Source organism: Pongo pygmaeus, chromosome 12 (genome assembly GCF_028885625.2).
Source record: "Pongo pygmaeus isolate AG05252 chromosome 12, NHGRI_mPonPyg2-v2.0_pri, whole genome shotgun sequence".
Taxonomy (NCBI): Eukaryota; Metazoa; Chordata; class Mammalia; order Primates; family Hominidae; genus Pongo; species Pongo pygmaeus.
Genome location: NC_072385.2, coordinates 33,411,560 through 33,472,864, shown reverse-complemented (window position 1 = coordinate 33,472,864; position 61,305 = coordinate 33,411,560). Strand labels below are relative to the sequence as shown.

General features: G+C 39.3%; 1 protein-coding gene and 1 pseudogene across 4 annotated transcripts; both read right to left on the bottom strand.

Moving 5' to 3' along the window:
• Positions 1 to 3,028: 3,028 nt before the first annotated feature.
• On the bottom strand, positions 3,029 to 3,931 carry LOC129030820 (short-chain dehydrogenase/reductase family 42E member 1-like; annotated as a pseudogene).
• Positions 3,932 to 16,847: 12,916 nt separating this feature from the next.
• Positions 16,848 to 60,366, bottom strand: IL18R1 (interleukin 18 receptor 1). 4 transcript variants are annotated; one of them, XM_054475740.2, is made up of 12 exons: positions 59,873 to 60,336; positions 59,595 to 59,714; positions 53,315 to 53,400; positions 47,982 to 48,225; positions 43,939 to 44,104; positions 40,001 to 40,157; positions 34,307 to 34,369; positions 30,766 to 30,886; positions 28,765 to 28,904; positions 25,548 to 25,709; positions 20,986 to 21,144; positions 16,848 to 19,086 (listed from the first exon to the last, which is right to left on the bottom strand). In XM_054475740.2, the coding sequence occupies exons 3-12, from the start codon at positions 53,370 to 53,372 to the stop codon at positions 18,731 to 18,733; spliced, it is 1,626 nt and encodes a 541-aa protein (XP_054331715.1). In that variant the 5' UTR covers positions 53,373 to 53,400; positions 59,595 to 59,714; positions 59,873 to 60,336; the 3' UTR covers positions 16,848 to 18,730. The 4 variants fall into 4 exon arrangements, with proteins under 4 accessions (XP_054331715.1, XP_054331716.1, XP_054331717.1 ...); XM_054475741.2 differs by having other exon boundaries at positions 59,595 to 60,366; XM_054475742.2 differs by having other exon boundaries at positions 25,548 to 25,706; positions 59,595 to 60,336.
• Between the last annotated feature and the right edge of the window lie 939 nt (positions 60,367 to 61,305).

Sequence of the window (61,305 nt, the reverse complement as noted above, 5' to 3'; positions counted from 1 at the left end):
CTCTTCTTGAGGTTCCAACATGTCTTGAGGACCCTAGAGCTGTCAGAAAATGGCATTCTTTACTTACTGCAAAATTAGAAACCTTAAAAAGGAACCATGTAGACAAGTTACTATGCCATCCTTTTCAAGAGGCTTTTGATTGGTTCTATAACGTCAATTTCAATTCTTCAAAGCAGTCTGGTTATATCTGAAAATATGCCATTCCAGTCAAAGCCTTGGTAAAATAACCAGTGTCTCCAATTGTGTCCTGTTACAGAAAACAGATTCTTATTAAACTTATGCAAATAACTACATTGCCAATAAAATAAAAATACTCACATATAGTTTCCAGATTTTGGAGAAATCAGGTGGAGAGAAAGGCAGATGCTTCAATTTTACTCACAAAGATCTATTTTACGCAATGGCTATAATCTACAAATAGCTGAAAAGAATTTTTTTCATGATTCTGGCAAACAAAATATAAAAAGAATCAGTAATGCTTCAAATAAAACACCCTAAAAATCATTTCAGTCCTCTATCACTTCAGTCCCATGTCATTAACTTTTCTTGTGCTTGAAGTTGGGCTAGCAATCTTCATGAATGCATCAGTTTATTAGAGTTCTGAGTGTTTTTACACAGTCCAATCATATAATATCTAAAGTAATCAGAAACCTGTATTCAAGAGTACTTGTCAAGGTACATTTTCAAGAATCTCCTTGGAAAAAAAGCAAATTTTGGACTATAGCTGATTATAAACCATTTTTTGAGAAGAATCAAAGTAAGAAAACAAATGTCTGTGGATGACAAAGGACTTAGTACTCTAAGTCTTTAGCCATGGCTAAAGATGCAAGTGACAAGGAAATTTGGTTATTTCTGTGGCAGACAACATTTTAACATAACAATCATTATTATGTCTGACAATGTATATAAAGACATATCAGAATTTTACAAATTTCACATGATTTTGGAGCACATATTAATAATATTTCCACACCAATGATGCAGGAGTTTTGCTCCTTAGCTCAGCTAGGTCTGGGTTTTTGTCTCATAACCAGGAAGAAATATGCACTCAGACATCAAAGAGTGAGTGGAGTAGAATTTATTAAGTGAAAGAAAGGCTCTCAGCAGACAGGGACCCTGAAAAGCAGGTTTCCAGCTGCCCCCTTCACAGTTGAATACCAGGGCATAAGATGTGAATTCCTGGCAGCTCCACCCCATCCTTCCAATGCACATGTGGGCACTTAGACTGACTTGCTCCATACTGATTTATTTTCCTTACTGCACATATGTTAAGGGATGGGATTTTCCACTGTAGGCATGTTTAGGCAAGCCTCCTGTACAAGTTCCCTTATCTGCACAAAACAACTGATGTAAGCCCTTGTGGGGTGGGTCGCCAGTTCTCTGGGGACCCTTCTCTTACTGTCTGCCCAAGGCAAGCTGGCTAACTCCTTTCATTACCCGCTCCAGGAGGGGAGACCCCAACTGCTATTGGAGAAAGTGGATAATGACTGTTCTTAACTGCTTCCTGCTGACAGGGTGTGCTGTTTTGGGAAAGCTGAATTAGGGCTCCTCCTGAGTATGGTTTAAGGGTCCCTGGAAGAATAGCACATCCATGCATGGATTCATTCGCATCATCATTTGAAGTTTAATGGCCCCTAAATGAGAATAAACAATTTGGGTTATTAGCAGACATATATAAAAATGAAACAAGGGAGGAAGGACAGCTCAAAAATCCCAAGGCTGCTGACATGCCCAGATAACTGATGGCTACAGCTATGCCTGCTAAGATTTGGGTGCATGGTGCTTTGCTTTGGTTAGCTCCCTTGGTCCTATTTTCCCAAAAAAAAAAAAAAGAACCCTCTGGGTTCACCTGGCAGGATTTGCAAGATAATTGCTCAGAATTAAAATATTGATCCAGATTTTTACATTACCCATCCCTTTTGTTTCTTCTGATCTGCAGCCAGAGATCACTGGTTGGTTCACAGGAATAAGCAAGGTTAGTCTAAAATGTAGGCAAAATCTTAAAAACAATTGATAAGATTAGAATTTAATGACAAGTATATATGTTTTGAAACATAATTTTTCTCTCTCCAGTCCTCATTTTTATCAAAAATAAATCACGATAGGACTGAGTTGTTTGCAAAATAGACTTTAGTCTTATACTTGGCCTGATTATTTGCATAAAGTGCAGCAGGAATAATTATTTTTCACATAGGCTTTTAAATTGGCTTTGAGGGAACTCTGTTCCACAAGAAATCTCAGATAAGACGTTTTAAAGCCCAGCCTAGCTGTGGGTTTGTACCCTCAAACACCTATGAGTTTTGTGAATTTCTCTCTTCTTTAAGTCCCAAAAACACAGGGCCTGTTATAAAATGACATTCTTTAGTCACCACAGGTTAGGAATCCTGTGCAGGGATGGTGTAGACAAGGAATGAGGCCAGTTTTCCTAGGGGGCTTTAATTGGCTCTTCAAGTCAAGCCAGATTCCTTAAGTAGAAGCATATCCTTCCAGTCAAAGCCTTGGTAAAACAACCAGTTTCTTCAATTGTGTCCTGTTGCAAAAGAAAATGGACTTTTATTACACTGATGCAAATAACTGTATTGCCATAAGCTAAGAATACTTACAAAGAGTTTCCAAATTCTGGAGAAGCCAGGCAGAGAGAGAAACAAATATGCTCCAAATTTTGTTCAGAGGAGTATAGCTTACTCAATTATTAAAGACTGTAGATAGCTCAAAATAAGTTTCCTTCCCTCTGAAAAACAAGGATCAGCAATGTTTTAAGCCAAAAGTTAAAAAGATTACTTCAGTTTTCTATTAGCTCAGTCTATTCCATTAACTCTTGTTCTGCTTGATATTCATGAACATTTCAGCTCTTCATGAATCCTGTACATTTCCCTCTATTCCAATATTATAATCTCTAAAGTTCTCAGAAACCTGCATTTTAGAGCACCTGTCAAAGTTCTATAGCTGATTACAAACCATCTTTTGAAAAGAATCAAAACAAGACAACAATTGTCTATGAATGACAAAATGTCCAGCGTAGTTACAGTCAAGAACATGATTGACAAATAAATTTGGTTATCTCTTTCTTGGCTTTCCCTAAGCTAAAATAATGGGTGACACCAGTTTTGTAACCTTCAGTGCAGGTGAGGAGGGGCTGGAAGTTGTAGAGTCAACCCAAAATGAAGCGAGCCATCTGTTTTAGGAAAGCAAAGCAGTAGACCACGGTCAACGGCTGGTGGGTGGATGGGAGCATGTAATCCAGACCCTCAACCAGAGGCCAGAAGAACTCAAAACTGTTCACTGGTCAGCCATCTGAGATGAAGTAGGGCTGTCCAGAGGCAATATGGCCCTTGTCAGCTCTGAGGGCCTCTGAGGCCAGAATGTGAGCCTGCACCAAGTTATCCACATGGACAGACTCAACCAGGCTTCTGGGATCTCCACAGACAAACTTGAACGTGTCTTTCTCAATATAGCTGACTATTCTGGGAAGGTGTCTTTGTTCTCCAGGCCCATAGATGCCAGCCGGCCTCAGAGCACAGGTTCTTAAGACACCATCACCTCTGTCCAGGGGTGTGCTCTCCGCCTCCAGCACCTTCTTCTCTGGCACCCCCCTCCTCTGGCAAACCTGGAGGATGTTGTCTGTACTCCCAATGCTGACTTCTTTGATCAGGTTTTGATTTAGTTGCTCCTTCCCTGACAAACCATAAGAGGCAACATGAAACACACATGTGACAGCTGTGTCCTGGAAGGCTTTCTCTATGTCAGAGAGGTGGCGGATGTCTCCATGTACAAACTTGATTCCTTCTGGAATGGTTTGAGCAGGACTGCTGATGTCAAATAGAATTACGTGGACTCCGTTTTGGTTCAGAGCATGGCCCAGGTGGAAACCAAAATAGCCACCTCCTCCTGTAACGAGGAAAGTTTCCTTTGGAGATCTTTGGGGGTCCATATGTGGCAGTCAAAAGACAACTGGACAGCAGCAGGAAGAAGGGCGTAGCCTGCAGACTGAAGGAGGCGGGCTGGCCCAGGCCTTGGGAGCCACCTGCTGCCTCTACTCGGGCACTGGAGCCCTCAGACTGGCCTCTGGTAAGTTATTTTAATTATGTTCTAGTCACAGATAAGGTCTTATTCTTTCCGGCATAGTTAAAGGGGTGGGTAATTCCATATGTCCACAGGCCTTACCAAATTGTAAAGTATACAAATCAAATGGTTCTCAAAAGCTAAAAAAGTAGTTTATAACCTTAAAACATTTAGCAAACCTAGTATCTGACCCACATAATTTAGACCATATATTTACATTTGAAGACATTTGCACTTTACCAATTATCTTTAAAACTGTTTTTATGTTTCAAAGATTAAAGTCACGTGAACTAAAAGGCATTACAGCTTTTATTTCTCCTTGAAAAATATTTGATCTAAGTGCTTATTTTTCTTTAGGTCAATGAATTAGAGCTCTGTTTTATATAACCACCACACACATAACACATATGATTACACAGACAGACAGAAGAAGATCCAGTAGTTGTAAGATTTTTCATTTGGAGCTGAGCGCAGTGGCTCATGCCCGTAATCCCAGCACTTTGGGAGGCCAAGGCGGGCAGATCACTTGATGTCAGGAGTTCGAGACCAGCCTAGCCAACATGGTGAAACCCCATCTCTGCTAAAAATACAAAAATTAGCTGGGTGTTTTGGTGTGCACCTGTAATCCCAGCTGCTCGGGAGGCTGAGACAGGAGAATTGCTTGAACCCGGGAGGCAGAGGTTGCAGTGAGCAGAGATTGCAGCATTGCACTCTAGCCTGAGTGACAGAGCAAGACTCTGTTTCAAAAATAAAAAAAGATTTTTTCATTTGCCTATCTCCTAATTGGGTCATTGGCCTCAGGGTGGAGTCCTTCAAGAAGCAGGGCTAGGAAAGCATGCAGTTTTCAGGGCCCAAGAAACAGGCATAGCTGGAAAACAAAAACAGATTTTGGGAGAGACCTATCTGTTTTTAATTCCTGGGTTCTATAAGGAAAACAGAGCTTTCTTCCCAAAATGGGGTCTGTGGCACCTTCTCTATTTTTCCCAAGGAGTCCCATGCTCTCACAAGTTATCTTAGGGCCTCTCATGCGTGCCCCAAGAGTGGCAAGACAAAATGGAGAAAAATAATTCAGTTGACTGAGAAAAAGCCTTTTTCCAGAAAAACAAGATCCAAGGGAAAAAAAAGCCCTTTTAAATATACCAATACTTTGGATATCCACTTTTAATTAAGCTGAGCACTCTTTAAGAAAGTCTTTTTAAGTCCCTTGTTACCTGACTTTAGCCAGGCCACGCGGCCAATATTTCTGGCTTTTGAACTTTATGGAAAGTAACCTCACAGATGAAACCAACAAGCCTCAACTAAGGTTATGACTTAACTGTGAGTGTATGAGGTATTTTCAAAGAAGTGGTAAGCAGTTTTTACAAAATCTAGAATCTTTAAAGGTGGCTCTCAGAAAGGAAGATTTAAGAAAGGAAGCTAGAAGTTGTTCACAGAGGGGAAGAAAATCAGCAAATGGTAAAAGTCACACGATATTAACCAGAAAGTACTCATTCCCTAAGCCAGAATTGAACCCAGGCTGCCATTATAAAATGGCAGAGACCAAAACAAAGTATTGCCACATGGTTACAATGTCAAACTCCCAAGAAATAAAACAAGATGGAGACCCGAAGTTTGTTGCTGACCATTTGCCAGGCTGGCTTGAACAGTAGGCTTATGGGGTCCTAGGCCCATATTCTATCCTAAGGTACTCCTCTTCATGACACAACCATATAGAAAGTCATGCAAAGCACACCAGATTGGCTACAGCTTAAGAGTAGCCTCATAAATTCTTTTTTCCATTAATCCAAACTTTACAGAGGATATAACCGTGATTTTATCATCCATTCAATCGTTTGCACAGGGAGAGGGAGGCCAGAAGTCCGACTGGTAAAAACTTTTATCCTTTTGCTGGCATGTCAGACTTCTGGGTTCCCTTCCCCTGAGCTCGGTTTTAAGCCAAGCAGCTTAAGGTTTGGGGTAATTAACTTTTCCCTGTTTGGGGGGTGCACCCAAGGGGAGTGTCCTGTGGTATGGGGACACAATTACCTATCTGTGAAGAGAGGACAGAGGAGGCAAAAGGGGAAAGAAGGCTTTTTTTTTTTTTTTTTCCTCAAAGGAATCCCAGTGATTCAGGGGGCATTTGAGAGAAACACATGCTGAAGATGATTGTTTACCCATCTAGAAAGAAGGGAAAAAGGCATCCCTAGTTTCTTTATCTTCCCAGCGAATACCTGGAGTATGTGAGGGAGAGAAAGAAGCATCCCCTTTTCTTTCTTCCATCCTTATATTCCCAAGGCCTAGTGACCTCAGCAGGGTGCAACCCGTGGGTGCCAATGCAGCTTTTCACCCATGTTAATAGGGGGCCTGGAAGTGGGAACTGTCCGCATTTACCTATGCGCTGCCTTTCCCGTGCTGTCGGTAACCTTTGAGTTCCCTAGATCTTGTCTATGCCATGGATGCGAGCCTGACCTCCATCCATAAAGCAGGAAGGCCTAATTGGCTTGAATTAGTCATGCTTGGGGGCAGGAAGATGCTACAAGGCATGGGTGGAGAGAGGGCATGACTTTAGTCCCATACTTATGTCTCTCTGGGCCTGATAAACTTTGCATACCTCACGTGGCTCATGCTGCTCTGAACTATTTTTCTTTTCTCACTGGGAACTGTCATTCTACAGATGAATATGAGATGATTCTTGTCCTTCAAGGGTTAACAGTTGAGTTGAGGGAGCAGAACCTCTAAAGGTCACTTCTTATATGGTAATGCTAGACAAAGATATGCACAGCAGACCACAGGAGAGGAGCTCTTAGCCAACCTGAGGACTGAAAGATGGCTTCTTGAGATAATTCACTGAATTTTCATTAATTTTTTTTAAATCTTAGGTGTAGATGGTGAAGGTTATGAGCTCTAATATTTTCACACTCTTCCCTAGACTTTCAATCCTCTGCTCCCCACCACCTGCTGCTTGACTCTCCCCTCAGGACTTAGTTTCTCTAACAGACCACTTACATGGTGGTTGTTTTCCCTCCCCAACTCCTGGTACCATTGGTTTCCAGCCATTGTACCTCCCTCCTCCCTAAGAACCCCCGGCTTCAAATATCATGTCCTTGGGCTATCCCACCCAGTATCTCTCCTTGTTGCAGTCATCCACAAATCCCTGGGTCACTCTGCTTTATTCCCTAAAGAGTTTAGTTCTGGGCTCACTCTTACTCTTGCCAGAACTCTTCCTGTTTTGATTCTTGGTATTAGCATTGATATATTAGCATTGATATTAGATGACCCATTTAATGTCCTTGTCTCTCAGTTCTTTGACTTCCTCTCCTCCAAGGCTCTTATACTGCATCCTTACTTCACTATTTATTCCTGTAATCATAACCTAGACTTGTCATTACTAATAATTGCTATACCTCCATATTCCCAATTGAAATCATCCCACTCCCTTGGCAATTAGCTCTTATCATCCAACTTACTTTCCAAAATACTCAAATTCCAATACTCATTTAGTCACAAAAGAACTTACATTGATCCTATCAAATTTTCAATGATCCCCTTCATGCTTGCATTTTCCAAATTAAATTCTATTATTATTCATTATCAGTCCTTGAATAGTACAAAAAACAATTATTTTATTCATTTAGTTAAATTTCTTTATATCTTTCATTAATATGTTTTTAAATTCTCCACTAGAAATGTACTTCTAGTGGACAATTAATGCATTCTCACGTTAATGCATTTTCAATGCATTCAACACATTAGGAAATCTCCTTCCTAAAGACCATCTCTACCTGGAAATTGCTCTTCTGCTTAAATATGGCAAATGCACAATTTCCAGCATTGGATTTCCATTTACCATCAGTCTGGAGATCTGGAGATGCCTTCCACCATTCTTCTTAGCTGGAGTCTGTTTCTCTGAAGCCCGAAGTACTATATATTCTCTTTATGGAGGACCACTTCTTCCAGGAGATCTCAGGCAAAGGGACATGGCAGGAAATATCCTGAGGCCTTACATGTCTGAAAATATCTATTTTATCCTCATATTTGAATAACTGTTTGACTCAGTAGAGAAATTTAGGAGATAGATCACATTTTCTCCCAAATGTTAAGGCATTACTGTCTCCATTTTGCTGAGTAATTAATTGGTGGGCCCTTTCAATCTGGAACTTCATATCATTCTATTTTGAGATACTTTCTTATTTCCAAAAATATTATTTTTTTATTCTTATTTTAAAGAGTGTCTGTTTATTGTCATTTTATAGATATTCTATTACTCTAGACTAATTTGCAACTTCTTCTATTTTTTTCTATTTTCATTTATTTACCTCCTTGTTTTACATTTTGGGTAACACTTCATCGTTCTCCAACCCTGATATTGTCTTTTCCACTTTAGTTAATTCATTTTTTAATTTCCAAGTTATTTTTATTATGCTCTGAAGTAATATATTTTCTTGTCTCTTTGAAAATATTAAAGTTTGTTCTTTAAATGTGTTTTCCTTTGGCTTATCTCCATTTCCTCCAAGTTCCATTTTGTTATTTGTTAATCTTGGCCTTTCATAGTAAAGAATTTTCTTAAATATGTAAGGATTTTTCACTGTCTACTAATATTTAATAATGGGATGCTATGACAAAGATTTTGCACACATACAACTACAGACCAATCTTATTTAGAAGTATATATACAAAGTCCTAAATAAAATATTAGCACATAAAATACATATTTTTAAAATTCATTAGTATGAAGTGGTGTCTATCCCAGAACTGCAAAGTTGGTTTGATATTATGAAAACATTAACATTCTCTATGGAGAAAAACTATATGATCACCTCCAAAGTTGCAGAAAAGGTTTTGAACAAAAATAAACATCATTTACGTTTAAAAAAAAAACATTAAACATGTTGCTTAGTTTCCCTGGGTTTGTAAAGTTTTTGAAAATTCTCTTGTATTGATTTCTAGTTTTATACCATTGTACTCAGAAAAGATATTTGAAATGATTTTAATCTTCTTAAATTTTTTAAGACTTGTTTTGTGGCCTACTGTATGATCTATCCTAGAGAATGTCCCATGTGCAGTTGAGAAGAATCTATATTCTGCAGCTGTTGAGTGGAATGTTCTGGAAATGTCTGTTACACCTATTTAGTCAGACTAAGAAAAAAAGTAGGGAAAACTAGAATAAATAAAATCAGAGACAAAAAAGGAAATGCTTCAACCGATACCACAGAAATACAAAGGATCCTAAGAGGCTATTGTGAACAATTATATGCCAACAAATTGGATAAACTATAAAAAATGGATACATTTCTGGACACATATAACCTACCATGAAGAAACAGAAAACCTGAAGAGATCAATAACAAATAATATTATTAAGTCAGTAAAAAGTCTTCCATCAAAGAAAAGCCCAGGAGCTGATAGCTTCATTACTGAATTCTATGAAACATTTCAAGAATAACTAATACCAATTCTACTGAAACTATTATTTAAAAATTGAAGAGAAGGGAATACATTCAAATGCATTCTACAAGGCAAGCATTATGATGATACCAAAATCAGACAAGGACACAATAAAAAAAATAAAACTACAGGCCAGTGTTCCTGATATATATAAATGCAAAATCCCTCAACAAAATACTAGCAATCTGAGTTCAACAGCACATTAAAAAGATTTTTCACCATTATCAAGTGGGATTTCATCTAGGAATGTGAGGATGTTTCAACATATGCAAATCAATAAACATGATGTATCACATTAACAGAATGAAGGACAAAAACCGTATGATCATTCCAATAGATGCCAAAAAAGCATCTGACAAAATTTAACATTCCTTCATGGTAAAGCTCTCAACAAATTGGGAACAGAAGGTGTAGGTATGACAATGCAATAAAAGCCATATATAAAGCCCACATCAATGCAATAAAAGCCATATATAAAAACCCACAACTAACATCATACTGGATGGGAAAAAATTGAAAATTTTTTCTCTAAGATCTGGAATAAGATAAGGATGCCCACTTTCACCACTTCTATTCAATATAGTACTGTAAGTCCTAGCCGGTGTAAACGAGCAAGAGAAATAAGTAAAAGGCATCACAATTCAAAAGGAAGAAATGAAATTATCTCTGTTTATAGACAGCATGATAATATGTATAGAAAACCCCAAAGAATTCACTAAAAAATGGTGAGAACAAATTCAGCAGAGTTGCAGGATATGAAATCGACATACAAAAATCAATAACATTTTTATACCCAAATAGCAAACTGTCTGATAAAGGAATCAAGAAAACAATCCCATTTACAATAGCTACAAAAGAAATAAAATACTTAGTAATAATTTAGCCAAGGAGGTGAAAAATCTCCACACTTAAAACTATAAAACATTGATTTAAAAAATTAAAGATGACACAAAATATTGGAAAGGTATTCCATGTTCATGGATTAGAATTAATACTGTTAAAGTGGAGAAAATATCTGGATAGCTATGTCTCAAAAGATAACATAAAAGTGGTCAACAGGTATATGAAAAAATGTTCAATATCACTAATAATTAGGAAAATGCAGGTCAAAACTACAAAGAGATATCAACTCATCTCAATTAAAATGACAATTATCAAAAAGATAAAAAAATAACAAATGCTGGTACAAACATGGAGAAAGGGAAACTCTTATATACTGTTGGTAGGAATGTAAATTAATACAGCCATTATGGAAAACAGTATTAAGATTCCTCAAATAATTAAAAAATAGAACTACCATATAATTCAGCAATCCCACTGCTGAGTATATATCCCCCCAACAAAATGAAATCAGTATGTTAAAGAGATATCTGCACTCTCATGTTTATTGCAACACTATTTGCAATAGCCAAGATATGGAATCAACCTAAGTGTCTATCAGTGAATGAATGCATAAAGAAAATGGAGTATGTATACACAATAAAGTATTATTTATCCAATTAACAAAAAGAAATTCTGTCATTTGCCACATGTATAAACCTGGAGGACATTATGTAAGTGAAATAAGCCAGGCACAGAAAGATGAATACCGCATTATCTCACTCATACATGGAATCTAAAGAAGTTGAACACATAGAAGTAGAGAGTTAGGATAGTGGTTACCAGAGGCCAGGAAGCAGAAGGATAGGGAGAAATTGGCCAATAGGTACAAAAGTACAGTTAGGAGGGGTAAATTTTGGTGTTTCATTGGACATAGGATGGTATTATAGATTTAAAAACAACTAGAACAGAGGGTTTTAAATGTCCTGATCACAAAGACGACAAATGTATGAAGTGATTGATATGCTAAATACCCTGATTTCAGTTTTAATAATGTACACATGTATCAAAACATCACAGTGTACCCCATAAATATGTACAATCATTATGTGTCAATTTAAAACACATTTACCAATGGAACAGAATAGATGGTCTAGAACTAGGTCTAATAGCATATGGAAATTGAATAGACATTAAATGGGTGTCTCATGTTAGTGGGTAAAAAATGACCTTTTTAAGAAGTGGTGTTGTGATAAATACACAGACATATGAAAACAATGCAATGGATCCATTTCTCAGACTAAACACCATAATAAATTCTAAATGGATTGAAGATTTAAAGTGAAAAATGAGTCCATATCAGTATTGAAAGAATGGATTAATTCTTTTAAAATCTAAAAGCAAAGAAAAAAAAACTGGAAAACAATTGCAATTTACATCAAAAAGTCTTAATATGTCTACCACGTAAAAACCTTCCCACAACGGTAATGAAAGAGATCAAAATCTCTGTAGAGAAATGGGCCAAAGCTAAGGGACAAGCACTCCAAGACATTGATGATAAGAATACAAAATGTTACAACCCCTATGAAGATGAATTGGGCAATATGGAGCAAAATTACATATGTATTACCCTCTGACCCAGCAATCCTATGTCAAATATCCCAAAAATATTCTAAGGAAAAAGCATGAAATATGCATGCATAAGACTTCTTTGTAACATAAATTGTAAGAGAAGAAGAACTGGAAATATTTGGGACTGATTGAATAAACTATGGTACAGCCACACAATGGTATACCATGTATCTGTATAAAAAAAGTATTTATCAGAAATAGTTCCATGTACAGTTATGGAGTGATCTCTAGAATATATTATCAAGTGGTAAAATCAAGGGGAGAAATTGTATATAATATCTACTATTTATCTCTACTATTTATCTGTGAGAGGTGACAAGAAATAAATATGCATGAATATTTACTTATATAAAAATATAGAAGGATAAACCAACATCATTTTGAAAAATGTTTTGCCCTATTATAAAACAAAATAAATTTTAAAAATCAATTCCTAAAGTATAATAATAATAATAATAAATCAATTCCTAAAAATCAAAACAAAACAAATAAATATGTTTAACTGAAAAAAACACAATAAGAGGAATAATTTCAAATAACTTCAGAATACAATGATGATTCTATATTCTAGTGAAATATTCTCAAGGGATAAAACAGTACAAAAATGTTTTCAACTATTAGGAAACAAAATATTAAAGGATGTGTTGGTATTATAATTCTTCTGAAATATATGCATTTTGGATGTATGTACATTGTGGGATAAAGCAAATTAACAATTATGTTGATGCCATTGGGAACTGGAATTTTCTGCGTGGCAGTGATTCCAATGTAAAATTGATGAGGCTAAGTAAAACCTGCGGTCCTAAATTTAAATTGGATTTTCAGTATTAATTTATCATTCATTTTATGGATGTATATGTATTTCCTTGTTATATCTACTTAGAAAGCCTAGAAACATTGATGAACTCAGTTAAGAGTGTGCAACTGTTAGACCCAAATTGTGGTCTCTAAAAACAATTTCTCACTGAAAGGAACCATGGCTCCGTAGAGAAATGGCTTTGTCTGGGACTAAGAAAAGAACAAGTCTGGAACACCCTCCCATATCAGAAAATCCTAAGAAAAGAACAAGTCTGGAACACCTTCCCATATCAGAAAATCCTAAGAAAAGAACAAGTCTGGAACACCTTCCCATATTAGAAAATCACAACAACAAAATTAGGAAATGATCAAAAATACTACAGTGGAGTCAAAAGAACTTAGGAATCAACCTGAAGATGGCCAAAAATAGACAATTTTAGTGTTAGAAAATGATTGTTAATGTTGTTAAATGTTGGCAATTGTGATTTTGAAGATAAGCTTCTATTTACTGGAGATGCATGTGGAAGTATTCAAGAGTAATGTCATCATGATGCAAGAAACCTACAACAAAAACATCCAGTATGAAAAAAAGACAGGGATAAATTAAACATGGGAAAATTTTAGCAATCTTTGAGTCTGGATTGTAGATGTAGGAATATTTGTTGCATATTTCCTTCTACTTCTCTGTGTGTTTCAAATGTTTCATAACAAACATTTTAAAATGTAAAGTTAAAGCAGCCAAGTGCTCTCTTTTTTTCTCTTTGCTTAATATAAGCTTGAATTCCCTCTTGGCCATACTTTTTCTAAGTTTCACAATTTGAATGTAATAATATGATAACACTGAAAATCAAGAGAAACAACTTGAAAAGTCAGTAACTGGTTTGCAACTCACTGCAGAAAACAAATGTAACTTTAACATCACACCTTGCTTTTGATTTTTAAAAAAATCAACTTGGTTATCACCATTACTCATCAGGCTTAGCTCAAGTGACTTTGGTAATTTCAAAAATACATGACTAAAGAAAGAAAATGTAAGGATATTGGCTATTTTGTGCCTTGGTTTGTGAGTTTCTAAAGACGAATTTTAAAAGTGGTTTGATTCAAGAAAATCATTATAGAAAGTGTGTGATCTGCTTACATGCTTACTTCCAAGAGGACAGCTCTCATACAAATGCTTAATTTCGTGTGTATTTGTTAAAAAATGCAAGCCAGTTATGGATCATATCTTAGTAACATCTTCATTCATCTTTTAATTTCATTCTGTACACAGTGCACATGATCATTGAATAGAAATAAACAATGTAACAGAATCTTGAAAGTTTTGAAGCTAATTCTTTTGCTACAAATATTTCTAAAAAGCCATTTATTCATTCATTCATTTTCACAGGCCATTTGAGATAATTATTCTAAAGTCAATTTCGTTATAGAGGGCATTGTTTCTAAGGCATGTTTTGGAGTTTATATTTGTCCATATTAAGTCTGGTTGTAAGCGATATAAAACCCAATATAAGTGGCCTCAGTCTGTTTCTTTCCAAGGTCGCCCTATGACCAAGATGGTTTCTCGTCAGGCCCATGTGCAAGTAACCAGAGCCAAATGTTCTTCTAGAGAAAACTCTAGGCCTAAGGCATTGACTTACTGACCTCTGTGCTCTGCTATTGTCTTATCTCTCATCTTAATAGTGTTGTTTTTTTTTCCACTTACAGTAAAATTTTATTGTATTTTAAGAAAAACCACCATTTATAACACTTGGTTTCCTAAAAACCAAATTGTGTGTATATGTATGCATGTACATGTGTGTGTATATATGTGTATATGTATATGTGTGTATGTACATATAATGTTTACTTGGAGAACATCTAAAGCAAAAGGCTTCGATCAGAAGGTGGCCATTTCTGCAGTGCCATTTCTGCCGATGTTTTAACGGCAGTGCCCAGCCTCACCTCCTGTTAAGACTGCCACTCAAAGCTGCTGCTCCTGGCGGTCTCAGTTAGGTGCACAGAAGCAATTGGCCTTCTCAATCAACAATTTCATATTAGATGGCTCTCAGTCAACTTAGACTTCAGCCTGTCTGGTTCTGGAGCTGGCAGCTGCAGCAAGAGCTTCCTGGTTGCACAGATTTCTTTCTGGTTGTGGCAAGATCAACAGCTCTATTTGGCAGCCCAGGTTTTTCATATGACTTTGGAAGATATCCCTGGAAGAGGAGCCTAGAGTCCGTTTCTTCATCTTTCTAAATAATTCTGTAATGATTTCTGTTTAAACTGGCTAGAGAGAATTATATTTGTTGTATCTAAACCATGACCTCCTCAGAAGTATTCTGTTGTGTTAAATAAAATGTTATGTGAGTCCTCAACATACAACATGGATAAAAGCAGTGTGGTTCTAGTTGTGGTATATGGAGGGGGTGTGAGCAGTGAGGTGAAAGGGAAGATCCAGGAGCCCAGCTCCCACGTTCTCCAGTTTTCCATTCCACCATCCAGGATGGTCCCTGAGTCACCTCTGAAGAACCCCAAGACTCCCAAGCCACTATTTGAAAGTCAGTTAACATGTTCACTATTAATTATTAAACACAAGGGGGTTCTAACTCCCTGTATCTCAGGAGGGGCCACAGTCGGCGGATGTGCTCCATCAAGTGTGCTCTTTCACTCTGCACTGAACTTGAATGCCTATTTTTTTTAATGGCTTATAAGGAATCCTGAGCATCCCTCTCACTCTCTTTTCCTCCTCAGAGCCAGTCCTAGACAGCCCACTTCCCCTCCGCAGGCCCCTGCCCTAGGCCCTCTTAGAAAATTGTCGGCCCCAGAAAAGTGCCTGCAGCCTCCAAGATGCTCATCTCCAAGAGGAGGCCGTACGCTGTCCTGTGCCAACGTGGTCAGACTGCTCGTGCGCAACTGTGACCAAGTCCCTGGACTTACCGTGCCTCAAGTTCCTGGGTTTGGAATATGTGGGGCCTAAGGCTTCTCACTGCTTTGAGAGGATATAGCTCTAATGAGTAAATGCTTCTAGGACATGACAGACATGTAGGAGGGGTTTCTTCACGTGCCCTAGAAAAGTAGTTGTGCTGATTCTCTAAAATAGACTTCACAGTTTAAGGGCATCTGAACCATGGAAAAAAAAGCTGTTTTATACCTGAAAAGTTATTTGTTGGTCCTGGTTGGGGATGTTTAAACCAGAATTTTAAAATACGCCCATTAATTAACTGACATGTGAAGACTTACCATGTATAAGTCCCTGTGTTTAGTATTGAGTGGCTTGTGAGAAACAGAAGAGAATTATTTTGCTCCTGGATGGAAGGTGTGAAATAAGAAGGTATGTGCAAGGCAATTTGACATTTAAAAAACCAGCTCCTGGATTCATTAATTTTTTGAAGGGTTTTTTGTGTCTCTATTTCCTTCAGTTCTGCTCAGATCTTAGTTATTTCTTGCCTTCTGCTAGCTTTTGAATGTGTTTGCTCTTGCTTTTCTGGTTCTTTTAATTGTGATGTTAGGGTGTCAATTTTGGATCTTTCCTGCTTTCTCTTGTGGGCATTTAGTGCTATAAATTTCCCTCTACACACTGCTTTGAATGTGTCCCAGAGATTCTGGTATGTTGTGTCTTTGTTCTCGTTGGTTTCAAAGAACATCTTTATTTCTGCCTTCATTTCGTTATGTACCCAATAGTCATTCAGGAGCAGGTTGTTCAGTTTCCATGTAGTTGAGCGGTTTTGAGTGAGTTTCTTGATCCTGAGTTCTAGTTTGATTGCACTGTGGTCTGAGAGACAGTTTGTTATAATTTCTGTTCTTTTACATTTGCTGAGGAGAGCTTTACTTCCAACTATGTGGTCAATTTTGGAATAGGTGTGGTGTGGTGCTGAAAAGAATGTACATTCTGTTGATTTGGGGTGGAGAGTTCTGTAGATGTCTATTAGGTCCGCTTGGTGCAGAGCTGAGTTCAATTCCTGGGTATCCTTGTTAACTTTCTGTCTCGCTGAAAGAGAGAGGTGCATGAATTCATTTTGAATGGCCCATATTCTATTAAAACAGGTAGGAGTCTATGTTGAGAATGAGGAATTGGAATCTTAAAGTAAGTGAAAAAGATGTCATGACATTTCAAAAATAAAGGCATTAGACTAATGGTTCATTAATGTATTTCAATGTATTTTATGCATTTTAAAGCACACATCTAATGTATACATTTAAGACATTTAACTTGAAATGCATTTAATACAAAATATATTTCAAGTATTTTAAAGCAAGTATAATAAAAGAGAAAAGCAAAATCACTCTATGTATTAGAGACTATGCAATAGCAATGAAATCTATTTTGATTATATATGTTCACTAACATGTTTTCACACATAAAATATGAGCTATTAGTTAAATTATTTTATCCTTTTTAGCCATCCAGTTGGTACACAAAATTGTAAGCACTACAAACATTAAACCACATTCTTACACTGACAATCTCACTCTTTTTTGGTTTTCAGTAATATCTACTACATCTATTTGAAACAATCTCTGCTTTAAACTTTTGTAGAACATTCATGTTGCTCCCACGTGTTCTAACCAGCCTTCTAAACTGACGGTTTCACAGTCACTTGGTGATTTTCTGAATAGCTATTATTTTTGAGATCATCAAGAAGGCTCCCAGTGCTGGGCTCCCTTTAGGGAGTAAGACATGTGTCTTCCAACCTCAAAAGAGGCAGATGTTCAATGGAGAGATATCTCTTGCCCTCTGGATATGCTTCTCCAATATGCCTCTCTACATGTGCAAACTTCCTCAAATCAAAACTGACTTCCTCCCTAGATCTGCTTCCCTTCCCTGCTCTGTAGCTTCCATTAGTCCACTGCTAAATAATTGATCTAAGTAATCATTAATAATGATAATAAAAATAGACACGGCAACACTGACGGAGTGCTGAGTCTGTGTCAGGAACCACTGTAAGTACTTTATTATATTTATTCATTTAGTTACCCCTGGGAGGTAGGTACAATTATTATAAATTCTAATTTCACAGATGAGGGAACTGAAGCACCAAGAGGTTGGATAAGGTTCCAGAGGCCACAGAAGTAAGTAGCAAACTCAGGACTGGAGCTCAGGATGGGCTGCACAGCCCATCTCTTAACTGCCACACCATGCTGCCTTATGCCAAGGGCATTTTTAATATGTAATTTTTAAAAAACAAGCGAGTAACTATCAGTTTTTTGCTATTCAATGGCGAATACAACTTGGCAAACATTTTGATATAAACATTCACACAAAATCAACAAATATTTCACAGCATCAAAAGTGAAAGGCCCAGATAATTAACTAAATTAGAATTTGTGTCTCTTGTGAAAGATAAAGAGCTATTCTGGGGTCCTTTTAAGAAGTTCCCATAAATAGATCCACATAAGCAGGCTCTGCGTTGCAGGGCCCTACTGAGCTTTCAAGAACTGTTGGCTGCAACTGTGGCCGGGATACATTAAATGCATCCTGAGGCTGAGGCCCCGCAGGCTCTGAAGGCAGTCCTGCCAGCCCCTCCTCCCACATCCTATGCACACCAGATCCATGGTGTTAGGGAGTGAAAGCAGCATTTCAGTTACTCAGTCACTCACTGGTCCCTAGAAAATGCCTCTTCAGGCACTTAAAATCCCCTCATTCAAATTAAGCACTGGCATTAAAACTTTTAAAGATGCACCCTTTTTGTAGGGCATAGGTTACTTTGCATCATGACCGGCTTCAAACTTGCTGAATATGGGATTGAGTATGAGCAGCTGCATCCAGTTATGAAAGAGGGAGAAAAAGAAGAGCTCCATTTCTTTTGAATTCCAGGTCTTCTGAGAGCACGTGACCACAGCCCCCGGCGCAATCTTTAGTCTTATTCCTGCCAACCTAATGACAAGTTTCATCTTCAAACTGTGTGCAGGATTTTTACAGAGTTAAATATTTTGAGTCACAGCCTTTGTTATGAACTGGTTCATACACTCAGTCCCCAGAATATCTCGAGTTCTTTTTGGCATTCAGTGTTTCTGAAAATTAAGACTCTGAAAGAACAGGCAAGACTTCCGATTCCTCTCTACCTGGCTTGACTGTTTTTGCAGGCATTAAGTAAAGAAGATTCTTCCAGAACCTTGAGTTATAAGAAAGAGACTTATTGGCCTTCCATTTCAGAACTCTGTGAGATTTCAAAAGCTTTAGTGATTGGGGCAAGAATGTGAAGTCAGTAACAGGTGTAAATTCAATTAAGATTATTTTAATTTTTCTTTCCACCAATGCTTCATGAAGTCCACTTTCAAGTTCATACCTGACCTCATTAGACATATAACTTTTACTTAGGACGATGATTAGTCTTCGGCTTTTCTCTATCAGTGAGTGGATTTCATCAACAACAGCTGAAAATGCAAGATAACCCATATTAATTTAAGATAACTGAAAGGGGGAACATGAGATAAAAGTCATTTTGCACAGTCTTATTTTATATTAACTCCTAACCTCACTAATAAGTTTTTCTTTAAGACAAACCATTTGTTCTCAATTTTATATGCTTATTAAAAAATCGCTAGGTAACAATAATAATGAACACCTACTTAGCACTTATTCTGTACCATACCTTATTTTAAATGTTTTTTGTATATTAACTCATTTAATCATCACAATACCCTACAGAGAAGATACTGTTATCACCTCCATTTAACAGACAAGGAAGCCAGAGCACAGAGTGGTTAAGTAACCTGCCCAGAGTCACACAGCTAGTAAATGGCAGAATCAGAATCTAAACCCAAGTGGAATACATTTTTCTAACTAGTATACTATCCTGCTTCTCCTCAAGCAGAAAAGAGCATGCTAAAATCAGAATTTAAAAATTGAAAGACAAAAAGGCACAATAAAACAAAACCATCCATTATTTTAGACCAGGGGTTGGCAAACTTTTTCTGCAAAGGGCCAGATAGTAAACGTGTTAGGCTTTGCAGGTCACACTGTCTTTGTCACAACTACTCAATTCTGTTGTTGTAGCTCAGATGCAGACACAGGCGACAGGTAAACCAATGTGCGTGGCTGTGTTTCAATAAGGGTTGCAGGTGTGATGGAACCCGTGGCTGGTAAATTGCCAACCCCTGTTCTAGACCTCTCACTGTTCTCAAATAGATGTTTAACCAAACCTAATTACAACTGAATATTCGAACATTATTTTTATTTATGAATTAAGAATAAATCTGTTTTCAAGAAAGATCCCTAGAAAATAACGGAAATATAGTAAAATTGATGTATGGCCCAGAATAAATGCTTTCTAAGTAACAATATGCCTTCTTAGATGCAAAGAACTGCTATCCAAAAATACCACAATGTATGCATCTGATAATCTGGCATATTTTTTGACAAGTTGTTTATTACTAAACAGTAGTGTAAGTTAACAATATTTTCCCTTCTAATTTGTAATATGGGGGGGAATGTAACTATTTCTTTCTCACTGTTATATCTTTGATGCCTAGTTCACAACTTGGCACAGGAATAGTATCCAATAGATATTAGATTAATACATGAATGATGGTAATAATAAAACTTTTGTTTTGTTTTTTAAGCATCAGTATCCAGAATAATTTGACACCAGATTTTAAATGTTTGTTCTGAATACTTCAGAGAAAATCTAAAAAAGTTACTCATTTAAAAAAAAAATTGCGGTAATTTGCTTTAATATATGCACCGTGACCATTTGTATTCCTATATTAATAAAAAGAACATTGAATTTCATAGCTATGATCTGATGGGGATCACTGCTTTCCTGTTATTTTTTCCCTTTTCAATTTTCCTATTTTCTACTTAAATTTCATCACCAATATCAACACGATAAAAACCTGTGCATTTTCTAGTAATAATTAACCCGTGTTTATTTCTAGTAAGAGTTACTAGTGAGCATTAACTAGTCCACACATCACATGTTAAATTAGGAACTGCTGCTGAGGTACAGATATTCTCACCGTAGGTCATTTCTAAATAAATGCTTCATGATAACGCCAGCTCTGGATCCGGTTCTGAAAAGGAAACGCCCTCTCCCTTTCCCAAAGTTTCAGAGAACCATGAAGCACAAAGAACAGAGCCCAAGAGAAGAGACTATTGGAAGCTCAGTAGTTTGTTTCCTCACTATCGACTGTTGACTCACCTGGTTATCTCTGGCTTAAAGGACCTTATTCATTTGTTTTTAAGGAAAATGGAATAGCTATCTGGGGGCTAGCTCATTCATTTTTTAAAAAGAAACTATCTCGAATATTTTTCTGTCTGGCATTCCATCTTACCTCCTCCAGGCACTACATCCCTTTCAAATATGCATAACTTATACCCAAAATGTTTCTCCAACACCCTGGGCAAAATCTCCACAGCGAAGGTGTGCTCCTCTCCATTTTCAGGTCGGCATTCTTTTAGGTAAGACACAAAAGCATCATATGTTTTTCCATCTAGGAGGTAAGATTGATTCTTTTAATTCATGTGTAAATAAAATTTTATTTAAGTACGAACTTAAGTGAATGTCATAAGTAATGAGTATAGAATCCTTGAAAAAGAAAAATTATATATGAAGTTGTTTATATTTAAATCTCCCATGCTAACCAAGCAACCAATTAACCAATGTGTTTTTAAGCATCTACTTTAAGATCTCACTGCTTGACAGCATAGAGGAATAGAGAGATATATAAGCCATAGATCCTAGCACTAAAAGAACTTAAGTCTTTAAGTTCCTTAGAAGGCCAAGAGCCCAAAGGTGCCCTCATTCCAGGAGTGGAAAGAAAATCTCACCCTGGTTTACTCATATCATTTAATTCTACCACCATCACAATTTCTATGCTCAAAAAAGACCCCCAAGAAGGTGAAGAGAGAAGCAGAGCAGTTTACACTGGAATGTGGGGAAAAACAATAGAGGTGAATGAAATAATATGCTACAGGAAAACATGCTATGATATTTTTAAATATTATAGAATATAGATGTCAAAAGGAAAACTTCTGATCTATTGATGATTTTCACTGATGGTAACATCTGCTCCTATTTGATTTCTGACAATGGAGCAGTACTCAGATGGCTAACAGAACAAATTCAGGAGGAAATGTCTCCTAAATAACAAAGACCATGCTCCTAACTGGGTAATTAAAACATGATACCACTGTCTCTTCTAGCTTCATCCAATCTATCCTAAAAAGCAGAGCAGATGCATGCAACAAGTTGGAAAAAGTTACAGACAGCACATTAACAGAAGAAAAATAGCACAACAACAAAAACAACAACAACAAAAACACCTAACAAAACTCACAGACAAAATAACCCGGCCAGAGAATAAAGAGTGATCCCGATGGACATGCTTTCTGAAAGGAGGAAATTTTGAATCAGGTCCTAAAAAATGCAATGGATGCTAATTGGGATCTGTAGAGAAAGAAGGAAAGCAGTGGGGAGTGGTCTACCTTTATCCCATGACAATTGTTTTGATGGCAGACGATGGCAGACAGGTAAGATTTATGCATGGTATATTATTGGGATTAATGAATTTGCTACTGAGTTAAAGGCTACATATAATTGCATTCCTTATTAAAATCTAATAGGATAAAACTATTCTAGATCTGTGTCTCTCATGGTGCCATCATTTATGCTCAACAGCCCAGCCCAACATCCTCCATAGCACTCATGGTCACCAAACAACACTTTCTGCTTCTGGCAAAAGCTTCTTCAGTTCTTCCTACAGCATTCTGTTCAGCAGTTTGGGTTAGAACCTATTGTTGATTTAAAGCAATTGCTTTGCAGAATTGCATGCATTGAAAGATGAAAAATGTTGGTAAAAATTTCAGGCTTACATAAATATCAAAGGTATGAAATGTTGGTAAAACTAAAACCAGTTATTAATCAGTAAGTAGGTCCCCCACATACTTTTCTTAAACTGCTATCAAATATAACTACTTATTAGTTAAGTAAGAGCTAGTGCTTCCACTGGGATTGTCACTGTGTCAGTGGCAAAACAGACACCAACATGTAAGACAATTAAATTGTCTAGCTTTGCTCTTACCTATGAAAAATTAGCTTTTCAACTATTAATTGCTTTCAAATTCCTTATTTTAAGCAATTCTTTTAATATAAATCTGCTAATTTTATTACAATTTATTTTAAATCCAGGTAGTAAAAGGTTTAGGGGATTTGAGAATTGACAGAGTAAAATGTTCAAAGAAAGGAATTTGAAGGCTAATGGTAATTTTTTGTTCTCTATATTCAAACATAAAGGAAAATTATAAAAGAAATTATAATTCAAAATGGATATTTGGGACTTCAAGGAGTAAGTTAAACAAATGTTCCTCAAACTATGCTTGGTGAATGACCATGTTTTAATTTAAATTTGCCTTTTTTTGTTGTTGTTGATTGATTAGTTTCATTTCCAATCCTTCAGAAAGCAATACTGAACACTTTCTTAGATATTGCAGCAGTATTAAATTATGATAAAAGTTTTTATTTGCATACTTATATCTCCATTTCTGTCCTTTTCATGGACTGCATTTGTTCGTGGACCATAATTTAATGGAAGTGATTTAGAGCATGTCTCTAAATATCTCTGCACTGCCATATTGACAGTTAAGAAGTGTGAATTGAAAAAATTACCTGCAAATCATGTCAAACACAACTGGAGAAGAAGAAAAGAAATCTTAACTCCAGAAAGTCAGAAAGAGAGGAGCTAGTCAATGTTTATTTGAAGACAAACACTGGCCTATGCAAACAGAGACCATTCAGAAAATATCAAACACAGATTTCCCCGTTTGTTGCAGCATCATGTCTCCCCATAGCAAAATCACACCTGCACATGCAGGCTCAAAGCTAAATTCACTAACCTTGCTAATTTTATATTGTTCAATTTAAAGTTCTAAATGTGAAAACTAAACCTATAAAAATCTCAGAGGAACTAATATAATTTCTGTATAACTTGAGGTTAAGAAGGCTGTTTTACTTATGATCCCAAATCCAGAAAGCAAAAAAGATATATTTGAGTATGTTTTTCAAAAAGTCTTTTATATAGCACACCACTATAAGCAAAGTCAAAAGACAAATTACAGCCTGGGAATATTTGCATTTCATATTATAGATAATAGGCTAAACTCCCTAAAATATAAATAGCTCCTAGAAATAAATATGCAAAATGAAGCCATCGTCCCATGGAACAATAGGCAAAAGATATGAATGGGTGTGTTGAGAAAGGAAATACAACTGAGCCTTATGCAAATGAAAAGTTGCTGATTCTCTTGCATAGTAAAGGAAATGCAAATTAAAATATAACTTAGATACAACTTTTCACCTATCAGATTGGCACAACTCCAGATGATTGTGGGTAAGGTTATGGGAAAAAATTTGCTGTCATCTTTTGAAGGCAGTAGGGAGGGTGAATTGACAGTATCTAGCAAAATAATGGCCGTGTCTCCTTCTTGTACTCTAGAAATTCCATTTTGGAGAATTTTTCTTTCAGACCTACTGCATACATATGAAACGATGAATGTACAAAGCTGCCCATTGCAGCATTTTTGTAATAACAAAAGATTGGAAACAAGCCAAATGTCCAACTAAAGGAGACTAAATAAACAGTGGTAGCTCTGCACAAATAAAATACTGTGTGGCCCTAAAAAATGAGGGACTTCTTTGTAAAGTAGCATGCAAGTGTGTCTAAGGTATAAGAGAGCAAAGTTGAAAAGAGTGTGCATATTAAGCCAGGATTTGTTCTTTTTAAAAGGAGGTGTGTAATAAGAATCTATATTGATATTTGGTCAGATGTGCTGTCAATGAGGGGTGGGAATCATAGATCCAGGACCAGGCTGGAAGGGGGGCTTCTGAGGTATAATTTCATAGACATTTTGGGTTTTGAACTCTGTAAAGGTTTTTTTCCTGCAAACACACACATGCAAAACAAAATCAAGTGCAATGAATTAGACTGACTTCCTTTAAATTAGTAATTATCTGGAAACTTGAGGACTTCTGGTCACCTTTAAGTATAAGGAAACTGAGGCATAGAGCCAGCGGGTCGACATAGTAGCAGATAAAAACTGGCAGATCTAGGACACATGAACCCAGATCATTTGGCTTCCAGCTCGGGGTTCTTTTTTTCTTTTTTTCTTTTTTTTTTTTTTTTTGAGACGGAGTCTTGCTTTGTTGCCCAGGCTGGAGCGCAGCGGCGCGATCTCGGCTCACTGCAAGCTCCACCTCCTGGGTTCACGCCATTCTCCTGCCTCAGCCTCCTGAGTAGCTGGGACTACAGGCTCCCACCACCACGCCCGGCTAATTTTTTGTATTTTTAGTAGAGACGGGGTTTCACTCTGTTAGCCAGGATGGTCTGGATCTCCTGACCTCGTGATCTGCCGGTCTCGGCCTCCCAAAGTGCTGGGATTACAGGCGTGAGCCATCGCGCCCGGCCAGCTGGGGGTTCTTACACGTCAGTTATGTAAGCCTCCTTTGCCAGATTGAATTAATGAGCGATAGGACAATTCAATCTAACTTAAAGCAACTTTACTGAGTGTATGTACTATAAAGATACCTAGGTGATGCTTGCACAGGGACACCCAGATATACAGTTCCTGGGCCCGAGCATCTCCCAGGGCATTTAGGAGGCTATGACATACATACACGAGACAATCACAACAATTTTGGGCAACACGTAAGTAAGCACAAGAAAAGAAGACACAAACAACATTCATAATGGATGGTACAGGCAGAACAATATTTCCCATAGAAAACCTCTCCCACAGATTAATTCTACAATATCGTCACAATAAGATGAAGATTTATGTCTATTTATCTGATTTCTTAATGAGAACATAAGGTAAGAAATTCCAGCATTATATGCGTTACCTGTTAATGTTTCATCTCTTCTCGTTAAATGTCTATAAAATAGAACCAAGTCAACTCTATAAATGATGCACACAGTCACTAGGCACACTACTGCCACCAAGATCAAAACAGCTATGATCATTCCTCTTGTGAAGACGTGGCCTGGGATATCAGCCATGTCTGCTAGAAAAGAAAGGGAAAAAGGAAAAGAAAATAATCAAGAAATCTTACCAGTGTTGTCCATCATCACGTGCTTGTCTATTTTTACTGTTAACACTAATGCAGTAGTTGCCAACCCACGTGCTGACACAGTCCACTGAGTGACTCCACATTGCTGCCTTTAGTCTGGAGTAGTGATATTTCTACTCAGATTTTTAAAGAATAAAAATGTATACACGGATATTTAGAGACCTGAAGTGAAAACATTTCACAGTAGTGTATTCTATCCGTACCTGTGGAAATCAGATTTCTGGGGTGAGGAGATACTGGGCTGAAATATATAGGGACTCACAGAAATCTTAGCAAGTGTGTTGAGGTGCATAGTTTTGAGAGAAGAGAGAGAGCGCTGGATTGACATTTGTCTGGGTTTGCAGCCGGGCTCCATCAATTATTTTGTATTGTAGGAAAAATCGTGAATGCCCTTAAACCTTTGTACCTTCATCTGTAAAATGAAGATACTCACAGTTTCTGCTTCACTTACAAGGTTTCTCCTTTAGGGAAGGTTAAATGAAATATTACACAAAAAGTAGTTAATACAGCACACAGCTCTTGGAATTTTAGCAAATCCTTTGTATAAAAGTATCATTTGGAAAAAAATACATTTTCTAGATTGATTCCGTTTATGCTTATTATGGACAATCTAAGATAATACAGAGGAATAAAAAGAATAAAGTAATTTTTAACAACAAATCACAATGTGGTGAAGGCTGTGTTAACATGATAGAATATTTCCTTCTATTTGTCTCTTAAATATTTTCTTTTTGTCTCTTAAAGTTTTTAGTTAACTGAGATCATATGGTAATCACTCATTATTTCTGAATATTATATTATGAGCATTTCAGTAGGCCATTAAAATTATAATTCATAGTATCCTAATATTTAGATTGATTGCAATTTTTAGTAAGTAGACATAAAGTTACAGTACATTTTATATGTATAAGTGTATACATGTATATTTATACAAATGTGTAACCATGTATGTATATGCATATACATTTGCAAATATGCGTATATATACATGCATATATGTATATACATATACAAAAATGCATATATATTTATCCATATTTCTAATTCTTTTCTTAAAATAGATTGTAATGGTGGGGGCATCTCTAGGTCAATGAGCATAAACGTGCTTAAAACTTTTGCCCTCTGTGCAATTTTTAGAAATTATCTTTCCATATCTTTCTACTATCTTTAGGATTCAGGTAAGCAGCTAATATTGCTTAATAGTGAACTCTGAACAGATCCAGGGTCTGGGGCTCCTGTACCTTTGAAAGGACTGCATAGTCATAACTGTGTCACACATTTCCACAAACACACACGCACACATTGGCACGGGATAATGGTGGGTTTGAGCCCCAATTTCTAAGCCTACATTTGTGAAAGCTGCAGCAGAACTGACTGGCCAGAAGCATCTAGGGCAGGAATAGGACAGTCCTGCCCTGTTCTAAGAGAGGAGAGGCGACTGGTGGTGAGCAGGCCCCAGGAAAGCCTGGCCGGGCGATGGTCCAACAAAGATTTGAGCCCCGCTCCCTCACAAGTGAGTGGACCACAGCACAGGCAATCACACAGGGGTGGAAGACCACAGGCGACAAGCCCTGCGGAAGGTAAGAACACAGATTCCAGATTTAATCAGGTCTGAGTTTCAATACCTTCACCTGCTGTGTGACCCTGGGCAAGTTTCTTCACCTCTTTAAAGCTTGTCGTTAAGACTGGATGAGATCACGGGAGGAACTTCACCCAGATCCTGTCATGTAATTAACATGTATGGGATGTGAGCTGTTGTTATGAGTGCATATGGTAGAGAGGCGGCTCTAAAACATGTGTGCTGGGGGAGCTGCCCCTGGGCACCAGGATAGCCCAGCTGGAGGGGGTTTCCAGCCTTTGTGCTCTTCCTGTTCCATTCCTTCCGTTTCTCACAAAGCCAAGGCCCAGTCTGTGTGTGTGGCTGTCTCTGCATGTTTGTGTTTGTCTGTGTGTATCTCTCCCTTACTCTGTCTCTCTGTCTGTTTTGCTCTCATTTCTCTGTCTTTGCATCCCTTCATGTCTCTGCCTCTTTATCTCCCTCTTTCTCTGTTCCTCTGTCTCTGTGTCTCTCCTTGTCTCTCTCATTTCTCTGTCTCTCTGTGTCTCTGTCTCTCTCTCTTTCTGTCTTCATCTCTCTAGAGTTGTCTGTTTGTCTCTGTCCCTCCATCTCATGTATCTCTCTTTCTCCTCTCTCTGTGTCTGTCTGTCTCCATCTCTGTCTGTCTCTGGGTGTGTTAGTCTCTGTCTCTCTCCCTTTCTCTCTCTCTTGCAGATCTTGACCTTTCTCTATATATCCAGAGAGTTGATGGTGGAGCCTGGGAATGAACAGTGAATGAGGTGACAACTGGAAATCACAGCTTTCTGGCTCCAGTCACAGCCATTTCTGAGCAGCTACTGGGCTGAAGGCCCTGGGCTGTGCTACTTTCGTGGAGGAAAGGGATGGCGACCCTGGGGCCCTCCATCAGGTGAGCACTGAAAAACTTTAAGAGCCCACAGATCAGGACTATCAATGGCCTGCTTGCCAAGTCCAGGAGGCAATGAATGAATGAGCACACACAAGGACCCTGAGCCTGGTACCCTGCTGAGGCAGGCTGGAGCAGCAGTCACACCAAGTTTGCACTGGCCTCACCCCACGCAGATCTGCAAACTCCCCTCTGGCTGCTCTGGGTGCAGTGCTGAGTGCAGGCGTTGTCCTGATGGCCTCCCCATGAGCCTCACTCTCAGCATCTGTATCTCCAAGCCTCAGGGCCTCCGATTTCCACATGGGGTGGAATATGACTGTGAGAGCAAGTGAATGAGTTTTGTTTTCATTCTCTGCTTGGCATCATGAGACAGAGGGGCCCCACTGAATGCCTGTGACATGAGGTGACTGATTTCCCCTCTCAGGAGCTGGGTTCTGGTGTGGAAAATGAGAAAGTGGCCATCTTTGAGATGTCTCTCAGTAGCAATGAGCTAAGTTTCAAAACTTTCAAAAATAAATCTTTCTCACCTTTTCTCACCAAGATGAAGCTTTTGGTGTCTGTGCCTCCCGTGCTGGCCACAGTGCAATTATATAAAACATTTAGATTGCTTTCACCAATATTTTCAATTCTCAATACTTTTGAAGCATGCCATTTGCCTTCTGAAGTCCTGTAAGAGGGCAAAATAGTTTAGCAGTAGGCTCTGTTCGTTACCCTTGAGAGGGGAATTCACATGTTTAAAATGCTTGAAGGCAGCTGTGATGCTGCCTGCATTATTTCTTCCCTTTCTGGTCAGTACTTTTAAAGCATGGACTATAATAAACGTCCCCTCCTCCGTGGAGCATCAGAACTGACAGCAACAGCCCTCCTGAGGACATTTGGTAATGGTGCTGTCAATTACCTGAAGTTTAAATGGCTGGAAGATCATGATGCTAAGTTGAAAATATGAGAAAATATTCTGTCTCTCAATTATTTTTCTCTACTTCTCTCTTCCTAACAACTTGGAGTTCTTTCCACCACGTGGTTCCCACTAATTATGACAAGGCTGTAAGTTGTTTAGCATAGATGCAGATTCGTATTACATTTGTCCATGGAATCCAACAAACTGATTTAATTTGTTCAGCATTAAAAAACATAACACTGTTCTCAAGCACCCCGAGGCACATGAGAAGTGCCAGTTAAGCTGTTCTATGAGTGTCAGAAAATGACTTGAGAAAGCCACTGGCAGCACGTTCTCTTTCTCTTCCTTAAAGGATTCAAGTAGCCCTGTGGTCGATGCCGGGTAAACACTTATGACATCCACTTCCCCCACCAATGACAGGCTCTGATAGCTACACCAGTCAACACAGCCAGACATGGGCCCCACATGCCCACATTCCTAGCAACAGGGATTTCTAGGACCCAGGACACAGAGCCCCACTGTAGCCTCCAACTGCCTCAAGTACATTTTGGACTGTAATTCTGTTCCTAAGTCACCCATCCAGAAATAACAACCATCTAAAACCAATGAAATCCAGAAGTAAAACACAGGAGGCCACTAAGAGGACAAAACAGATGATATCAAAGGTGTGTGCACCCAACTGTAAAGAAAGACCTCCCTGCTTTTGTAGCTTAAGCTGCATTTCTAAGAAATTCACTGTGGTTTTCTACCCCTCTAAAAATTAGAAAGAGATTATCCAAAGGGAGAAATACAAAACTGAAATGGAGGCCAGTGGCTGAGGATGAGATATCATGGCAGGAGATCCACAAAGTTCAAATGAATTCAACATGTAGTGGGCATGAATCACATGCCGGCTCCCAGGCAAGAAGCCAGAATTTGTGGTGTAAAGAGCTTGTAGACAAGTGTCAGCAAGAATGTAGAGCTGCCAGCATGGTAACAAAGAATGTACCAAAAAATGTGTAAGAAGCAGAAGGAAAAACTCAACAAGTGCAGCTAAGGTGCTAGACAATTTAGGCTCAGCACTCACTAGACCCTTAGTAGTGTATCAGTATAATAATGAATAATTACAGTATGACCTAAAGTCATTCAGAAAAGCTTAGGTGACTATATGTTTAGACTGATTCTTTTTATAAGTCTGACCATTCCTTAATGGAAGAATATAGGCTTATTTAAGTATCAATATGCATGCCATTTGGAACATTTTTGGCACATTAGAAAAATAAACAACTTAACAAATTTTTCAAAATAAAAAAAAGCTTGGCCTAGGCAACTGCCCTTTTCTAAGAAGCTAAGTAAAATCCCCATTCCCATTGGATCCTGACCGACCAAGTGCTACTTTATAAGGTGATGCTAAATACCCTCAATGGCCTTCTCATGGACCTTCTTTTCCAGCTTAGATCTTGGCAATACATTTCTGCATAACCCATCCACCTAGGGTATGGCCACTATAATTATAAAATACGTCCATTATAATTATAATTTAAACTAGCCCAAAATACACATCAGCCACCCAGTGTTTTTAATATGTTATATATAATATATATGATTGTTATATGGTATATATCATGACATATATATTACACATACGTACTTAATTCTTATTTCTTTCTCTTCATGTATATTAGGATCTGATCCATTTTCTTCCCCGAACATCCAATAAATTACATCCTCTTCATTCAGCAAAGCAGAGCAGTTGAGCCTTACATTTTTTCCTGGTAAAAGTTGGCAACTAAAGTTCTGATTTTTGAAACTCAGGTTTCTCAAAAGTTTCAAAACAATATAATCAATGTATGTTAACCTAAAGCAAAACATGGTGCTCCATCCCAGAAAGAGAATAAATATGCCTTGCTTTAAATTAAAAAAAATATAAAGCAGAAGAAATAGGTAGCAATTACAAGTCATCATCAAAACATGATTTGGCTTCTTTTTAAACATTTATTTTTTAATCAACTATTAAAACTTAGAGTGATCAGTGTACTTTCTTTTCAGTACACAATTTAGTAGGTAGCATCAGGACAATACTCTCACTGAGATTTCTAGATAAACCAAATGGATAAATCACAAAAAAAAAATTAAATTAAGCAAACATTAAAGATATCAAAGTGCAGAGAAAATAAAGAGAAATTTTTGAACTACAAGTGTACTTAGGAAGGATCCTTTCTAGGGTGAGCTAAGATAGGTGGCCATTTCATTCCATGGAGGAATTTGCTTTGGTTTGGAATAAACAGAAAGAGTCTCATAGAAACAAGAAAATCCAGTGAAGCTCTCAGCAGCTGCACAGGCTTGCAGAATTACTGCTAAGTGCTCGGACAGCATAAAAGGATGTAAACGCTGCATGATATCACTTGCAGTCTCATGGTAATCAGGAGAGCAAGTCTCATTAGAGAAAATTCCTGCATCAAACACATGACTGCAGCACCCCCTCCCTCACCAGCTATCAGAGATGAAGACAGATTGGAGCAAACATACCTACATCCCAACCACCCCAACTCAATTCTGAGTCAACTGAGATACTCAACTCTCAGGCTACCTACTTGTAAGAAAAAATAACACAAACTGTATTCACTTTAATTGCTTTATACACAAAGATCAACAACAATAAAAAGTTAAGAGACATACAAAGACACAGAAAATGTGCACAATAATCAATAGAAAAGACAGATAATAGAAGCAGACCTACAGATGCTGAATTTAGCAGATTAAAAACTGTAACTGTTTGAAAGAAAATAGAGGAAAAGATAAACAAGTGGATGGAAATATGGTCATTTTCAACAAAGTGTTGAAATTTTATATCAAAGTGATATAAAAATATTCAATTTTAAAAAGAATAAATTGAATATTTTTATATCATGCATATATGATATACCAACTGTAACAGTAATTTTAAATATACAGATGGACTAAACACCATACTGACCATATTTTTAAAAAGATCCAAATACATGCAGTTTATGAGAGACACTTCTGTATAGAACAACAAAAAAAATGTTAGTAGTAAAGTGATGTTTAAAAAAAGACAAATATGCCAATTCCAAGCAAAAGAAAACTTGTGTGACTATTTCATATGACAGAGCTACACATTGAGAGAGGAAGTGTTATGATAGATAAAGAGAGATATTTCATAATGATAAAAGTGTTAATTCAACAGGCATAAATCTGTGTATGCATATAAGATAGCTCCAAACTATATAAGACAAAAATTTACAGAACTAAAGGAGATAGAGACATATTGACCATAATAGCTGGAGATATTCACGTCTCTTTCAGCAACACATGGAACAAGCAGATAAAAGATTAGTAAGGATATAAATTTTTTGAACAACACCATCATGAACTTAACCAAATAGACATTTAAAGAATAATAAAACCAAAACCTATAGAATATACCTTTTCCAACTAACATTTTTTTTGTTCTATACATAAGTGTCTCTCATAAACTGCATGTATTTGGATCTTTTTTGAAATATGGTCAGTATGGTGTTTAGTCCATCTGTGTACTTAAAATTACTGTTACAGTTGGTATATCATATATGCATGATATAAAAATATTCAATTTATTCTTTTTAAAATGTTTCGGATGCACTTGGAACATTCAGCAAGATATACCATACTGTGGGCCTTAAGTAAGTCACTACAAATTCCAAAAGGTTGAAATGACACTGTGTATAATATTGGACTATAATGAATCTAAACAGGACATCAATAAGAGACAATAACTAGAAAGTTCACCAAATATTTGGAAATTAAGAAACACCAATTTTTTTGGTGGAAAAAGAAATCACAAGGGAAATTTTAAGAAATGGTTTAAACTGAATAGAATGAAAATATGAGAAACAGCTAAAGTAGTGTTTACAGGGAAACTTGGAGTTTGAATGTATATACTACCAGAGGATAATTAAAATTAATTATCTAACTCTTCAGGTCAACAAACTAGAACAAAAGGTGCAAGTTAAGCCCCACTGAGTAGAAGAAAAAATAATAAAGACAAAGACAGAAATAAATAAAAATATAAAGCAGGTAAACCTCATGTACAAATGGCATAGGACTCCAGCTGCACTGGGCACACGTGGTCACATAAACTACTGTGACTCCAACTGTGGTTATAAGGTGGGGACTTTGGAAGCAATCAACAGAGACTTGCCAATTTTTAGTGATTTAACTTTAGACAAGTTACTTAGCCTTTTTGCACTTCAATTATTTAATTCATAAAATGAGAATACATGCCTCAGTGTTGCTTGGAGGATTTAATTCAATAATATATTTCAATGACCTAGCACGATACCTGGCTTAGCATATTTAGCATATGTGAATTTCTTCCTTTCTTTCTTTCCTTTCTCTTTTGAAAGAAATTACTCAATTGGACATGTTGATTCATAAGGCTTATCTAGACAAACCCCAAATATACAATCAATTCAGTCAATTGATTGACTCAAAGTGAATCAATTAATCAAACATTCAGACCACAAAATTAGTTTGACTCATCTCTCCAGAGGGTTCTCACCGAATTTTTTAATTTAGTATTGTTATTATTATTATTATTATTGAGATAGAGTCTTGCTCTGTTGCCCAGGCTGGAGTGCAATGGTGTGATTTCAGCTTATTACAACCTCACCTCCTGGGTTCAAGAGATTCTCCTGCCTCAGTCTCCTGAGTAGCTGGGACTACAGGTGCATGCCACGATGCCTGGCTAATTTTTGTATTTTTAGTAGAGATGGGGTTTCACCATGCTGGTCAGGTTGGTCTCGAACTCTTGACCTCAAGTGATCCACCTGCCTCGGCCTCCCAAAGTGCTGGGATCACAGGCGTGAGTCACTGTGCCTGGCCCAAATTTTCATATTTAGAAATGACCACAGAGACAGTGAAAGACAAGCCACACACAGCACAACAAAAACTTTAGTCTACAGATCACAGGCAGTTCCACTGTCTCTTGAACTTTAAAGTGTTGCCACTTTTAAGTCAGGTTAAAAGTGGCAACGTTCAAAAAATGGCACCCTTTTCTTAGTTTTGTAATGTTATTCAGTAAATACTAAATGTGTATCCAGTGTCATTCAATAATGAATCATATTTACCCTCAGAAGACTCTGTTATGTTCCCTACTTATAAATGCAGAATATACATATATTGAAATATACCTAATTCCACTGCAACGTGGTTAAGCTTTGGTCCAAGAAGAACCGGAACTATATTACTGTGATCTAGAAGTGACAAAAGAAAAGACAAATGTATTAGTGTTGTCTTGAGCTTCTCTAAGACAAGCATCTATGATAATATGCTCATTTCATGTAACGAAGATTCCAGTAGTTACTGGTTTACATTCACTTGAGTCCTATTTGCATTAACTAAAGGTCACAGATCATATTGGTTATTGCTTCCTTCTCCATCAACTCCATGCTGACGGAGATGTTGAAAGCACCTTGTATCTGGTTTTCTCTCACTCGAATCTGCAGCTTCTGCTCACTTTAACTAAAAGGCAGAGGAAGATGCCCATCCACTGCAGCCTGACTCCCAGACGATCAAACATGCAAGAGTTGGACCATGCAAAATCACTGGGAAGAGCCTTTCTGCCTTGTCTCGATTCCCTCCATCTGTCCTCTTCAGCCGGCCAGTGATGGATTTACAGGGTGCAGGGCCAAGACAGGTTGAGAAAACCCACACTCTAGGTGCCCGCCGTTCCCTTGCAGGATGCTGAGAGCAGTGTCCCTTCAATATTGTGCCCTGGGAGCCTCACCTCGGCCCTGGCCCTACTGTTAAGTTCATGCCTGTAGGCCAAGTTCTACTTCTGCTCCTGAGTGGCTTCTGACCCCGACTGGAAGTACTGCACATAAATTCTGCCCCCTCTGTCCCCATCTGGTGATGCTGCCCCCTCAGTCCCCATCTGATGAAGTAAGTCATCACCCAGCAGGTTCTTGCCTAAGGCAGCTGGCAACTGCAAACCCTAAGAGCAGCTGTGGTCATAGATTTTAACTGGTGCATAGTTAAGTTATTGTTAGCCTTGATATCAGCATTGGTAACTTTCCTCATGACCAGGACTGGTCCCTGCTAATAGCCCCGCTGCTTTGGGGGCATTCCCAAGCAACGAACAGAACATCCCTTCTGGGACTTGCAGGTGCTCAGCAAGCAGAATGCCTGGTTGAGTGGAGTACAGTGAGACTCAGGAGTGCTCCTGCAGCTCCCACACCTCCCTGAGCCCTCTCAGAAAGTGCAGTGCCAGAGTGAGCAGTGGAGAATGCAGTGGGCAGATATGTGAGCAAGAACAGGAGGATGAAACCAGCACAGTGGACTCCAGGGCTGAGAGTCAGGACTGGGTTATGCTGGGATTTGGAGTCTCTGGGCAAGCCTGGAATGCCAGCAGACAAGCAGGAGGAACTGAGATGTATCCAGGGAAAGAACTAACTCTCAGGTCTGACAGTAAGAAGCAACATCAGCTTGAATTCAAAGACGAAGGGGCAGGAGGCAATTTCTGTGTGAGGGGGAAAACTGCTACTGACTACCTTTCTCTGGATCCATTTTTTTTCCTCCAGAAACTTACATGGGAGACTTGAGAAGGGGCAGCGTGAAAGACATCTTTAGCAAAGGATGCTGTCTACTAACACTCAAATTATATCACTGGAAACCCAGATCAGCCCTGAGTTTGCACAACTGGTATAAAGTGAAGGGTGCAGTCCCATGTAGGTCATGGAAGGAAGACAACATCTTAGTGCCTGCCCTTGACATGACCAGTCTACCTAGGAGGCTATCAGAGTCAAAATGGCATAGAGGTCGTCAGCAGTAGGAGGAGACGCCACCTGATCAGCCAGAGCACGAGACCAGGAAAGTGGCAGATGCCCAGTGGGAATTCAGGTGACTGTGATTCACGAGCACAAACTGAAGGCAATGGAACTCCTGGGCTCCAAAAACAGTCCCCAAAGTATGGCGTTTTGGCAGGCTGAGTACTTTAAACTAAAGGACATTGGAAGGCCTCAAAGCAGCCTCAAAACCAACATCTCTCTGAGCTTTTCCTGCCCTCCTGCTTCATGCCCCCATTCTCCCCAAAGCAAGTCATAGAAACCAGGCTCCCTCTTCCCAAAGGCAGATCATAAAAACTAGAATCCTTTTCCCCAAAGTAAGCCATAGAACCTAGAAGCATGACTCTAACCTTCTCCTGCCTTTCTGTCTAGGAGCTGGCTATAAATTCTTTGGCCTTCTTTGGTCTGACAGTAAGTCTTAAGACCCTCGGCCCTCTACCCAGGAAAAAGAAATATAACAGACAGGCCAAGAAGAATCTGGACAGGTCTTGCTGGATTTCCCCACTCAGTCTATTAGCATTAGGTCATACTCTTTTGTCCAATCACATTTCTACATGGCTGTCCATGCTTCTAGAACCTAAGCATTTAAAAAGAAAAAAACGGTTTTCCCTGAGTCTTGGGGTACTCATTTCTTTCCTTTTTTTTTTTTTTTTTTTTTTTTGAGACCGAGTCTCGCTCTGTCACCCAGGCTGGAGTGCAATGGCACAATCTCGGCTCACTGCAACCTCCACCTCCTGGGTTCAAGCAATTCTCCCTGCCTCAGCCTCACAAGTAGCTGGGATTACAGGTGCCCACCACCAAGCCCAGCTAATTTTTCTGTTTTTAGTAGAGATGGGGTTTTGCCATGTTGGCCAGGCCTGTCTCGAACTCCTGGCCTCAGGTGATCCACCCACCTCGGCCTCCCAAAGTGCTAGGATTACCGGCGTGAGCCACCACACCCGGCCCCAGGGTCTTCATTTCTGAAGGCTCCCATGTCACATAAAACTTGCTTGCCCCTTGGTAATCTGTCTTTTGTTATGGGAACACTGCCATGACCCTTAGGATGAGGAGGAGAGGTATCACACCTTTCCACCACTACAGCAGTCACTATGTAGCAACTGAGAGATCTCCATCTGTGAAGGCAAGGGGACTGTAATAAAGACACAGCAAGGAGAAGGTGGGAGCTCAGAACCTCTCTGTCCTCAACACGGGTCAGAACACCTCCTGGCTGTCCTCCCCAACTCCAAGCTCTAATTTCTGTAGACTCGTGGCAAACTTTGCCAAATCCAAAGAAAAATAGCCAGGATGGTGAAGTGTCTAGACTTCTTGTTGTATGTGGCATCGAAGGAGTTGTCTCTGTCTCAGTGATGCACACAACAGGCATGTAATGAGCACCTTTATGTGCCAAGTGCCAGTCGTAGGTATTCAAGATGCAAAGATGAGGAGCAGAACTCAGAGCAAACCTTTCCAGAAACTTTTCAAGTTATTGACAGAGACACACATGTATTGCAATTCTGACAGCAATCAGAAATACAAACAGGAAGCCATGGGGGCATGGAGGAGGAGCGACATTTGAGTGGAATCCTGAGAGACTCAGTTGACATTCTCCAAGAAGACACGAAAAATAAGATGGACAATTATGGGAGAAGAATAGCTTGTGCTGCAGGTGAGGTTTGGGAACCCAGCAGTGGGAGATGGTCATTACAGCAGAACTCTTACTGTCCCTAGAGGCATCCTAGAGCTGTACACACACTCACTCAGTCATCGTCAGCCAACCCTATGAGGGATGAACCATTACTGTCCCATTTCATGATGAGGAATCTGAGGCAGAGAGGAAGTAAGGAAATTAACTCACCCAAGGCCACAGTCTCATAGAGCTGTTGTGAGGATTATATGACATGATTCAACTCCAGTACTTGGCACTATCCCTGACCCATAGCAAGTACCCTTTTAATAATGGATATTCCTACAGCTTCATCAAAGAAGGAAGGAAAGAGCTGCTGGTGGGCAGAAAGCAAAGATGGTGAGAAAGAGGGTGTAGGTTCTGAAAGTATCAAAGTAACAGAGATTTATATGAGATTAAAAATAGATGTAGGAAAGTAAAGTTGGAGAGTTTAGGGTAGATGATTATACATAGAATTTAAGTTTTTGAGTTTAAAAATTCAGTTATGGGTTTCCCAGGTTCTGGGCTGTGGCAGGCAGAATAACAGACCATGAAGTTTCCCACATCCTACTCTTGAGTTCCTGTGAATACGATATGTTACATGGCAAAAGGAACCTCTAGATGTGATTAAATTAAGGATCTTGAGATAGGGGGATCACCCTGGATTATCTAGGTGGGCACAATGCTGTCTCAAGGTCCTCATCAGAGGGAGACAGAAAGGTCAGAGTCAAAAAGGAGATGAGGTGAGGGAAGCGAATATGTTTGGCTCTGAAATGAAGTGGCACAAGCCAAGAAATGCAGGTGGTCTCTAGAAGCTGGAGAAAGCAAAGGCAAAGAAACACATTTTCCAGCCTGGCGCAGTGGTTGACGCCTGGAATCCCAGCACTTTGGGAGACCGAGGCGGGTGGATCACGAGATTAGGAGATTGAGACTATCCTGGCTAACACGGTGAAACCCCATCTCTACTAAAAAAATACAAAAATTAGCCAGGCATGGTGGTGGGTGCCTGTAGTCCCAGCTACTCAGGAGGCTGAGGCAGGAGAATGGCATGAACCCAGGAGGCAGAGCTTACAGTGAACCCCGAGACTGCGCCACTGCACTCCAGCCTGGGCAACAGAGCAAGACTCCATCTCAAAAAAAAAATAAATAAATAAATAAATAAAAGAAACACATTTTCCCCTACAGCCTCCAGAAGTAAAGCAATTCTGCCAAAACCTTGATTTTACCAAAGACTCTAAACTTGGGGTAATTTGTTTCTGTGGCAATACGTGGGTGTATATAGCTATATGGTTGTAGTGAAGAGGAAAGATGTTGCTAAAGCAAAGGCTGTAGCAAATGTGAGCACATAGATTTTGTTGAGCAAGCCACCCACACAAGTGTTACAGTTTCCAGTTTCTCAGGATGATGGGGAAAAAATCCAGACTGGATAAGCCACCTGTCTTCAAATCACGAAAGGAGCTGTCATTTTAAGAAGGAGCCAGATTTAATCTGTGAAATTCTTGAAGGCAAATCAAGATCAGTGGTTGGAAGCTACGAGAAGAGATATTTGGACTCAATGGAAAAAAAAGACTTCAACAATCAGATATTAAAATCTGGACTACTGCTGTGTGATTTGGTCATTTCCTTGATAGTTCCCAAGAAGGGACTGGATGATCAATCATTGGCTGTGTCTTATGATGAATATCTTCACTGGGTGAGGTTTAATTAAATACCTTTAATGTCCCAAGATTCTGTTCTTCCAGCACACACAGCCTGGGTCCAGCATCCCTCCCCTCCCACCAGCACATCAGTGTTCCTTACACTCTCCCAGTGGAGATCCCTTTCCCCAGCAGGTCACTGCTTCATGAGGCTCCCCCTCTAAGACCCAGGTCAAATGGAGCCTCCTGCATCTGTCCTTCCTCCAACCTCCCCCTGCACTCTTGCAGCCTCACAGATGATGCTGTTTCATACACCTTTATGTAGCTTATTGCCTCTCCTGATTATAATCAAATCCCTTGAGAATAGTACAATGCTCACTTCATCTTATATCTCCTTGCTTCCCTGCCTCCCTGTGCTAAGTACAGTTTATTGAGTATAGATATCTTCACTAAATATTTGTGAAGTGAAAATGTAAATTCAACAACAAAAGATTCTACAATTTACACAAATTTCATATATAAGAGAGAGCTGACTCATGTGAGGTTTATTCATACAGATTTTCATTTCCTGCCAAAAAGAAAGGTTTATTTAGCCAAGTAGAGGAGCACAAAAATGAAGATTTTTACTCTTATATTTGAACCAGTGGTGTGGTCACAACCCCAACTAAGTGGACTCTCAATCCCTACACAGTTTTGAAGAATGAAAAAATTCCATTTTACTAAAATACATCTGTTTCTTCCCAATTCTAAGATTTCCCTTACCTTCCACTATTGTTATATTGAAGGTTTTGGTGATGTTAAATAGTTTTCCATTATGATGAAGGAAATGCACGCAAGAGTAATACCCCTGATCTTCAAACTTGGCGTTCTTCTTTATCGTTGGGTTTTTATTGTTCTCCAGTAGTAGCTTTTTACAGTTCTGTTTTTAATAAAGCAAGTTAAAATACTTTAAGTAAAAGCCGAATTGATATTACAGTGATCCAAATTTTTGAGTTAAAGATCTTTAGAGAAAAAGGAAAAAAGAATGAAAAGTAGCAATTCCTGGATATATGTCCCAGTTACTTTTACTGAAACAATTAAATGCGGTCCCATTGCTGTTGGCATGATTATCATTATTAATATATGCTGGGAAGTAGAGCATGGGGCAATATGAGCACTGTAGCTGCTTTCATCAATATTCTTTCATCTCTGTCTTTTACACACAGGCAGAGAGAGAGAAACAGGGAGAGAGAGACAGAGAGAGAGAGAGAACACTACTTCAAAAATCCTTGCTTGAGTCACAACTGTATTTCATACACGTTCGGTCCAATTTTGTGTATTCTGGACTATGCATCCCAGGGGTGGATAGTGGGATGGTGGAGAATTACTCAGAAAATGAGTAGCTAGCAGACCACTCACACCTCTGACACCCTCCATCAGAAGCCAGCGAGCTGATTAGGAATGCATCAGCAATATTCAAATCCATAGGTACACTCAAACGTCTCTCTCTCACACACACATTTCCATACATGTCACAGGAATTAATACTAATTGTAATAAAGCCACTTTCTTCAATCCAGCACATCTGACACCCAGAGGTAGGTCCAAGAGCCATGCAGGGACCACATGGGAAGGCTGGGGGCTGAATGGCCATCCTTGACCATTGGACACTGTTTCTGAAAACACGAAGCAAGGAGAACCTACTGCCCGCAGACTTCTCCCTCAGAGCTGGCAGCCACTGGGGCTAGACCCATTGTGCATAGATGTGCCCGTGAAGCACCCACATGTGTACCTCACATCAGTAAATTATTTATGTATAAGTCAAAATTTTGTAAAGCCAAACTAATTTTTTCAAGCTATAGAAAAGATCAGAGACTCTTCATTTTCCTTTCCAATCAATTGTCTACTGATTTAGCCTGCTTGTTCTCGGGTGAAGTCATGATCAGTCAACAGGCTTAGAATACTTAGCCCTGTAGTCAATTGTTTAGCTAAATATCCTTGGTGCACCAATGCTCTTAATTTAAATATCTGCATTTTGGAATTTCTGTTTTGTTTTTTTTTTTTGAGACAGAGTCTCGCTCTGTCCCCCAGGCTGGAGTGCAGTGGCCCGATCTCGGCTCACTGCAACCTCCGCCTCCTAGGTTCAGATGATTCTCTTGCTTCAGCCTCCCAAGTAGCTGGGACTACAGGCGCATGCCACCGCGGCTGGCTAATTTTTTGTATTTTTAGTAGAGATGGGGTTTCACCGTATTAGCCAGGATGGTCTCGATCTCCTGACCTTGTGATCCGCCTGCCTCGGCCTCCCAAAGTGCTAAGATTACAGGCGTGAGCCACCACACCCAAACGGAATTTCTTAAAACTTAGCACACCAAGCCTCACTAATTTACATGTACTGTAACACATTTGTACATTGATGGGAAATAGAGTGAAGTCAACTCAGGACTGACTCAAATGATTAGAAAACATTTCAAATAAGAGCTGTCTTTGGAAATCACAAGTAAACAGTGTTCAAGCATAAGGCACAAACAAAAGTTTCAAGGATATTATCATCACTTGCTTCAGCTTTCCCAAGTTCTGTTCAGACCACTCTCTCTTATAGGTCTTTAAAGTTTCCATGACAGAGTCACATTATTCAGATTTGTTATTCCATATAAACTACATCAGCTGTCCCCAACCGTTTTGACACAGAGACTGATTTCATGAATGACAATTTTTCCATGGACCAGGGTGGGTAGGGGTTGAGGGGGGATGGTTGGTTTTGGGATGATTCAAGTGCATTACATTTCTTGTGCACTTTATTTCTATTATTATTACGCTATAATATATAATGAAATAATTGTACAACTCACCATAATGTAGAATCAGTGGAGCCCTGAGCTTGTTTTCCTGCAACTAGGTGGTCCTATCTGGGGGTGATGGGAGACAGTGACAGATTATCAGGCATTAGATTCTCGTAAGGAGCACGCAACATAGATTCCTTGTATGCACAGTTCACAATAGGGTTCTCGCTCCTGTGAGAGTCTAATGCCACAGCTAACCTCACAGGAGGTGGTAATGTGAGTGAGGGAGACTGGCCCAGGCATTGGGGACCCCTGAACTACACAATTTGTGGTGTGTGTTTGTGTGTGTGGATGGGAGTGTGTATGTTTTTTACGCATACACACTCTATACTCACACACACTATGTATGTGTATACATAATTCCTATAGGGTGGTCTAAAAGAGCTTTTTTTTTTATTATACTTTTAAGTTCTGGGTTACATGTGCAGAATGTGCAGGTTTGTTACGTAAGTATACACGTGCCATGGTGGTTTGCTGAACCCATCAATCTCAGAAATTAGGTATTTCTCCTAACGCTATCCATCCCCTACCCCCCCACCCCCCATAACAGGCCCCAGTGTGTGATGTTCCCCTCCCTGTGTCCATGTGTTCTCATTGTTCACCTCCCACTTATGAGTGAGAACATGCAGTGTTTGTTTTTCTATTTCTGGTTAGTTTTCTGAGAATGATGGTTTCCAGCTTCATCCATGTCCCTACAAAGGACATGAACTCATCCTTTTTTATGGCTGCATAGTATTCTATGGTGTATAAGAGCTTTTAAAATTCTACAGGTAAAAGGTATGCCAACTGAAGAAAACAGAAAAAAATAAACAGGCAACCCACAAAATTGCCTGATTGCAGTAATGCGATAAATATATACAAAAGTTTAATTTATTACTAAGAAAAGTGAAAAAACCACTAGGAGTTTTAGAAATTTTTCATATCAAATTTTAAGCATTCTAGGAGCATTATTTCCCAGTGTTGTGGAGGTGACAAAAAATTGAGATTCTTTTTTCAAGTGTGGGGTAAAATTGGCAGAGCTCCCTGGAGACGAGTTTGATAGTGTGAAGAAAAAGACATAAAAACATGCTCACAGCCTTTGATCCAGTAATTCTACATTTAGGGATTTGGTTGAAGGACAAATTAGATAAACACCCAAGGATCTGTGGAAGTGGTATTCATTTTAGCCTTTAAATAATAGTGAAAAATAGGCAATTCACAAATGTCCAATAACAATGGGATTAGTTAGATGAAACAAGGGGGTTAGTTAGATGAAACCAGGCACATAAAAACTGAAAGCCCATGTTTAGAAGATCATTTAAAGATTTGAAGGGATAGTCACAACATAATTATTAGAGGGAAAAACACACAAAAAAAAACATACCGCTTTTAAAAAGCAGATACTTCACAGAAGAAAAAAGTCTCTGATGGATTTATGAGTGATTTTTGCTTTCTTCATTTTTCAGTTTTAAAGTTAAAATATTATAAAAGCATTACCATTTCCAATTTTATAAAATGAACTAATATATTCAGAAAAACATATACAATTGAATTTTACATGTTAAGTACATGTGACAGGAGAAAATGGAAATCCTTAAACTAGCATTCCTAAAAACTAACTTATCGAAAGAGAAGGAAAATGAAGGAAGAGTGTGGGAGAAGAAGCTGTGATCATTTATCGAACACCAAATCCAGGGAAACTACTGTGGAACATATTTTAATACTATGTATCAGCTCTTGACAGCAAGCCAGTGAGGATACTTGGCTCAAACAAGGCAAGTGAGCCATGTGGGATCAGGCAGCTTATTTGTTATGAGACCAAAATGGTAGCACTCAGCCCCTCATTTGGGAATTTTATCTTTTCCATCAAGTCTTAAAGTTAAAATATTATAAAAGCATTACCTTATACAATGATGTGCTGTTAACCAGTGTTTGATAGTAACTGTTTTCACAGGTTATCTGCAAAAATTTTTTAACTTTCACAATTTTGCTAGTTACTTGTCTTTCAGTGAAACAGCTGTGTTTATTTCTTCTGATGACATTTAATTTCCATTTCTGAGTATAATTTCTATGGAATAAAAGTGTAAAGGTATTTTATAATGCTACAGAAACTTTGCAAATATCACCCATCTTCCCTTTAGTAACCAGTTACAATATTTTTCCTTTATTTTTATTAAAGAGATTGATTCATTGATGTGCAAACCCTGCTCTGCCTCCTCTTGATTCAGAGGAGCAAGAACTTTAAAAACTGTCATGGGAGCAGGGGGTAATAAATGAAAACCTGAGCAGTCTACACACGGAGACACACACACGCACACACACACACATGCACATATCCTACTGCAGACAATATATTATGGATGTCAGAAAAGCAAATCTTTGCAATGTCAGTGATCTTCACTGATGGATAAGTTCAGAGAGTCTTGGCCCAGGATGCGAGGGTGGCTTTGGTTTCAAAAGGTCTATAAACTCCTGATATTGTTTTCTAAATGTGTGTGTATATGCATTAGGTTTTGTTTCTCAAGGCAATTTGTTCCAATCCCCTTCTTTTACTGTTGAATAAATCAAAGTCTGGAGTTGCTGCCCTCAGTGTAATTGAATTAGCTCTTTAAATGCCTTACTGATCAAAAGTGAGTGTGAATAGATTTTATAGTTGTTGTTACTCCTGATCAGAAATTAGTGATCGGGACTATCACTAGGCCAGGTGCAGTGGCTCACACCTGTAATCCCAGCACTTTGGGAGGCCAAGGCAGGTGGATCACCCGAGGTCAGGAGTTTGAGACCAGCCTGGCCAATGTAGTGAAACTCCATCTCTACTAAAACTACAAAAATTAGCTGGGTGTGGTAATCCCAGCTATTCGGGAAGCTGAGGCAGGAGGCAGAGGTTGCAGTGAGTAGAGATCGCGCCATTGCACTCCAGCCTGGGTAACAAGAGCGAAATTCCATCTCAAAACAAAACAAAACAAACAAACAAAAAAAACGGTGATCTAGAATTGGAAAACAATACGGTATTTTTTAAATGAAGTTTTTAAAGAGAAAATGTTTCAAATTTGATGTTTGCTTCCACTGCACCTGTGATGTATTTGCTAAATACAGCAGACACGTGTTTTTAAGTTATCCTCTATGCCTGACACATTTATGCCCACCTTAGGCTCTTCCAGTTCCCCTTTAGGTCTACAATAGGATAGAAGGAAGAAAAGACTAACACTTACTGAATTCCAGGTATTAGACTATGTACATGCAAGGGAGATGACTATTTTCCTTAGGCTCAGATGAGAATGCTAAATCTCAGACTGGTTAAACAACTCACTCAGGCCACACACTTGCTAAAAGATGGGGCCAGGATGCAAATGCACATCTATTTGGCCCCAGAGGCCAGAAGTGCTCCACACAATTCTACACTTTCACAATCCAGTGAATCTGGCCCCTTCACCTTGGGCATGAATTTATAAAAGATTGGCCATGACTAGAGAATGTGGCAGGCTGTTGTCACAGTTATAGGCAGTGGGTCCATGGCCATGGGATATGGTAGAGCTACCTGGCCCTTGAAATGGATTCAGGATCCCATTGGCAGCACCTTCTTCTCAAGTGTATTTTTGTAAAGTCTCCCCAACTTTAGCCTCAATGAATTGGAGAGATAGAGATTTCTGGATCTCTATGACTTGTTGCTTAAAAGGTATAGGGTACATGAATATCCCCATTTTTTCAGACTACATTGTTCTCTACCTCTGTAACCCTCAATTCCCAACACTCAACAAATGCTAGAGAACTGATGACACTCCACGTGCAGGACACTGTGCTGGGAACACTGAAACAATCAACAACACACTGCACCTGCCATCCAGGAGCTCCAAGGCTGGGGTTAACACTGAGGCCAACTGACCCAAAGCTGTGACCACACTTTCCTGCTGCAGGCCCAGCCCATCCTGGTTATGAAAACCACTCATTTGTGTCCACACACACCAGGGGATAAACACCAGCCCCCACTTCTGAGGCTGCTCACCAAGCTGAACTTGCTGCCTGTCAGCCTAGGATTGTTTTATTAGATTTCTGTGTGTACATTTCCCTCTACCTTCATTTCTTCATCTCTATCATTGAAAACTATCCCTTTTGTATCCCCTTCCTTCTTAGTTGATTTCTTTCTTAAAATTTGGTGGGATAAAGTGATTTTCACTGCAGGATTAAATTATCAGTCCTCAGTGGCATTTGATTATTAGCAATGTACTCCTAAAAATTAAAGAATTACTGTTCTAATGGGAAATTTTCAGGTGTAAAGTCTGTTCACTGATAGATCCCACATCAAACTACAAAGGGTTACACACCTAAGTTAGAACACGTATGCGTATACACACACATCTGCAGTAAATACTGCTTACTAATTATGCTATATTTGAATATGACTGTATCTTCTATGCTCCCGGGTGTCTAAAACAACCTGCTTCCATGTAGAATCCCATTTATTTTCAAAGCCATTGTCAAAGCTGCTTCTCTCCTCATCACTTTACTCTCATAGTGATCAGTCTCCAATATCCACTCCGGGACACCTCGTTTTTCTTAGCGTCTCCTGTCTGCTACCCTGTCTCTCCACACCTCTCTAAAATCCTGCCTCAATCTCTTGCTTCCATTGTCACTACCTAAGCCAGGCTGTATTCTCTACTACCCATATCAGAAAGATGGCCAATGCCATTTGCTTCTGTTATCTCCAAGTGATGATCATAGATGCCTGGCTGTTCCTCTCAACGTGCTCTCTCAGCCCTGTCCAGAATACTTTATTCCTTTAAATTGTGCCTTCATTCAATCAGGAGTCAGAAGTTTGTGGTGGGGGGGCCGTGTTTGTTGTTCTTTTTCCTTTACCCCATTTGTGAGTATTCATTCTTCCTTAGCTTGTTATGAAAAATCCCAGTTGTGACCCATTTCTGTAATTATCACTCTTAAAAGGTCACCTAAAGATGTATTGGTTTTTATCAAAAGAGTTATTTAATTTTTTTCTGATGCCTGAGAGTTCCTATATATAAAAACAAACAAAAATGACCTAATTTGGTGCAAAACCACGGAAGTGCTACCAAGGCTTCACAGTGATAGCTCACTCTGCTCTCAACAGCATGGTTGATAATGATCAGGACTCACTCTAGAAGTGCTTCTAAAAGAAATCTGCTACATATGAAATCTACACACCATCACCTTCAGCTGGCCCTGAGCTATTTCCTACAGGTCAGTCTCAAGTCTCTATAAAAATACCTACATATGTAGGTAGGTACATCTAAAAAGAAACATGTTCGGTAAGTGTGGGTGATGCTTTCAGTTGGCTGCGCTCTTTTCATGGAAGTTATGCAACCCAATTATGAGTATCCTGGCACAATCTAGGGCCACCTCATGAGTAAAATGCAAAGCCCTTCCGTGTTGCCCTCTCTCACTGCCCCCAGCTGTGGGTTGCAATTGGCTGCCAGCCACACACTTCCTCCACTAGCACTGCCACCTGGCTCCCAGTGAGCCCCTGCAGACTGGACTAGTGTGTGTCTGCATCAACCCCATCCCTGCTCCCCACCAAGGATGCCACCCAGGAAGCTGACACTGCCCCATTCACAACACATTAATATTATCGTGAAGTCTGAGCTGCTGATTTCATTTGACTGGGGGCATGTAGACAACAGGAGCAGCTGAATTTTAAAACTGACTTTCATGCAGTCATCACTTATCATTGGTAAGGATCCCCTAAAAGAAAATCCTATCAAGGTAATCTCCTTTCATTAAGGTCACTAAGAAAATAAGCAGAGAGAGATAAACTTATTTTATTCCATAAAAAAGAATGTATTTCATGTCGTAGGAAGAGTAGGAAAGAAAAAGATGTGCTGATTATCTGACCTTTCAGATTACTGCATATTTGAGTTGCTGAACAAAGGACAAGAGGGCTGTGAAATATATTTTAAAAAGAAAGGTTTACTCACTCCATTTGGAAAAAGTAAGATCCTGTGTCATTCAACTCAACTGGCCAAAACTCCAAAACACAATCATGCAAAGCAATTCTCGAGGAACTCCTTGGGTTCAGCTCCACACGTTCCTGTGATCCACTGCTTTTGTACCAGCTTTTGGTAGTTGTTTCAATCTCATGTGCAAGTGAACACGAGCAATGTTTCAGATAGAAAGGTTCCCCTTCAACCACAGTAATGTAGGGACGTGAAGTACAAGATTCTTCAAAAGATTAGTAAAGTAAAATGAATAAAAACAAAAACCAAAATGACAAATGTAACTTTTTTTGGTCTCCTAATGCATTAGGTGAAGAAGCAACGTTAGTAAGAAAGTCCTGAGAAATCTTGGTGTCACTTTCCTGTGGGTTCTTTATTTTTGCATCAATCTTTCCAACACTAGAAAGGATAAGGCACTTTCAGAACATAGATGAAAACACAACTTCTGACAGTTTCTCCCCAACAGGAAGGTATCAGAACTTAACCAACCATAGCTAGAAGACTGATAATTGTGTCATCTCTTAGAAGAAATATTACACATTACAACTTCTTCATAAGGAAAGCCACAGAAGTCACAGTGCTGCCATACCTACCTCAAAACATACCCTGCTGAGGAGTCTCAGTAGAAAAGAAAACAAGAAACCTAGCAACCTTGGCGTTCTTCCTCTGCACCATCAGAAATCTCACTCATCTTGCATTCACCCTGCCTATCTAACATTCCCTAGCAAGTGTGGGGATGATTAAAGGTGTGCCTATGTAACTTACGGTGTGTGTACATTTATTATTACTGTAGATCACCATGTGGATAATCAAGAATTCATTAATATAATATCAATCCAAATTTGCATATCTGTCACTTTCTCTCTTTCTCAATTGACCCAGATTCTCTGGCTTTGGAAATATATCTGACCCTCATCTACACAGGATAGGTGCTCCTTTCCCTCTTTTTGCACTTGTGGTACTTCAAGTTCAGCATTAATGGGTCTTTCTCATAATCTACCCTCCAGTGACTCTCAGGTGCATTTTTACCACATTTTGAGGATGAGAGTATTTAAATTGAATGAAACATTTCCCTTAGGACATGGACAGAATGCCCTCTCTATAGTCAGGGTTTGTTTCTCAAAACAGCAGTCTGGTTTTAACTCAAAATTGTTAACCACAACATAAAGAGGAAGTGATGTGATAGAAGTATTCTGATATGGTTTGGCTGTGTCCTCAACCAAACCTCATCTTGAATTTAATCATGGGGGCAGTCACCCTCATGCTGTTCTCATGATAGTGAGTGAGTTCTCATGAGATCTGATGGTTTTATAAGGGGCTTTTCCCCCTTTTGTAAGTTTCCTGAGGCCTCCCCAGCCCTGAAGAACTGAGTCCATTAAATCTTTCTCCTTTATAAATTACCTGGTCTCAGGTATGCCTTTATTAGCAGTGTGAGAATGGACTAATACAGTAAATTGGTACCAGGAGTGGTGTGCTACTGTAAAGATACCCAAAATGTGGGAGTGACTTTGGAACTGCATACAGGCAGAGGTTGGAACAGTTTGGAGGGCTCAGAAGAAGATAAGAAAATATGGAAAAGTTTGGAACTTCCTAAAGACTTGTTAAATGGCTTTGACCAAAATGCTGATAATGTTATGGACAATAAAGTCCAGGCTGAGGAGGTCTCAGATGGAGATGAGAAACTTTTGGGGAGCTGGAGCAAAAGTGACTCTTGTTATGTTTTAGCAAAGAGATTATTTGCATCTTGCCCTTGTCCTAGAGATCTATGGAACTTTGAACTTGAGAGATGATTATCTGGAAGAAGAAATTTCTAAAGAGCAAATCATTCAAGAGGTGACAGAGCATAAGCATTTGGAAAATTCACAGCTTGAGGATGTGGTAGGAGAGAAAAATCCATGTTCGCAGGGATGGGAGGCACAGAATTAAAGCTGGTTGCAGAAATTTGCATAAGAAATGAGGACCCAAATGTTAATTGCCAAGACAATGGGAAAAATGCCTCTAGGGTATGTCAGAGATCTTCATGGCAGACCCTCCCATCACAGGCCCAGAGGCCTAACAGGAAAAAATGATTTCCTGGGATGGGCCCAGGGCCCCCTTCTGTGTGCAGCCTAGGGACTTAGTGCCCTTCATCCTACCCCTCCAGCCATTGCTAAAACAGGCCAAGATACCAGGTGGGGCTGTGACTTCAGAGGGTGCAAGCCCCAAACCTTGGCAGCTTCCACATGGTGTTGAGCCTGCAGGTGCACAGAAGTCAAGAATTGAAGTTTGGGGAAACTACACCTAGGTTTCAGAGGATGTATGGAAACGCTGGATGTCCAGGCAAAAGTTTGCTGCAGGGGTGGAACCCTCATGGAGAACCTTTGCTAGGGTAGTGTGGAAGGGAAATGTGGTGTTGGGGCTCCCATACAGAGTTCCCATTGGGGTACAGCTAGTGGAGTTAAGAGAAGAGAGCCACCATTCTCCAGGCCCCAGGATGATAGATTCACTGACAGCTTGCACCATGCACTTGAAAAAGCCCAGAAACAACACCAGCCCGTGAAAGAAGCCAGAAGGGGAGATGTAACCTGCAAAGCCACAGGAGCATAGCTGCCCAAGGCCATGGGATCCTACCTCTTGCAGCAGCGTGACCTGGATATGAGACATGGAGTTGAAGGAGACTATTTTGGAACTTTAAGGTTTAATGACTGCCCTATTAAATGTAGAACTTGCATGGGGCCAGTAGCCCCTTTGTTTTAGTCAATTTCTCCCATTTGGAAGGGGTGTATTTACTCAATGCCTGTACTTCCATTGTATCTAGGAAGTAACTAAATTGCTCTTGAATTTACTGACTCATAGGAAGGGACTTGCCTTGTCTCAGATGAGACTTTGGACTTGGATTTTAGAGTTAATGCTGGAATGAGTGAAGACTTTGGGGGACTGTTAGAAGGGCATGATTGTGTTTCGAAATGTGAGATCATGAGATTTGGGAGAGGCCAGGGGTGGAATGATATGATTTGGCTCTATCCCAACCCAAATCATCTTGAATTGTATTTCCCATAAGCCCCATGTGTCATAGGAGGGACTCGGTGGAAGGTAATTTAATCATGGGGGAGATTACCCTCATGCTGTGCTCCTGATAGTGAGTTCTCATAAGATCTGATGTTTTTATAAGGGGCTTTTCCCCTTTTTGCTCAGCCTTCTCCTTGATGCCACCATGTGAAGAAGGATATGTTTTCTTCCCCTTCCACTATGATTGTAAGTTTCCTGAGGCCTCCCCAGCCATACAGAACTGTGAATCAATAAAGTCTCTTTCCTTTATAGATTACCCAGTCTCAAGTATGCCTTTATTAGCAGCATGAGAATGGACTAATACACATTCTTTGAAAACATGGATGTCGAATCTACCACAAAACACAAGAGTTAAGGAGCACCAACTTCATGTTTTCTGGTTGCAATACAATCTCTATTTTATACTAATACTTCAACATAGAAGGTGTGATACATGTGTATATGTGGGTGTCAGCTTCAATTGACATGCAAAACCCTGGTGAGTCATTAACAGTTCACTTATTTTCCTGTTTTAGAGTTAATATAATAAAGTGCATAGGCCATACAATATGTGCTCCTTTATGTCTGGGTTATTTGTCCATGATTATGTTATAAATGCATCCATGCTGTAGCAGTGATGTGTTCTTTTCTCACTGTAATGTAGTATCTAATCGTGTTACCATTTGGCAATTTATCCATTTTATAGAAGGATGCATGTTGGGGATTTGGTTTATTAAACAAATGTCTATTGGATATTGGCTTATTTCTAGGTTTTCAGGTTTTCGCTTGTCTTAAAAAGCTTCTATAAACACATATGACTGTGTTTGGATGGACATGTGCTCTCTGGAAGTATTATCATTTGAAGAAACTTAATGTGAGTTACACACTCTCCAGTGGTAGGAGGTTGATAGTTGAAAGTCCACACCACCCCCCTCCTCAGGCAGCTAGAAGCTTTGGATATCTAATCATGGTTTACCATTAGAGGCTTTGTTGATTACCGTAATGTTTGTTGGAAATGGTCCTTGATGGGATAAATAAGTGGAATTCAAGGTTTGTGGAGTTCCAAGTGCCAAAACAGGCACTCCTATTGTTCCATAAACACAGTATAAGAACCCAGCAGTGCCAACAACCATTGCCCTTTGGAATAAAGTCTGTGTTTGAAACTGTATTGAGTTTGGACAATCATAGCATTTTGTCACTTAAACTCAACCAGGTTCAGTGAATCCTACATGTAGAACATTGTCATGTCTCCCTAGAGTGAAACATTCATGAAAAGTGCTCTCCAGGGCAGGCAGCTGGGAGCTTGGCAACTTGGCACAACTGGCTGCATGGCTGTTTCTGTGCCTGAAACATGCTCTCATTATAATGAGGAGTAAGGCTATTAGTGTATGCCCGCAGGACATGGAATTCATGACACATTTTCCTGCACCTTGTTTTTCCACTCACTTGTTTCTGACAGATCATTACATATAAAAAAACGAAGATCTACCTCATTCCTTTACCATCTGGGTAGGGTTGTATTGCAGGGATCTCAATAATAAATGGATTCACATAAGTAAATAAACCCTGAGATTGGACCTGGGTTATTTGAAAGTACCAAAAGCTTAATTCAGCTCTCTCTTCAGCAGTAATTATCAAAGTAGGGAGATGAGCCCATGTGTTTCCCTCTCCTAGATAATAGATCAAGGCAAATTAATATTTGTGCTCCCACTTTCTCCCCCAAAGCCTAAGGAATGCCTTGCTATTCAATCATGGAACGCTAAACAATGGAATCTGAGAATCCTTCTCAATTAAAAAGAAAAAAAACAACTCTAGGCAATCACTGCTAATAAATTAAAATTGGTATTTGACATCTACTATGAAGCCTACTTGAGCTCCTTGGTCTAGCCAGTCTCTTTTTTGTATATTCCATCTCACTTTAATTTTTTTAAGCTGTCTAATACATTTGTCATTTACTTTTCTCATTATTACCTAAATAATGAGATGAATCTTTGCCTCCCTCTCAGGAAGGAGAAAGTGTGTTTCAAACTTCCTAAAACCCAATAATAAAGATGGCTGCCACCTCCTCAGTTTCAAATAACATGAAATAAATTTTCACCTCAGACAAATGCAATTTATTTCAAGATGCAAGTTTTCCACTCTGCTCTCACTACATGAACTCAGACTGCAGAATCTTTTCTTTTCTGAATAAATTCAGCATCTTCAGTAGCCACCACATAAAAAAAAAACTTTGACATTCTTCCTCGATTACTAATGAAATATGTATGAGAATATGTATAATCACTTACCTGCAGTGCTTACAAATATAAGCACCCAAAGGGTCAAAGGTAATTCTCTACAATTCATGCTTTTGATTCTGCTTCAAATGGCTTCTCTGAAAAACAGAATAAAACAGATTCAGCCAAAGCCTTCACAAAAGTGTGCCTATCTTATGAAGGTTTAAAAATGTTCTGGCACACAGATTTTTAAAAAACCAACCTAGAAGATTTTTATAATCCTTAATATAGTAACCAATTCTCAGAACTTTCAGCCATATAAAATTAATAAAATTTCAAAGCAATGAAGTTTTTCTTCTGGAAGAAATCTCTGATAATTTATTTTTCTGATACAACAGAGTCTGATGAATTTCAGGCCTGGTCTACTAAACGCTGCTTCCAAGGTCAAAGTTGAGAACAATAGTACTGCTACAAATATTACCATTCTATGAATAAACAATCTGTGACATGCTGAGCTATGTATGGCAGTTCTGCCCATGTAAGAGAGTGTGTGTGTGTTTTCACATCAAATTGTTCCTGAATTGTAATGAGATCTTCATCTAGGGTTGAATTTTTAAAAATCCATCTTCCTCCTTCAGAACGTAGGTTTCATAATTCTAGGCACTAAGTCTATTTTGCTCTTCACTGTATCACTAAAATCCAGCACGACGCCTAGCACATGGCCAGCACTCACTAACATATGTCACTGAGGCATAGGTGTGTGCATGTGTTTGCGTGTGTCTGTGGCTGCCCATATGAGTTTACTTTAGGGAAATGGAGAGATGAAGTGACAGTCTCCTACACTCCAGACCCCTCCTTTACATTGACTGTGACCCAGTGGAACTAAGATCTGCATTGAACTTTGATCCTACTACAGCCTAGCATTCGGACTTCTGATGACAACTTTAAGAGCCCAGTGGAGGAAGGATCCCCCACAGTGGAGACCACAGTCTACATACTGCATAAACAACACCATATCCCTTGTTTACCATCCTGAGTGCAGGGAGCACAGCCTGATGGCAGAGTCTGGTTTCAGAAACACACAAACCTGGGCTGCCACTCCAGTTTGAGTCCTGACAAGCTGTGCAAAACTTGAGCAAGTCTTAGAGCCTGTTTGGTTATTACCAAAACGGAGATGATAAAAAGGCCTGCCTCTGGAATTATTGAGTGATTAAACCATCTAAGGCTTGGAGACTTAAACCATCTATGGAAACTTCCTGAGTGCATGGCAGCTTCTCAGCTCAGAATAATTCCCTTCTCACCAACAACTACTCATCTTCCATCCTAAAAATAGGGTTGTCAATGCCTGAATCCAGGATAAAGTTTAATGGCTAAGCTGCCAAACAATTCACATCCATCCTTATGGAAAAATCACCAAATATTTGGTGGAATTTCCAAGAGATAATAATCAATAATGTAAAGGCCAAAGAAACAAGTATGAATGGAAAGTACCAACTAAGCATAATCAAATTAGACCAGTTCTATGGTTTGAAACCTCCCCCGCTACCTCCACACACATTTTATTATTAACTCTGCCTATTCTTTTAGCTTGGATAGAATAAAAAATGTTATTTCCTTTATGTCACTCTGATTAAGACTGACATAACCTTATAAAAAGCACCACTTTTAAAAAAATATTCAACATCTACCAAGAGACAAAGTTATTAGGAGATGGTTCAGCAAACTGACAAGTTAACTCTGAGTTTCAATATGAAATATATTAAGATCTCAGTATACAAAATTAGCTGGTATTTGCACACCATTCTGCAAATTTGGATGTGTGTATGTAAAATTTTTAATGTACAAAGTTTTATGTGTGAATTTAAGGGATTAAGGTTATATTAAATAATGAATTCATTTCCAGAAAAAGAGTTATTCTGATAAATGTAACAGACACTCTAGCAAGTATTAATAAGCATAGAAGAATATAAATGTTAAATGTCTCACAAGTAAGAATTTTAATGGTTTTTAATTGTTATGTTTAATATCAATATTTTTGCTTTTCCATAACTCTTAAGTTTCTTTCTTTTTAAAGTTTTTCTGATTTCTAAAGCAATTTACACTCAATGTAGGAGATTTACAAAATGAAGACTGAAAGAAGAAAATAATCTCAACATGTATAACATTTTAGCATGTTTTCTTGTACTTTTTATAAATGTTGTCACATAATTAAGATGTTTGGCCGGGCGCAGTGGCTCATGCCTGTAATCCCAGCACTTTGGGAGGCCGAGATGGGCGGATCACAAGGTCAGGAGACTGAGACCATCCTGGCTAACACGGTGAAACCCCGTCTCTACTAAAAATACAAAAAATTAGCCAGGCATGTTGGCAGGCGCCTGTAGTCCCAGCTACTCAGGAGGCTGAGGCAAGAGAATGATGTGAATCCGGGAGGCGGAGCTTGCAGTGAGCCGAGATCTCATCACTGCACTCCAGCCTGGGCGACAGAGCAAGGACTCCTTCTCAAAAAAAAAAAGATGTTTGAATGATTGCATATCCTGCATTTCCACTTAATATTACATAATGAGCATTTTTCCTGTGTCACAAAACTCTTTGTTAAAACCATTCTAATTGCCACCTAATATTACTTCATGTGGATATATTATCATTTACCAGATGTATTATGAGATAATCACATGACCGTCTTCACAGGTAAGACAGGATAGCTCAGTTTTTTTTGCAGTACGGGCTCAGGTGGCAGCCTGGGTGGATTTGAATCTCCATTCTACCGTCTACCAGCTAACCGACTGTGGGCAACTGACTTACCTGTTCTGTGCCTCAATTTTCTTATCTGTAGAAGGGGATAATAATACCATCTCCTGGAGCTGATGTGAAAGTTAAATGAGTTACTATTGCAAGTGTCTGGTGAATGGTGATACCATTTAAATGTTAGCTATTATTATTTGTCTACAGTTCTTATTATTTCCTGGATGCTACTCGATGGCAGTACAGTGATTGAGTTGAAGACTACATTGAAACCTGACAGACGCACGCTGCCAAACTGCATTCCAGAAATGTTGCAATATTCATATTCTCTCACTCAATAACACAAGACAGCAGCTATCGACCACACCCAGAAGCACACTGAGCAGCTTTACTTTTCAAATGTAATTAGACAGCCAAAATGGAAAAATGTTATCTCATTGTTTTCTGAATTTGCATTTCTTTGGGTATAAATGAGGCAAATATTAATCACTTATTATCAGCCATTTTATTTTCATGTTTATGAACCATCTCTTTATATCTTTTGTCCAGTTCTCAGATGTTTGTCTAACTTGTTGTTTACCTTCTCTCTTTTGTTATGCTAATATATGACAAATTTTATATTGATGTAGTCAAACCGATCATTCTTTTGCTTTGAGATATTTTCATTACTTTTAAGTGCAGAATATCCTTTCCTGTTGGTAGTCAAATAGATGCTTACGTAGTTTCTTCATTTTTATGGCTCAGTATTGTTTTGTTTTGTTTTTATATTTAACTTTTTTCATCCACCAACAATTAATTTTCTTGACTGACATGAAGATAGGGAGTAACTAAACTTACTTTCCTCAAATACCTACTAATTACTTCTCTATTGTTAATTAAATAATCCTGTATTTCCCCTACGGTTTGCTGACACTAGCTTATAATGTACAGGTCCTCCCTGAGCACTCTACTGAAAGTCTAGCACAGCATGCTTGCCCAAATGCAAACACACACATGCACACACATACACACACACACATGCTCACACACACCAATGTTCCTCTACCCTCCCACGTTTAGTTTTTCTATTCATAGCACTTATCACTGCCATATTTTCACTTTATGTCTGCTTGTTTCTTTGTTATTTGCTGAATTATTGAATGAATTAAATCCATAAAATATACATAATTTTGAATCTAGGTGATCATCTGATCCATTGGCACATCTGCATAATCTACTTTTGAAATGCTTTTTAAAGCATGATATCTTGGAAAGTATGTTTTAGCAACTAATGTGAAGTCTAGGCCACCAGTTCTCACCCAAGTTTGGAAAAAAATAATGATGCCCGGGCTCCACCCAGCGGTCTGGAGGACAGACTGGGCATCCTGAGTCCTCAGAACTCCGCAGGTGACTCTAATGTACAGTCAGGTAGAGAGCCGCCGATGTAGGGCACTTATTTGTATTCTTAGGAAAATACATTTAATACATCTTAAATGCATATATTTGATGTGTCTAAGACATATTAAATATTTGTGCTTGTACATATGTACGTACGTGTGTGTACACACACATAACGAATAGTCACAAACTTACCTAAATCACCCAAAGGCATGAAGTTTTCTCTAAATGAAAAAAAAATTTCCTTCAAAAATTTGGTGACCTAGGCTTAAGGTCAGATCCAAGTTGACCACTCTGTCTCCCAAGGCAGCACAGTAAAAAGCCCTTCCACAGGGTCCAAACAGTCACCTGAACCCCTGGCTCTTCCCAGTTGCCCTTGTTTATGGGCCCCACCCTGAGAAACTGACCTTTCTCTAAAAGTAATTCACAAAAACACGCAATGTACAGGGAAAGAGCCATTTCAAAGCTCTTTCTAATGAGGAACCTGAGATTCGAGGAAATGAAATGGCCAGCCTCAGATTACAGCTATTCACAAGGACATTCATGAATAAATGTAGATGTCTCAATATAAATCACTCATTAGCAACACATGCAATCGAGCAACTCCTGAGACAAAATGCCTGGATGAAAATCATAACACCAGTTTTTTTTAAATATAATTTTTCTTCTACAGTGTTCCATGCATAGTCGTTTTACTCAGCCTGTGAGATGATAAAACAACCAAATGCAAAGAGGAGAAAATGATCTTGGGGCATAACATACACACACGTTTAAACTCTAACAAACAAAAGAATTTGTGTGGAATTTGGCTTCTCATCTGTAAGGCCAAGAAAATCAATGCCACCTCATAGTCCTTGTCACACAAGTGTCTGTTGTTAGCCTTATGCTTCCCCCCAAATCTGCCTATGCCTGTGCTACCTGGGCCACCCTCCCCACTTCTCCCAGATGCCAGGTCCCTAGAGTCCTTTCAACTTGGCTCAATATTTGCCTTCTCAAGGAAGCTCTCCAACTGCAACAGCCCCAAATGGCATATGCCCATGTCCAAGCCCGTCTCCATCACTCCGCAGGTGTTTCCATCATTCCTGGACTAGCTCCCACTCTCTGGTGAGGTCCCTGAAGGCAGGGACCCTGTCTTTTCTTTCTTTTTTTTTTTTTTTTTTTTGAGATGGAGTCTCGCTCTGTCGCCCAGGCTAGAGTACAGTGGCACAATCTCCGCTCACTGCAACCTCTGCCTCCCAGGCTCAAGCGATTCTCCTGCCTCAGCCTCCCGAGTAGCTGGGATTACAGATGCATGCCACCATGCCTGGCTAATTTTCTGTATTTTTAGTAGATACAGGGTTTCACCATGTTAGCCAGGATGGTCTCTATCTCCTGACCTCAAGATCCGCCCACCTCAGCCTCCCAAAGTGCTGGGATTATAGACCCTGCCTTTTCAATCAGCGTTCCTAGACCTTAGCCTTAGTTCTCAGCCTTTGGATGTGTATTTGTGCAGGGAGAGGGAACACGCTGTCCCCAGAACCTGCACAAACCCAGTTCCCCAAATTTACCCCTCTTAGCCCATCCAAGGCCCTGAGGTTGAGAGGCATGCTCCCAATAGCAGCACTGTGTATGACACAAAATCAGTATTTGCAAAGGGTCTTGAGAATGAAGCAAGGGAAGTCAGTGAAATGAATACAATAATCTTGGATCTCTGTATCTGGCTGCAATTGACACCTCATTAATTTGTCTGATAACTGCGATGCAACCTGCTGGGCATTTTAACTTCCCAAGGCTAGGCAGAAAAAAGACAAAGACTCTGGAATCAGAAAAATAGTAGGTGTGGGTCTGGGATCTACTACTTTGTAGCTGGATACTCTTGGATAAATGACGGAATTCTTCCTCCGTTTTATTAAAGCATAATAATAGTTCCTACTTCATGTGGCCCTTAGGAGGATTAAGTGAAAATAAGATATCTAAAAATTTTCTACCGTGTCAGGCACACAGTAAGCACTTAAAAAATGACAGCTATTGTTATTTATTTCAGTCCTTCTCACCTCTCCAGAAAATAATTGGGGATGTCTTAATTTCTAAAACTATACTTTCAAAGAAAGACAGGATGCTGTCTCGTCAATTATTCACACGTATTCACACACACACTATCTCTCTCTCTCTTAATTTATCTCCCCGGATGGTGGTCTTCCCTTCCTCTGGGGGGTGGGGAGGGGATGCGGGTGGCAGCTGAGCCCACCCTTACCTTCAGAGAGGCGTCCCCGAGGCTGGGGCGGGGGCGGCAGCTCCTCCTTCACGCCAGGTCGCGCGACTGCGGAGGCCAAGTTCAGAAAGTAGGTGAGAAGCAGCGATCCCCGCCTCGTGACTACCGTGGAAAGTGAAATAGAGGTGTGATTAAAGAGATAAGGCACCCAGAGAGGGCTACAAAAACAAACAAAAAAAAAAAAAAAAAGAAAGAAAGAAAAAGAGTAGGAACAGAAAGAAAGAAGAATGTCAGGCGTCTGGCAGCTCCTGGCTGCTAACCCCGGCCAGTAGAGGCTGCAGGTGGGCACTGCCCGCGGTCGGGCGAAGCTCCAGGTCCGGGAGTGTAGCGGTCTGGGGCGCTGTCAGTCTGGGGCGCTCCCGGGCGTAGAATCCTCCCTGACTTGGGGGTCCCGGTCTGGGGGCCCTCCGGTCCGGGTGCTCCTCGTAGTCGTGCTCCAGGACCGGCTCCTCTACCCAGGCGCCCCGCGTGGAGTTACCGGAGCTACTGGATCGCGGGGTCCAAAGGTCGCAGCTGGAAAACCCAGCGTCTTGCCCTTTTCCCGCGGACGGCGTGGGCCCCAGGCGTCTGGCGCTTCCTCCCCAGCCGCGCGGCGCGGGTCCCGGGAAAACCCGGGCTGTAGCCGGGTGACCTGCAGGGCCGGAAGGGGGCGCGCCCTGGCCGCTCGCAAGCACCCTGCAGGCCGCGGTTCACAGCATAGGATGCCAGGAGGGAGGACCGCTGGCCGCAGCGGCCGCCCGGCTCTTCAGAGGAAGAGGAGGGGAGGGCTGAGGGAGGAAGAGGCGTCCCCGGGGGAAGCCAAAGATGAGAGGGGTTCCGCGTCTCAAGTACACAAGTGCGCCCCAGGCTTTTTGCTTTCCCAGAAGGATGGGGGTTCACTATGGGCAAGTAACAGAGAGGGGTGCAATTGTTGAAGTTTTAATTTTTCTTAAGGAGGCCAAAGGGGAATGTGTGTTTCTAGATTTTTATTTTGTGGCAGAACTGTTATTAAACGAAAGGGAAAGGGAAACCCATAGCCGACAAGCAAAATGTTTAATAAGACTGTTTTTAATTCTTTTTACCCAATCAAGATAATTCACCACATAACAAATAAAAATATGTAATTATCTCAATAAATGCAAATAAAAGCATCTGACAAAATTCAACACTCTTTCTGAATTAATAACGATCAGAAAACTGAAAGTAGAAATGACCTTTCTTAATCTGATAAAGAACATCTGTAAGAAACCTACAGGTGACCTCATAATAGTGAAACATTTTGCTTTTTCCTACGATTAGTAATGAGATAAAGATTTTGGCTCCCACCTGGGACAACTGCTTTGCAACAAGTGAAGAAACAAAAATAAAATTAGAAAGCATAAAGATTGAGAAGAAAGAATTAAAACTACTGGTTTTAACAGAGAGCATAATTATATGTAGACCAACCTTTGAAATCTAAAAAAAAAAAAAAAACTACTGGAAATATTAAGTTTATCAAGATCATGGAACATAAAAATCAATAGTAATTCTATATATTAGAGATGAAAACTTGAAAAGATGAACTTTGTTAAAAATGCCATTTACCATAGCATTTAAAAATCAAAATACCAAAGTATAAATTCATTGGATAATATATGAGATATCTTCTGTGAAAACTACAAAATATTGCTAACAGAGATGAAACAGAGATGAAACAAATAACAGAGATGAAACC

Bases quoted from the DNA above. Each gene is read 5' to 3' on its own strand.
- IL18R1 (XM_054475741.2), bottom strand. From the start codon at position 53,372: ATGAATTGTAGAGAATTACCTTTGACCCTTTGGGTGCTTATATTTGTA. The intron at 40,158-43,938 runs GTAATGCTTTTA...TATTAAAAACAG, and splicing joins ACAGCACATCATTGTATAAG to AACTGTAAAAAGCTACTACT. The intron at 21,145-25,547 runs GTAACGCATATA...CTTACCTCCTAG, and splicing joins AAGAGATGAAACATTAACAG to ATGGAAAAACATATGATGCT.